Source organism: Zingiber officinale, chromosome 2B (assembly GCF_018446385.1).
Source record: "Zingiber officinale cultivar Zhangliang chromosome 2B, Zo_v1.1, whole genome shotgun sequence".
Classification (NCBI taxonomy): domain Eukaryota; kingdom Viridiplantae; phylum Streptophyta; class Magnoliopsida; order Zingiberales; family Zingiberaceae; genus Zingiber; species Zingiber officinale.
The window spans coordinates 131,872,214-131,934,678 of NC_055989.1; the positions used below are offsets into that span (position 1 = coordinate 131,872,214).

Genomic DNA, 62,465 nt, shown 5'->3' on the forward strand with positions numbered 1-62,465 from the left:
CCGGAGAATAGTGACTTAGCTTGTGAGTGTGTCGCTGCCCAACCACCATGGATGAGTTAATGAGCTCTGCTCTCTAGATTGATTTTGTGGCTTTTAGGGTTTTTAAGGCTTTGAAATTTTATATTGTGTGAAAAAAAGTAGTTGATATAAACTAATCTTAATCGATTGGTTGTGGTGGAGGCTAATGACGGCCCCACTAGCTTAGTTGTTTTAGTTGTGTAAGGGGTCCATGGAGGAAATGAAAAATATATGTTTGTGTTTGTATCCAACATCCAACTGTTTTTTCATATATAATTTATGTTCCATTTTTAGCGAGAGTGTGATGGTGTAATGATAAAGCACTTAAAAGAATAAATAAAGAAATTAAAATTCTAATCATAATAGGTCTATTTTAAAAATTAATATTTTGAATTTATTCGGTAGACAAATCAAAAGAAGATCATTTAAAGATCAAATTTTGAATGTCATTTAAAGATCAAGATGAAGAAGATCATTTAAAGATCAAATTTTGAATGTGTATGAATTGTTCTCTAGATTTACTTGTTAGGTGTTAGCCGGGCAAGAAAAATTACTAGTCACTTATTATCATGTCTTCGTTAACACCTTTGTTTTAAAAATATATATTAAAAGCATCATTTGTATTTTTTTTTAATTTCAATAATACTCTTATTCTAACATTATTATGATAGCTTTGGCAAAAATTGCTATATTATGTAGCAATTTTATTTGAAATTGTTACAAGTATAGCAGCTTTGTTTAAAATCACTATAACATATAGCAACTTTGAAATTCTATTTCAATTGCTACAACATAGAGCATTTTGGGCTAAAGTTGCTACATAGCGGTTTTGAACAAAGATCTTAATAATTTTGAAGTGAATTTAGTTAAATTGGAATGATTTAATTAAGTTAATTTAATTTGATCAAATTAGAAAAATTATGTTTTGATATAGTAATATTTCATATGTAGTATTTTTTTTAATAAATAAAAGCATGAATTTTAATCAAAATTATTATAAATAATATTTAAAAAGTTATTTTTAGAATAAAAGCATTATTATTTATATTTTAAAAAATTATTCACAATAATAGAAATAAGGGTTTTTTATCATTATATATATTTTTTATAAATTTGTTTGTAAAAAAAAAACTCATCGTCATTACAACAATAACAACAACTAAGTCGAGATGAGGTCGACTAACTCATCGCTATCATTAATAACTTAAAAAAACTATTCAAGAAAGAATAATGTTATAGTCTCGTTTGTAAATCATTTGTTTGCTCATATTGGCATAGTTGGGAAAATAACTTTTAAATTAGGACCTTATAAATGACAAGTACTTGAATTTATTATCATCATTATCATTATCATTTTTTTATTTGTACTTAAAAAAAAAACACTATAAAATTGTAGAATTTTGGTTATTCATCCCTCTCTTTACTTCTTTCTCCCTTTAATTTGCTCCTCATTTCTTGCATCGATAGTCATCGTCTATCTGCTCTATCGTCTCCCTCTCATTCATTACTATTGCAGCTGTCACATGTAAATCATTGTAATTATCATGACAAATGCTTTCGATGTTGTTCAACTATCCTCTTCGTTCTCCTCCTTTTCACTACTCAAAGTCCTTCCTTGCCTATATCCTCACTTTGAAGATTTAAACCTAAATGCACTCAATTTGTGGGCACTCCCTTTTTTTCAGATAATGTCTTTATTTTTCTTAATGAATTTATTTATGCATAAATATCTAGTGACAATTTAATTTTAAATATAAATGTTATTGGGCAAAATTTAAAAAAAAAACCCCAAATTATACTTATCAAAAGACTGCTCCTTTTTCTTTTAAAATAAATGAAAATGATTCCCCGTGGAATATTTTATCTTCAAAATATCATTATCCAATATTATTTTAATAACTATCGGTAGCTAACTACTAAGTATAATGACTACTCAGATAATTACTATAATGTATAATAGCAACTGAATAGTTGCTACATTATTATTTTTTTACTTCCAACTCTATTGTAGCATTTTATCATTAGCTCGTACAAACATGTAGAAGTTGATGTTGGACGTTGCATCAGTTGCAATGTTAGGAAAATAAGGGGTGTTTTTTCACCTTCATCTTCTCCTATTGAGTGCCATCAAAGCATCGATTTATAACCGATCGATGCTTACTTCCTATATAACTTGGCATCCAAGAACAATCAAAGAAGGGGAAGAGGGTGATCAATGTGTGCACAATGGAGACAATGGTGGGCAAAGGAGAACAGATGTTGAGAGAGGATTGGTTTGTGACATTGCGAAGAGTTTTCCGAATCGTGATCGCTCTTCCGACAATAAGTAAGAAAAACTTGTCGAGATTTGACTCATCATCTTCAAGATCATCTTGAGAAATCACTATAAGTGTTTACTGTTGTTTACAAATTTGTTCTGTATTTCATGCTCTTAGAACTAATATTGGTATAGAGTGATTAGTTCTAAGTACATGAAAAATCTCTGAAATTCACTATGTTTTTTTTTCTTTTGCCCGTGATTTTATTGAAGAAATCGTAATCTGCCGCCGTTGAACGCAATCATGATCTACGATTGATGTTGGCAGGCGACCGGCTTTCGTGGTCGGCAAATGCATATGACACTGTTGAAAGGTCGACGATCGACCGATCACCGTATTTGTTATAGAAAAAGGAGCACGAACGAAAAAAATAAAAAGAAAAAAAAATGAGGAAGATAAATAATATTTTTTGATGACATAATATTTTTTCTCATATTTTAATCAATTACTCAATCGATTCATTCATTTGAATCGATTGAAAAGAAAATTTGAATCGATTAATTTGACGGTATAGTGAGTATGTATGTCATCAAATAAAAAACAGAAAAATGAAACCTTCTCAAGTTATTTTTAGAATAAAAGCATTATTATTTATATTTTAAAAAATTAGGATGTTCTTTTCACAATAATAGAAATAAGGGTTTTTTATCATTATATATATTTTTTATAAATTTATTTCTAAAAAAAACTCATCGTTGTCATTACAACAATAACAACAACTAAGTCGAGTTGAGGTCGACTAATTCATCGCTATAATAACTTTAAAAACTATTAAAGGAAGAATAATGTTATAATCTCGTTTGTAAATCATTTGTTTGCTCATGTTGGCATAGTTGGGAAAATAACTTTTAAATTAGGACCATATAAATGACAAGTACTTGAATTTACTATCATCATTATCATTTTTTTATTTGTACTTAAAAAAAACACTATAAAATTGTAGAATTTTGGTTATTCATCTCTCTCTTTACTTCTTTTTCCCTTTAATTTGCTCCTCATTCCTTGCATCGATAGTCATTGTCTATCTGCTCTATCGTCTCCCTCTCATTCATTACTATTGACAACTTATCGCATGTAAATCATTGTAATTGTCATGACAAATGCTTTAGATATTGTTCAACTATCTCCTCCTTTTCACTACTCAAAGTCCTTCCTTGCCCATATCCTCACTTCGAAGATTTAAACCTAAATGCACTCAATTGGTGGGCACTCCCTTTTTTTCAGATAATGTCTTTATTTTTCTTAATGAATTTATTTATGAATAAATATCTAGTGAGAATTAATTTTAAATATCAAAGTTATTGGGCAAAATTTTTTTAAAAAAAGACCCAAATTATACTTATCAAAAGAATGCTCCTTTTTCTTTTAAAATAAAATAAAATGGTTCCCCGTGGAATATTTTATCTTCAAAATATCATTATCCAACATTATTTTAACAACTATCGGTAGCTAACTACGAAGTATAGTGGCTACTCAGATAATTACTATAATGTATAATAGCAACTGAAGAGAAATGATATTCATCTAGAAAATTCTTAAGGATAGACACATAGATGATGGGACCCACAAAAGTGAAATGGTGGGTCCCATCATTTATGTGTCTATCCTTAAGAATTTTCTAAATGAATTTTCTAGATGAATATCATAGCTCGCAACTGAATGGTTGCTACATTGTTGTTTTTTTACTTCCAACTCTATTGTAGCATTTTATCATTAGCTCGTACAAACGTGTAGAAGTTGATGTTGGACGTTGCAATGTTAGGAAGATAAAGGAGTGTCTTTTCACTTTCATCTTCTCCTATTGAGTGCCATCAAAGCATCGATTTATAACCGATGCTTACTTCCTATATAATTTGGCATCCAAGAACAATCAAAGAAGGGGAAGAGGGTGATCAGTGTGTGCACAGTGGAGACAATGGTGGGCAACGGAGAACATATGGTGAGAGAGGATTGGTTTGTGATCTTGCGAAAAGTTTTCCGATTCGTGATCGCTCTTCCGACAATAAGCAAGAAAAACTTATGACTCATCATCTTCAAGATCATCTCGGGAAATCACTTTAAGTGTTTACCGTTGTTTATAGATTTGTTCTGTATTTCATGCTCTTAGAACTAATATTGGTATAGAGTGATTAGTTCTAAGTACATGAAAAATCTCTTAAATTTCCTCTATTTTTTTCTTTTGCCCGCAATTTTATTGAAGAAATCGTAATCTGCCGCCGCTGAACGCAATCATGATCTACGATTGATGTTGGCAGGTGACCGGCTTTCGTGGTCGGCAAATGCATATGACACTGTTGAAAGGTCGACGATCGACCGATCACCGTATTTGTTATAGAAAAAGGAGCACGGACGAAAAAAATAACAAGAAAACAAATGAGGAAGATAAATAGTATTTTTTGATGACATAATATTTTTTCTCATATTTTAATTAATTATTCAATCGATTCATTCATTTGAATCGATTGAAAAGAAAATTTGAATCGATTAATTTGACGGTACAGTGAGTATGTATGTTGATCCTGTCCGAATCAGAAGTCAAAGGACGCTGGGGACGTGGCGCTCCCTGCTGGATCCTCGAGTGCTCCGGCGAACCTGCAACAAAACCGAGCCGGGAGGGGTGTCCCGGCGACGGCCCTCCGACGCTCAAGTCAGGCGAGGAATAACAAAGAGGTGGCTTCCGAGATGCAAAAACCCAGCGTACCTCCGGTGAAGAAATGGAGGCCTTATATAGACCTCTCGAAGGAGCCTGGGCGCGCCAATCAAAGCAATCACCTGTTTTCGACCATGCCCAGGTATGGGTTTGTTAGAAGGACATCCATAAGGCCATACCGCTACTGTATCAACCTCTCCATGATGTGACGGCGAGATCTTCCATCGTGCAATCTTGTGTACGGCCTAATCATCAGACATGTCTTTGCTGACATCCCCTATCCCGAGCCGAACGAATAGGCCGCTCGGCTAATCTTTGTATCCTCGCCCTTATCCTGGCCGAACGGACCACCCGCTCGGCCCTTCGGTCTCAGCCGGGCAGACACCCGCTCGGCCATTCAGTCTTCCCGCCTTAGCGTCGGAAACCCAAGCTCATGGCTGGGTTATCTCTGGCTCCGCTCGGACCTGCTCAACTGCTCGGCGCGGCCATTACCCACTTAGTCAGCCCTCCATCTGTCCTCAAGCTGGGACCCTTCAGGAAGTGGGTCCCCCATTCTTACCGCCGGATCACTTGCCTTCCCTTCAAGTCTAGTCGAAGGAGGCAGTGAGTCCGACTGACTGGACTATGTGTCCGAGCGGGCGATCGTCGCCTTACCGTCGCTTATAATATCCCTCGTGCCGTTCGGCCCGTATGCCAAATTCAGCCGTTCGGCTCTTCGTTTTGGATGTCTTGTCGCTCAACGTGGATGTTTGCTTGTTAAATCTTCTCGAAAATCACGCAAATTCTTTTCATTAAGTCGAAGCATGCGCGGTATGGGCGCATTAATTGCGCCTGGTGACAGAGCGCCACGTGGCTCTTTTCAGGCGGCGGTGATGATCCGTACGATGGGACGCCGGTAATTTTGAAATGGACGATTAGATGATGACCTCGTCTCTCGTGACCTGCATCCGACGGACGAGGCCAACCAGCCTCGTTCGTATAAAGCCTTCGTCTTCGCCTTTACGCCGCATTCTCTGTTTCATTGTGCGTCCTCCATCGAAGGTGCCCGCGGCTGCATCATTCCGGCTGTCCTAGTTCTTGCCTCTTGGTGGTTTTCGGCTTTCTGGTGCTCTTCTCCGTTCATCTTCCCTCAGTAAGCTTCTCCCTTCCTTTCGTTCGGCCTTTCCCTTTCCCGTGGGACTTCTTTCGTTCCCTTGCTTGCGAACTTTTATCTGTCCTCCGTTTCCGAGTGTGTTTCGGCTTCCTTCCTTCTTTTTCTTGGTACTTTAGTCATGGCAAGCACTTCCGTACCCACTGTTGATGTTCATGGCCCTTGGTATCTGACCATGGAGAGTCGGTTTGATGAAGAGGGCGCTCGGCGTCTTGTTCGGACGTATGGGATTCCTGATGACCATGAAATAGTTATAGCCGACCGACCGGCCCCATGACCCTCCGATCGGTACAGTTTGTTTTTTTCTAGACCAATTCCAGGGCGGCCTTAGATTTCCTACCCATCCCTTTATTTTGGAGGTTTGTAATTATTTTCGCGTCCCGCTCGGCCAACTTGTGCCGAATTCCTTTAGGCTGCTGAGCGGGGTGGTCGTCCTCTTTAGGCTGCACAGTATCCCACTCGACCCCAAGATATTCCACTATTTCTTCTACCCCAAACAATCCGAGTTGGGCACCTTTATTTTCCAAAGTAGAATAGGCTTCAAATTTTTTGATAATATGCCGACCTCCAACAAGCACTGGAAGGAGTTCTTCTTCTATGTACGACTCCCCGAGCGGCCAGCATTCCGAACCAAATGGCAGACCGCTGTGCCGACCCAGCCGGAGCTCGGCAAATTCAGAAGCAATCCGGCCTACCTTCATGCGGCGAACTGGTTGTCCGGTCAGCGGTACAAAATCGACCAGTTGCTTCTCAAGGGGGTGTTGTATATTTTTGGATTATCTCCCGTTCGGGCCAATCTCCCCTACCGCATGGGTAAGGACTCTTTACTCCCTTAGCCTTTTTTGTCTAACTGATTTTAATTTCTTCCACTGCAGCTGAAGTCATGTGGCGCTCCAAGGCTACCGCTCATCTGAAATTGAAGGCCGTGGAAATTGAGGCGGCTACCAAAAAAGAGCTCGCCGAGCGGGGTCTCATCCCCAGCCGCCCGGCAGATGCAGGAGAGGGGGGGGGGCACAGTCCGCCCCTGAAACAGAAGTTGCCCCATCCGCTTCGACGGAGGTTGAGGCGGATCCTGTTTCCTCTGCCCCCGCCGAGCTAGGAGTCCCCCAGGTCGGGGATCCACCACTGGAAGTTCGGCGAAAACGTCGAAGAGACTCCAGCCTTCCGCCGACCCAAGAGGGCGAGCCACAGGCGCCGACCGGGGTCGCTTCGCCAGATCGCACGCCGTCACGGATCGGGACCCTAGTGGCCTCGCCCACCGCACAGCCCTCTGGCTCTCCTCCACGGACTCGTCGTCGCTTACGACGGTTGGGCGAAACTTCAACCATAGAGGAGTCCTCGGGCCAGGCGACTGCGGCTGAGGAAGTGCCGGCCGGCCACCCGACCATCAAGACTACCCTTCGATTCCCCTCGGAGGAATATTTATTGTCCGTCGATCGGCCCTCAAGCCTCGTTCATGAAGTAACCCTGACGGGTCCGCTCGCCAAGCTTTTCGAGGACGCGCAGATTCAGGTGGCCCTCATGACGCCTAAGCAGCTTGGCGATAACAACATGCAGCAGGCCACTCAGGTAAATTCATTTTTTTTTTTTCTGTGCCATGCTACTGTTTGGTTCCTGATTTTATTATTTCCCATACAGCGTTGGGCTGAGCAAATCGCCACTAGCCATCGGCTAGCCGAGCTGGAGGATCTCCTGGAAAAACTCCAAGTGTCGGGGGGTCCGTCGGCCGAGCGGGAGAAACAAGTCCTCGAGGCCGAACAGAAGAAGTCCGTCGACCTGGCTACAGAGGTGGCTCGGCTAGAGGGCCAAGTCAAGAAGCGCGAAGCGGAGGCCAAACGCGCTACTGCCCGGAAGAAGCGAGCGGTAGCTGATCTGGATAAAATGAAAGTAGATGTCCGTGCGCTAGATCAGCGATCCAAGGATCTGGAGGCCCAGCTGAACGCCGAGCGGGAGGTCCGTTCGGCAGAACGCACTAAGGCTGAGGTGGACTTGAAGGCAGTCCAAGATTCCTTAACCGCCTCCCGGGCGGTGCTCAAAAAATATAAGGAGGGAGAGCCGAATCGCTTAGCAGCAGCGCGCCAAGCATACCTCCGCTCGGAACGGTTCGGCGCAAAATTCGGCGGCAACGTCTCCTCAACTTTCGCCGAGACGGTCAAGGTCACCATGGCGTACTTGAAAAAGGGTGGCCACCTTCCTGCGGGAATGCACATTCCCGCCTCCGACCTGGCGACCATGATAGATGATATCCCGGACGCCTTTTTTAATTTTGAGGACCCGGAGTGAGGCGAGTTCTTCCAAGTACTTCTTGTACTTCATCCGCTCGGCGGATGTAAAAATTTTGTACGTGCTGTTCGGCATAATTGCGTTCCTCTGCTATTTTTGTTTGTCCTTCATTGCCCTCTTCTGTCTGTTTGGTGCTCATTCGTAGAGTCAGTTAAGCTATACGTGTTTCCCACTAGACAACCGATCAGGTTAATCAATTGACTCGTTTTCCTCGACATCGTTTAGCGCTTGGCTATGCTGTTTGCATTCAGTGAATGCGAAGTATTGGCAAACCGACGGCCGATCGGACTTAAACAATTTAGTACTTGCGAACGCTCGTTATTTGGCGTCCTTAGTTCCGTCTTGTAAGTTCACAGTCGGGGCCTTCGCTCTCGAGCTCCCAGATCGGATATTTATAGCCGATCGGCGCGGCTCTCGATCTTTAACGACGGAGCTCGTCGGCGCGGATGTTTATAGCCGATCGGCGCGGCTCTCGATCTTTAACGATGGAGCTCGTCGGCGCGGATATTTATAGCCGATCGGCGCGGCTCTCGATCTTTAACGACGGAGCTCGTCGGCGCGGATGTTTATAGCCGATCGGCACGGCTCTCGATCTTTAACGACGGAGCTCGTCGGCGCGGATGTTTATAACCGATCAGCGCGGCTCTCGATTTTTAACGACGGAGCTCGTCGGCCTTCCGCTCGGACGTTTATAGACGCCGACTCGTCTCTCGATCTTTAACGTCGGAGCTCGACGGCACGGATATTTATAGCCGGTCGGCGCGGCTCTCGATTTTTAACGACGGAGCTCGTCGGCCTTCCGCTCGGACGTTTATAGACGCCGGCTCGTCTCTCGATCTTTAACGTCGGAGCTCGACAGCGCGGATATTTATAGCCGGTCGGCGCGGCTCTCGATTTTTAACGACGGAGCTCGTCGGCCTTCCGCTCAGACATTTATAGACGCCGGCTCGTCTCTACGGTTTAACGTCTGGGCTAGACGGCGCGGATATTTATAGCCGGTCAGCGCGGCTCTCGATTTTTAACGACGGAGCTCGTCGGCCTTCCGCTCGGACATTTATAAATGTCGGCTCGTCTCTCGATCTTTAACGTCGGAGCTCGACGGCGCGGATATTTATAGCCGGTCGGCGCGGCTCTCGATTTTTAACGACGGAGCTCGTCGGCCTTCCGCTCGGACATTTATAGACGTCGGCTCGTCTCTACGGTTTAACGTCTGGGCTAGACGGCGCGAATATTTATAGTCGGTCGGCGCGGCTCTCGATTTTTAACGACGGAGCTCGTCGGCCTTCCGCTCGGACGTTTATAGACGCCGGCTTGTCTCTCGATCTTTAACGTCGGAGCTCGACGGCGCGGATATTTATAGCCGGTCGGCGCGGCTCTCGATTTTTAACGACGGAGCTCGTCGGCGCGGATGTTTATAGCCGATCGGCGCGGCTCTCGATCTTTAACGACGGAGCTCGTCGGCGCGGATGTTTATAGCCGGTCGGCGCGGCTCTCGATTTTTAACGACGGAGCTCGTCGGCGCGGATGTTTATAGCCGGTCGGCGCGGCTCTCGATTTTTAACGACGGAGCTCGTCGGCGCGGATGTTTATAGCCGGTCGGCGCGGCTCTCGATTTTTAACGACGGAGCTCGTCGGCCTTCCGCTCGGACGTTTATAGACGCCGGCTCGTCTCTCGATCTTTAACGTCGGAGCTCGACGGCGCGGATATTTATAGCCGGTCGGCGCGGCTCTCGATTTTTAACGACGGAGCTCGTCGGCCTTCCGCTCGGACGTTTATAGACGCCGGCTCGTCTCTCGATCTTTAACGTCGGAGCTCGACGGCGCGGATATTTATAGCCGGTCGGCGCGGCTCTCGATTTTTAACGACGGAGCTCGTCGGCCTTCCGCTCGGACATTTATAGACGCCGGCTCGTCTCTACGGTTTAACGTCTGGGCTAGACGGCGCGGATATTTATAGCCGGTCAGCGCGGATCTCGATTTTTAACGACGGAGCTCGTCGGCCTTCCGCTCAGACGTTTATAAATGTCGGCTCGTCGCTCGATCTTTAACGTCGGAGCTCGACGGCGCGGATATTTATAGCCGGTCGGCGCGGCTCTCGATTTTTAACGACGGAGCTCGTTGGCCTTCCGCTCGGACATTTATAGACGCCGGCTCGTCTCTACGGTTTAACGTCTGGGCTAGACGGCGCGGATATTTATAGTCGGTCGGCGCGGCTCTCGATTTTTAACGACGGAGCTCGTCGGCCTTCCGCTCGGACGTTTATAGACGCCGGCTTGTCTCTCGATCTTTAACGTCGGAGCTCGACGGCGCGGATATTTATAGCCGGTCGGCGCGGCTCTCGATTTTTAACGACGGAGCTCGTCGGCGCGGATGTTTATAGCCGATCGGTGCGGCTCTCGATCTTTAACGACGGAGCTCGTCGGCGCGGATGTTTATAGCCGGTCGGCGGGGCTCTCGATTTTTAACGACGGAGCTCGTCGGCGCGGATGTTTATAGCCGGTCGGCGCGGCTCTCGATTTTTAACGACGGAGCTCGTCGGCGCGGATGTTTATAGCCGATCGGCGCGGCTCTCGATTTTTAACGACGGAGCTCGTCGGCCTTCCGCTCGGACGTTTATAGACGCCGGCTCGTCTCGATCTTTAACGTCGGGGCTCGGCGCGGATATTTATAGCCGGTCGACGCGGCTCGTTTTTAACGACGAGCTCGTCGGCGCGGACGTTTATAGACGCCGGCTCGTCTCTTGATCTTTAACGTCGGAGCTCGACGGCGCGGATATTTATAGCCGGTCGGCGCGGCTCTCGATTTTTAACAACGGAGCTCGTCGACGCAGATGTTTATAGCCGGTCGGCGCGGCTCTCGATTTTTAACGACGGAGCTCGCCGGCCTTTCAAGGCTAACTCCTTACCAGGCCGAGCGGCCTTGGCCTTCGTTTCTTTGTTGGCGATGCCTTGTTTGTTCTCTTGATTTTTCATTTCTGCATTTCAAGTATTCAGTCGAAAAAAGTACACAGGATGATTTACATAGGCACACCTTTCACCCTGCCCGGTAAGGCTGGAGGTGGTTCGCGCTCCACGTCCTATCTAGCTGCCGACCTTCCTCATCCTCCAAATAATACGTGCCCGAGCGGATCTTCTCGATGATTTTGAAGGGACCTGCTCGGGTGGTACGTCCGCTCGGGGAGCTTCTGGGGGAGTACGGAAGAGAGCCCGAGGGAACCCTCCTGTTGAAACATACTCCGGGCGGTCTGCCTGCGCCGCCCGGCCTGCTGAAGCCGAGGTTGTTTGCTGTTGCGCTCGCTCAGCTTGTGCTTTCTCCTTTTGCTGCGCCACTATCTTGGCTGCCCTTGCCTCGACCACTACAAAAAAAAACTGCCTTTTGCAACAAATTTGGCGACGAATTTAAAAAAATATTCGTCGCAAATTTTGTTTGCGACGAAATCAGCGACGAATATATTTCGTCGCAAAGATCTCGTCGTAAAATATTTTGCGACAAAAAGAAAAATTTTGTTGCAAAATCTGCAATGAAAATAAAATTCGTCACACTATTCGTCGCAAATAATTTGCGACGAAAATATATTTTGTCGCCGATTTTGCAACGAATTATTATTTTCGTTGCTGATAATTGCAACAAAACTAAAATTCGTCGCAAATTTTGTAACGAATTATATTTTCGTCGCAAGTTAGTTGGAAGATCATAAACCTTAGACCAATTAAATTTGCAACGAATTTTGAATTTTGCAATGATTTCACGTTCGTCACAGAAATCGTCGCAGAATTTGCGACAAATTATCAGATTTGTCGCAGATATTTGCGACGAATATAGGAATTTATCGCAGATTCTGCGACGAATCTGAAAATTCGTCGCGGAATCTAAGTCATGTTGTGAAGTTTTTTTGTCGCAGAATTCGTCGCAAATTCTGCAACGAATTCTGTGACAATTCGCAACATCTACCTATCTTGAATTCTGCGACGAATTTTCAGATTCGTCGCAGAATCTGCGACGAATCTGATAATTCGTCGCAGATTCTGCGACGAATATAATAATTTGTCGCAGATTCTGCAACAAATCAGAAAATTTGTTGCAGAATCTAGTACTGTTTTTTTTTTCGATATATTACGATAGGCTTGCAACAAAAATATTTTCGTCGCAAAGGTTGTCGCAAAACTAAACAACCGCCATCCTAAATTTTATTATTTCTATATTTAACCTGATTAATACACAAATATCCATCTAATAAATAGACATTATATCTAACAATAAAATTATACATTAACCAAATCACATCAAATCCAAATATCACAAAAAATCCAAGCATTCCATAAATTAAAATGCAAACATCATCTAATATACTTACAATCCAAACATATGATACATCAAAATACAAACATGATCTAATATCCTTGCAAGCCAAACATATAATACATCAAAATATAAACATCACAAAAGATCTAATATCCATACAATCCAAACATCATAAGTTCTAAACCATCCATATTTCAACAAAATCTGAAATATGACTAAATCTTCTCTATCTTCTTCATCTTCTTCCTGCATAATATAAACAATATCAATAATTACAATAAAGAAATTACTATATATGAACAAAAAAATAATTTTTTAGTTACTCCAACATTGATTTTCATTGTGTCTGACCAATCCTGTTTCAAAAAAATTAGTATTATTAACAAAAAAATAATTTTTTAGTTACTCCAACATTGATTTTCATTGTGTCTGACCAATCCTATTTCAAAAAAATTAGTATTATTAACAAAAAAATAAACATCTACAATAGAATAACTAACATTCCAAAATGCTAATTATGAGATAAATAAAATTCATACAAGAAGATCCATCGCCACCATCGTCGCCATCGCCACCATCGTCGCCATCGTCACCAAAATCGGAAGGAGCGGAACTTAACTGAAGATGTTTCATAATTAAATTTTGTTGTTGACGGAGAGCTCTCATTTCTGCATCTCTAACTCTTCTTTCTTCATCTCTTTCTAATATTATGCCCTTTAAATGTGAAACCTCTTCAGTCAAGGAATTGATCTGAGTCGTGACTGCTGTTGGGGTGGAAAAGGATTTACGGGAAACTCTATGATTTTTGCTTAAAGAACTCATTCCCAATATCCTTCCTCCTTTTTGTCCTCCACTAGCCTCCAACCACAAATCCAAATTATTACCAACAGATGACTCAGTTTCCTCACTAGCACATGAACTTCTATGTGCTATCTCGAGCTCATCGTATTTGTCCTGTATAATTATAAAATTAAAATAAATTTATTGTAACAATAATTTAGAAACACATATTTTTAATTAATCCAAACCTTTATTGCTTTTGCTCTAGCCCCACTCCAAGACTTATCCTTTTTTGTAAAAGTTTTGGTGAAAGTTTCAATGAATGAAGGTTCTTTCCCCATATCTTTGGTCTAAAAAAAAGGATTAGAAATAAAAAAATAATGACAGATTAAAAAACAATTGAGAGAGTTAAAAATTAGTAGAAGAGTTAAATATTTACCATTCTGCGTCGATGCTCATCGATATTAATTGAACCTCCCGCATATGTAGCAGAGAAGTCTCCAGAATTATAAGATTGATTTAATTTATTCTGTTGACTTCGTTGTTTGCTTTCGTTGGTTGACCAAAAATTGTTGATCTTAGTCCAATTATCCTCTCTGATACAAAGTGGCTTTTTACCCCTTTGTTTAGCATGACTAAGAGTATGACGAATGTGATCGCCACATTTTTTCTTGAAGTTCTTCTTAATTTCGAATTCATATGCAAGGTCCCAATTATATATCCGCTGAATAGGAAATAAAATAATTGAGTATATAGATTTAATTTTTAGATATAAAATGAATCATTTATACCTTAAACTCGCTCCACCATAACTCTTTCATTGATGATGGAGTGCTTGAATAAGACATAGAATCCCCCATCCAATGATTATTCACGATTTGATTAATTTCGTGAACAACACGTACCGAATTTTCGAACCTATAGTTAATGAAGAATATTAAATATAATAGTAATAAGAAAAGTCTAAAAATATAAGATAGGAGTAATCATATTTTTAAGATCCCTAAACTAGTAATGTTAATTGACTGTCTTGTAACTACCATAATCCATTCTAGTCCAACGGTTAAATAGTCTAATTATTTAATATATTAAATATATGAAGAGTATCATTGCTAATTAAACATTGTTCAGAGTTGTTCAAAAAAGCAAGAATGACCAATGATCATACACTATTCTAATGGTCTAATTGATTAAAAAAAAGGTTGCACATCAAACCACTATTAGAACTTTTCATTATTGAGAATAAGGATGTGTAATTGAAAATAAAATAGCACATCAAAAAATTTTTAGAGTTTATCAAATAATGAGAGGATGATTAAAGATAGAATTTAAGTAATCTCATTATATGATTGAAAATAAAGTAAATCAATTATACTATTAGAGCAAGGAATAGAATGAAGTAATGCATATCAGAGCTTAAATATTACATTTAAATAAACTTGCTAAAGAAAAGATAATTGAAGTGATGAAACTAAGTTTTAATCCTACTTTATAATCATACTTAAAAAATATAGAATAAAAAATTAAGATATTAATTTTATACTTACGAATCTCCGGAGGGGACAATAAATATTCGAACATCTTGGGTCTCAGAAAATGAGTATCTGGTAGGAACCGGATCTGCCAAATTTTGCGGTGAAGGTACTGGCGAAGGAGAATGTGATGGTCCTGCATGTATTGGCGACGGCGAATGTGAAGGTCCTACATGTACTCGCGAAGGGGAATGTGATGGTCCTGCTTGAACTGGCGTAGAGAGATGTGATGGTCCTGGCTGTACTGGCGAAGGTGAATTTAATAGTCGTACAGGCTGATCAGGGATAGGCGTAGGTGCACTGCTAGGTGCTGCATGGCCATGTGAACTTCGTTTACGTCCCCCCCCCCCGTCTAAAGATGTTCTAAAATTCAAAAATAGGATAAAGTTAAAAAAATAATGATGCATAATAAATAACATAAAAAAAACTTACCATATTTATTAAAAGAGATTGTGTGAGATTCCTTTGACGATAGATATCACCTCTACTCACCTATAACATATAGCAAGAAATACAGAGCATTAACAAATAACATATATAAGTTTAAGAATGAGATATTAGATATATATCAAGAAATACACTAATCACTAATATGTTTCAAGCGCACATACAAATGAAAATAAATAACATAAAATTGTATACTAATGCTATCATTATTAATTAAAGTCAAGGGTGTAGGTATACCAAACAGAGGTCAACAAAGACGTTGAGTGCCTCTCAAACACATCTACTATACACCTGCATAAACAATGTACACAGTCAATTATATAGGTCAAATAACACAAATAAGGTCGCTATAAACAAGACTATATGGTTGGTTTAGCCAATAAGTCTTGGCCGTCTTGGCCATGGCAAGGGCAGCAAGTGCCGGGTAAGGGCTGGCCAACGACATCAAGGGCCACCTGCGGTCGGGCCAGCCGCTGCCGGACAGTGGTAGCCACTGTCGGACAGGCCAGGGCCAGCTGTTGTCGACCAGGCCAAGGCCAGCCAAGCTCTGTAGCAGCCAGGCATGGCCAACTGCGGCCTCCCGTGGCCGGCAAGGACCAGCCACTGACTCGCGCGACCGACAAGGGCCAACCTCGGCCTCTTCCGCCATACCATGGCCATGATCTAGCTCGAGTGTCCGGCCAGGGCAAGGAGCTGCCCCACGCGTCCGGCCAGGGCCAGCAACTCACTCCTGAGGCCGGCCAGCGCCAGGCGCGGCCTCCCAGCAGCGGGACAGCACCCGCGGCCAGCCAGCGGCAGCCGCGACCACCCGCGGCCAGCCAGCGACAGCCGCGACCACCCGCGGCCAACCAGAGGCAGACGCGAGCACTTGCGACCGCCCAGCGTGAACTGCCACCGGAGTTGGAAGAGAGGGAGACAAGTTTACCTGGACTGAAATCGCCCTAACCGACGTCCTCCGTCCTCGGATCGCAGCTTCTGCGTCGCCACCAAAGCTAGGGCAAAAGGAGGGATCGAACCGCCACCAAAGTTAGGGCAAACGGGCTGTCAAGGAGTGGTTAAAGTTAGGTCTTTTGCGACAAAAGGATAACTCGTTGCAAATTTCGTTGCTGATTCGGCGACGAATTTTGAAATTCGTTGCGGATTCTGCGACGAATTTTAATATTCGTTGCAGATCCTGCAACGAAATTTGAAATTCGTCGCAAAATTTCATTTTTTTATATATAAAATAAATTTTCCGGGGCCGATTGAGATATTTAGAGAGCTCGGAATGAGATGAAATCTGATCCTATGGATTACTAAAAATCCCTTGATCATGGAAATGCCATCAAAAAATTTTTTTGACATAATAAATTGATATTTTTGGTCTTATGAAGGTGAATACCATTTTTCGAACATCTTCGACTTAAAAAAATCATCGGTAGCATAAAATTAGAGGTTGTGGACAATTATAAAATTATGGAATTTATATAAACCCATAGGAACTGGTTTCATCTCATTCTGGCATGTCTATGTACATCAATCGTCTTCGGAGATTTCAAAATACGTGTGACTTGTAAATGTACACATTCGTATAAAAAATTTAACTAAGTTCAAAAATGCTCATAATTGATTAAGCAAATTAGGAATAAGTATAATGGGTAAATTTATTTTTTGATGATACTCCCATGATCAAGGGATTTTAAGGAACCCATAGGATCCGATTTCATCTCATTCCGAGCTTTCTAGGTACCTCAATCGGCCCCGAAAAATTTATTATTACATATAAAAAAAAAAGTACAATTCTGCGACGAATTGTGAAATTCGTCGCTGTTTCAGCGACGAATTTTGGAATTCGTTGCTAAATCTGCGACGAATTTTGGAATTCGTTGCAGCTTCTGCGACGAATTTTTAAATTCGTCGCAAGTTTGCATTTTTTTTTTTATGTAAAATAAATTTTCCATGGCCAATTGAGATACCTAGAGAGCTCGGAATAAGATGAAATCAGATCCTATGGGTTCCTAAAAATCACTTGATCATGGAAATGTCATCAAAAAATAAATTTGATATATTAAATTGATATTTTCGATCTTATGAAGGTGAATACCGTTTTCCGGACCTCTTTGATGTAAAAAAATTCACCGGTAGTATAAAATTAGAGGTTGTGGACAATTATAAAATCAGGGAATTTATAGAAACCCATAGGAACCGGTTTCATCTCATTCTGACATCTCTATATACTTCAACCGTCTTCGGATATTTCAAAATACATGTGACTTGTAAATCTACAAATTCGTATAAAAAATTTAACTAAAGTATAATGGGTAAATTTATTTTTTGATGATACTCCCATGATCAGGGGATTTTTAGGAACCCATAGGATCTGATTTCATCTCATTCCAAGCTCTCTAGGTATCTCAATCGGCCCTGGAAAATTTAATATTGCATATAAAAAAAAATGCAATTCTGCGACAAATTTTGAAATTTGTTGCGAATTCTGCGACGAATATTGGAATTCATTGCAGATTCTGCGACGAATTTAAAAATTCGTTGCAAAATTTAATTTTTTTTATATGTAAAATAATCTTTCCGGGGCCGATTGAGGTACCTAGAGAACTTGGAATGTGATGAAATCAGATCCTATGGGTTCCTAAAAATCCCTTGATCATGGAAATGTCATCAAAAAATAAATTTGATATATTAAATTGATATTTTTGGTCTTATGAAGGTGAATACCGTTTTCCGGACCTCTTTGATGTAAAAAAATTCACCGGTAGCATCAAATTAGAGGTTGTGGACAATTATAAAATCAGGGAATTTATAGAAACCCATAGGAACCGGTTTCATCTCATTCTGAAAACTCTATATACCTCAAAGTTTAATTTTACCTATAAAAATAAAAATACAATTCTGCGACGAATTTTAAAATTCGTCGCAGATTCAGCAACAAATTTTGTAATTCGTCGCAGATGCAGCAACGAATTTCAAATTCGTTGCGGATTCTGCGACGAATATTTAAATTCGTCGCAGATTTCAGTTTTTTTAAATATATAAATTTTGAATTTTTGATGCTGCTTGGGAATTAAATGATTTTTTGCATCGAATCCTGAGTTCGTCGCAAATATTGCGACGAAACCTAAGTTCGTTGCAAAAATTGCAACGATTCACTAATTTTGTCGCAATTTCTGCAACAAATTATTTTGTTCGTCGCTAATTTTCAATAAACTTGGCGACAAATATTATTTTGTTGCTAATTGGCAATAAAATATTTTTTGTCGCAAACTTTGTTGCTAATATGCGACAAGTGTTTTTTTGTCGCAAAAGTTGTCGCAAATCTGCGACGAATATATTTTGTCGCAAATATTTGTCGCTAAATTGCAATTTTTTTGTAGTGGACTATAACGTCCAACTCTTCTTGTGAGAGTGCCACGGTATGTAGTCTTCCAGCCTCGTCCATTGCTTCTGCTCGGATGCAGGTGCGTTCCCACAGACGGCGCCAAATTGATCTTGTTCGAATCAGAAGTCAAAGGACGCTGGGGACGTGTCGCTCCCTGCTGGATCCTCGAGTGCTCCGGCGAACCTGCAACAAAACCGAGCCAGGAGGGGTGTCCCGGCGACGGCCCTCCGACGCTCAAGTCAGGCGAGGAATAACAAAGAGGTGGCTTCCGAGATGCAAAAACCCAGCGTACCTCCGGTGAAGAAATGGAGGCCTTATATAGACCTCTCGAAGGACCCTGGGCGCGCCAATCAAAGCAATCATCTGCTTTCGACCATGCCCAGGTATGGGTTTGTCAGAAGGACATCCATAAGGCCATACCGCTACTGTATCAACCTCTCCATGATGTGACGGCGAGATCTTCCATCGTGCAATCTTGTGTACGGCCTAATCATCAGACATGCCTTTGCTGACAACCCCTATCCCGAGCCGAACGAATAGGCCGCTCGGCTAATCTTTGTATCCTCGCCCTTATCCTGGCCGAACGGACCACCCGCTCGGCCCTTCGATCTCAGCCGGGCAGACACCCGCTCGGCCATTCAGTCTTCCCGCCTTGGCGTCGGAAACCCAAGCTCATGGCTGGGTTATCTCTGGCTCCGCTCGGACCTGCTCAACTGCTCGGCGCGGCCATTACCCACTTAGTCAGCCCTCCATCTGTCCTCAGGCTGGGACCCTTCAGGAAGTGAGTCCCCCATTCTTACCGCCGGATCATATGTCATCAAATAAAAAACAGAAAATCGAAACCTTTTCAAGTTATTTTTTTAAAAAAAAATTCAAACTGTGTTTCGATGAAAACGTTTGATGAAATTTAAGTAAATGTATTTATTAATTAATTCTAGAAATAATTTATCCATTAATAAATATATGCTTAATTAATTTATGATTCGAATTGAAAATTAAATTGTACCAACTTGGTTCAATCAAAATCAAGTTTGGTTCAAACTATTAGTTAATTTAATCAGTTTGATTTAATAATATCTAGATCTAGTTAAAATATTTGTTAGTTTAATTAGATCAGTTTATTATTGAATTAATTTGGATGAGTTTGATTACATAAATTGGGCTGATCAAATATAACAAGATTAGTTCAATTGTGTTAGATTTGATCAAAAAGATTAGATTTGTTCTAATAGATCAATCTAATGGGTATTGGATTGATTAAACGGACCTAAGTTTGATCAATAAATTTGAGATGGACTTAGATGAGTTTAAACAATAACAGAACATAGGTTAGAAAATCCCTGACCAAATTAGATTAGTTCTAATAAGGACAATGAACTAATCTTAATTAAGATCTAGATTCCTGATCGACTGATCTAATGGGTCAGTTGACTTAAACTCCTAAAAATTGAAAAGATTTATTTTTCTTTATTTATAATTATGGTTCTATGTCTATATAAATTGAATTAAACTATTTTTGTACTGACTTATTTAATTTCAATTTTTCAGATGACACGAGCGATTATCACATTGACTTGTTGCGAAGTACGGCGAAACCAACTTCGGGAGGAGATTCAAGAGATAGAATATAACTCTACTCATGGAGTCGACGAACATGTTAGACGACTTGATAGACTATTTTGGAAACTTGAGCAAAAAAAGTTTCCAGTCCTGGACAGATATGACCTTTGATGCATTCATTGCTAGAGTATCCTAGGGTGATACCAGACTCTGTATGGAGGCGTCATAAAGAACATGTCACATATTTAGAATCGTGTAAGAAACTACTTCACCATATGGGTGAAGAAGATCCTGAAGAGTTTGAAGAGGATCAGGAAATGTTTGAGGAAAATCTAGAAATGGATCCGGTGAAGAATCCTGAAGCTGTCCCATCTAAGATTATCCCAAATGAGTCCAGGTTGATAGGGATAATGTTGATCGCTACACTAGTATTTATCCTAGTGAGAGTGATATTAGCTTATTTAATTTATTAGTGTGATGTTTACTACTATAATAGTGGTGATGAATATGAAAATATTCTAGGGATAAAAATTTTGAGGGGTACCCTTTTGATTTTTTTTTTTTCAAAGGGGCACCTTTTTTTTATCATTTGTATAATACGGTCGCCCTTATGATTTTGCCCAATGTTATTATTGTTGAGTTTAACTTAAGATTCCATATCATTGATCGCTATTCTTTGCAATTGGCACGAATTAGACACGCATAAATTGACACGCATCGATTAGACAAAATGAGAAGTACAAGCATTATAATATAGTCTTGACATTCTAACTAATTATCATAATTAACTGATGGATCTATTGTTAGTGAAATAAAATGACAATTATGCATGAAAATGAAATAAGAGAATGTTTGGACGATAAAATTATGGCTACACAACTAAATTAAATTCAAATTTTATCAAATGAGATAGAATCTCCCATTTAGTCATTGTCATATATTGAGTTTATTTGAATTATGCATAAATGAATATTTTGCCTTTTAATATTTTTTTCTTAAAATTGAGTGTGTTTCCTAGATATTTCTACTCATCAATACATATACTTAGTGATGCTAAGATAAATTTTCACTTTTCACAACTTCGCTTACTCGGCCACATTTACAACCTATTTACTCTAAAAGAGGGAATGGGAAAGGAAAAGAATTTAAAGTTTTAAAAAAATCCATAAAGAAAAGACAAAACAACAAAAATAAATAAAGAAAAAAAAATAAATACAATTGTGATCGCGCAAGGGCACCACACTGTGCCACTTCCGAAGGTGACCTTGTGCGAGGCCACCACACCTAATGACCCCGGGCAGGCCGATTTTAGGTATAAATCATTAACGTTTATGCCCAGACTCTCAATTTTTAATGGGTCATATTATTTTTAATATATTAAATATATTTTTATGTATATTTTTATAAGTGAATGGAAAATAATAGACATATGTAATAAAAGATTTACATGATCTGGTCAAAATTCCATTTTTCTTAAAGATCTTGTTATAGAGCCCTAAGGAGCTCATTTTTTAGCATTTTAAATTTATTTTTAATTATATATATTAATTTATAAATATAATATATTACTCTTCAATATCTCTCAACTTTAATCTAGCCTTTTCTCATTATATTTCTTCTTTGTTGGTGATAGATAAGAACATGAATTAAGAATTTTCTATTCTTACAATGCAAAGTAAAAATATCATTTTTTTTCGAGTTCCCCTTCTTTTCATTTTCCAACTCCTCTTTTCTGTATTTCTCTTACTCATTGAGATTGGGAAAGAGAAATTGTACCTAATGATGTCATATTGATCCGGTTACTACTATTACTATACTCCTTTTTGATTAATTAAAATGTTGAGATATTCGTTCGTATTGTGTCCGATAAAAATCAAAGATTTTATTAGTTTTGAATAATAGCGAGTTAGATATCTCTATTTTTTCGCTTTCTTGATAAATATTATGTTTATCTTTTATTTAGATGTATTTAAGTAAGTTGAGGACGTGAGCATGATTTATTCGATTATTGTCCCATTTTGTTTTTTTTATTCTTTATTTATAAGGATTGTTCTATAAGTCTTTCATTTGAGTAATTAAATATATTTATATCTTCCTGTATTCTTAAATAATTTTAAATACATTTATTTATGTTCAACTACGTCTAACAAAGACTAAATAATTTGAACAATTTTATAAATTAAAATATATTTATTATCAAAACTGGAATGTAAAAAAAATAATTAATATTTTTACATAAAAAGTTTAAAAAAATTAAATTTTATATAATTTTTTAAATTAATATTTGAATTTATTTAAAAAAATATAAACCATTGTCATTCCAAATTTGAATGAAAAAAAAACAAAGATTTTTTTAAAAACAATTGTAAGACTTATTTTTTTTCTACCTAAGATTTCAAATAAATTTGAGCCGGTCATGCACGCAAGTACTATACAAGGTGACTCTGCGTAAGGCCATGTGAGGGTCGTCTCACATGAGGCTACTACTCATGGTGCCGCGTGAGGTCGCCACACGTGGGCCCACCACTTCAGGACACACGAGGTCGATTGACATGGGTCCTCTTCCAAAGGTCGTCATCTGAGGCCGCGTGAGGTCACCTTACACAGGACCATGGTTGGTGGCCCTTACGTGAGCCCGTTGTTAGGTCACCGTCTGGGGCTACATGAGATTGCCTTGTACAAGGTTGCAGTCTAGCCCTCGCGTGGCTGCTACCATAAGCCATGCCAAGTCGTCTCACATTGGGTCGTAGTCAGCGGCCCTCACATAGAGCCGCCACTCAAGATTACCGCTCAACATTGCCGTAGTGATCACGAGCTCCCACAAGAATAATTGAGGTGGTAAGTGGATGGAGGTTTGTCACTTGAAGTAGAGGGGTCGAATCTTGAAGCTGATGAGAAGTAAATCCTTACTACCAATGTAACTCACCCCATATCCACTTACCTCTTTAATTACCATAATTTATCTCCTCCGTATTATTTCTAGGACAAATTGACAGGAATACTAGAATGAACATTTCATATTTTACCACTCTATTAGGCAGGTTACGAGTACTTTGAAATAATTATTGGGAAGAAATTACTGTCCGCCTGATTTGTGCCGATGGAAAAAATAATCGAATAAATTCACTCTCCTTCGACCATTACGGTGTACCATTGCAAATGCTAGCCTTCTGTGATCGATTTGCGCCGATTACCACTGCTTTGATCTTCAATAACAATAACTCCATCAAAATTTAGCATTTGGTGTGTTAAATAATATAGATGGAAACATTTGCGACGATTACCAAAGCTTTGCGATTTTGTATTTCTTATAATAAGGAAATATAATATATTTTTCTTCTTCCATTTTATTTGTTTTTGTGTTATTTCATTTATAAAAAATTAATACAATATAAAAACATGTGAAAAATTATAGATTGTAATTACGCTATGAAGGTTGGCATAGAGACATCTTCCTACTATAGACAAATAAAACTCTCTAAAAAATCGATAATATATTTTTTATAAACAAGTGCTAGAGAGATTAAGAGCATCTAGATGTTCACTTATTATCACGGATTTATGAAGAAGGATAACATATTGATTATATATGAAAAAATTAATAATCTCAGTTGACCTCATTGACTATCTCTAGGGATGATCAGTCCGATCCTCCAAAAAAATTTCACCGATCATTAAAATAAATCAGAAAGTATATATGATGATCCACTTAGAAACTCAGTATTCTTTGATTACATCCACTATTTGAGACGAGAGAGAGAGGTTCATGGATATTTTAGCATATAGACGCTACTGCATCAGAGATTGACGGTACTATAATTATTCGAGCCTCTAGACCATCGCCAAAGCCCAAACTAGAGCCGCCCAACGGGCCTGGGTTTCGATGAAGGGTGTTACGGTAATTTTGGCAACCCACTACCCACTGAAACCCTAGTTTCCCTCTGTAAATACGCGATCCTACTCTGTTCACCGAACTTCCCAGCCGTCACAGATTCATGGCACTGACAACGCTTATGGTGGGTAAGTTGGACGCTTTCTCGGCAAAGTTTGCGGTATGCTCTTGTTTGTATATGTTATCATCGTTTGAGTTATCTTTGCGAGTTTTGAGTCTTCATCGATTTACTTACTTGAAGATCCGTGTTCGATGTCTCTGAGGGTTCGGGATCCCTGATTATGTTTGTCCACTGGTTGTCCTGCTGACAGAAAATTTTAAGTTTTTCGTTTGATATCTGACGTAGGCTCTCGTGCCGTGGTGTATGCTTGGTTGGTACGCCCTTTTAAAGTTTTCACTTTTACTGTAACTTCGGTTTTTGTTTTCCATTTTTGTTCGAAAAGATGAATCTTATGTAAAAAATGGTATCATGGTTAGTGACGAAGTTACGGCTGCAAATAAAAGAGAAGTCTTTGCTTGATTGATACGTTAGGGTTGTTTTGCATCTTCTACTTGGATGTATATGAAGTAGAGGAACAGCTGGCAACAAGTTTCACATGACACTGGATCTTCCAGTGATCTCTACAGTCAAAAGTGTTTTGGACAATGCTGGCACATAATTCATTTCTTCTGGGTTAGGGACACTGTAGTGGTCACAGTCAAGACGGGTAAAGAAGATTATACCAGCTTTTTTCCATTGGTAATTTATTCCTAATGTAAATTAAAAATTATCTAATATTTCCTTTCTTCAATGCCTTAAATTCGGCAGTTACCATAATGATAGCTTTTACATGTGAAGGTAAATAACATGTTGAACAATTTAACTTTGTTTTTAAATTTCATTTTTCAAGCAAATGCCCTAAACTGGCATTTTTTAATACCTTATCTCTAGGGAAATATCATTATTGATAAATAGGTTATAGGTAGAATCTGATCAGTGTTACCTTTTAGTGTGTTTATTTCCATATTTCTGATCATTTCACTATATGGATCTATTCATCAAACATTTGCCCTAGTTTAATGCTATCTTGCAACCTAACTCAATCCTCCTTTTATCCAGGCTGGGGACCGGCCTTGACAAGGTAATTCGTCATGGGCAGAGTTAAAACTGTAAAGTTTTTTTATTTGTGGAACATTGTTTGTTTTTTAATAGTCTTCTCGACTTAAGTAAGCTTCATAGAAAACTTTGGGTGTTTGTGGCTTGTCCTTGAAAAATTTAACATCCTCTTTCAGAATGTCATATTCCAGTTACAGAATTATGAATCAATACATCTGCTTACAAACTGTTGATCAACAAATGTTTTTTTTTATTTGTTCGTTTGTGTAGGCTTTGAATATTAAAATTGGATTTTTATTTTTTATTTTGGTTTGGACTCGATTCTTCATGGCTGCTTATATTCCAAGAAGTGTAGCCTGGTATTTTTATGCGCCATTCTGTTCAGAGAAGCATAGATTTGCCAGTGCTAAACAGCTTGATGCTTCATAAAGACATTGTTTTACCAATTCCTGATAAATTTTGATGTGGAGTTAGTACTTGATGAGAAAACTAAACCAGCGCCCTACTTTCAGGCGGGATCCTTTGGTCCGCACTTTGCGGACCAGAGGATGGACCATAAAGAGTGATTGGTTGATTTGGATGGACTCTACCTGATAAATAAGTAGGGTCCACTCAAATCAACCAATCAATATAGTGGTCCATCCTCTAGACTGCACTTTGTGGAACAGAGGATCTGCTCTCACTTTATAATGGCATGAATTTGTTTGGCAGTGTTAAGCCTCATCATAATTTATAATCTCATCGTGTTTCTGTTAATTGGTTCCAAATTTTCCTGTGAAGTTTTCTTTGAAGTCTAATCTTTTGTTCTTTTCAGTTGCTTCTATTCCGGAAGAGTGGCCTGGTATTTCTACTGGGATATTCTGTAGAGAGGGGCATAAATTTATTACTCAGTTTTAAACAGCATGTTTCTTATAATGGCAACGTGTTACCTGTCTACTGATAAATTTCATCAAAAATTTAATTCATGTTAAGATAACCTAGCAGATACTACTGTTTCTCTGTTCCCAGGAGATTGTTGTTGTATGTGCTACTTGGAAATCTAATTTTTTGTTCTTTTCAGTTGCTTCTATTCCGGAAGAGTGGCCTGGTATTTCTACTGGGACATTCTGTAGAGAGGAGCATAAATTTATTACTCAGTTTTAAACAGCATGTTGTCTTATAATGGCAACGTGTTACCTGTCTACTGATAAATTTTTATCAAAAATTTAATTACATGTTAATATAACCTAGCAGATGCTGCTGTTTCTCTGTTCCCAGGAGATTGTTGTTGTACGTGCTACTTAGAAATCTAATTTTTTGTTCTTTTCAGTTGCTTCTATTCCGGAAGAGTGGCCTGGTATTTCTACTGGGACATTCTGTAGAGAGGAGCATAAATTTATTACTCAGTTTTAAACAGCATGTTGTCTTATAATGACAACGTGTTACCTGTCTACTGATAAATTTTCATCAAAAATTTAATTACATGTTAAGATAACCTAGCAGATACTGTCTCTGTTCCCAGGAGATTGTTGTTGTATGTGCTACTTGGAAATCTAATTTTTTGTTCTTTTCAGTTGCTTCTATTCCGGAAGAGTGGCCTGGTATTTCTGCTGGGACATTCTGTAGAGAGGAGCATAAATTTATTACTCAGTTTTAAACAGCATGTTGTCTTGTAATGGCAACGTGTTACCTTTCTACTGATAAATTTTCATCAAAAATTAAATTACATGTTAAGATAACCTAGCAGATACTATTGTTTCTCTGTTCCCAACTTTATCCTGATTCACTTGTGGATTTCTGTTGGAATATGTTGTCGAGGAAAGCATAAATCTGTTTGTATCATATTTTCTCCTTACTATCATTTCTTTCACTAATTTATTCTGATTCTCTTTTTAGTTGCTTCTATCCGGAAGAGTGGCCTTCTCTGTCATGTGGTCATTCTGTAGATGGAAGCATGGATTTATCTGTCAGTATTAAACAGCATTGTGCTCCACAATGGCATTGTGTTACCTGTCTCCTGATAAATTTTCATCTGAACTGTGTTCCATAAGCAAATTTTTATCGTCAAATCACAACAGATAGCTGGGTTTTTGAATTTGCAGTCAGGTTGAAGATGAACTTAGATTGTGGTTGCTTTCACAGACTTGATATCAGCCAAGGTCAAAGTTCTAAACCGTTCTTATTTCTTCAATGTGATCTTTTCTTGTCTTTCCTCTAGGTGGATCATACTCTGCGATTCGCATCGTTCGTCCCGGAATATATATTGGATCATCTTCGATCGGCTTTAGTCCAAAGGATACGTGATTATATGTTTATTGTTACCCTTACAAAAACTACGTAAATGATGTATGTCTGTTGATAGTTGTACTGTATCAGACAAAATTTAATGTTTCTTGTGAATCAATGACTGACTTAATTCTTAATTCTTAATTCAGCGATAAAAATGATAATAATAATCGCTGGGGCTCATGCTATTAAAAGCCTGTCTGCTGTGCCGTACACGACAGCAGCCCCCGCCGTAATTATTCAAATAATGACGCGGTAACTGAATGCGGGCAGGGAACAACTTGGCGCCATATATTTTTCTTTCTAATTTTTTTCTTCACATATACAAATTACAAAAACTATAAAATTATACTCCCGTTGACTTTTAGTAGATGTTCGTCTTCGAGTAGATTGTTGACTTTTTTTGAAATTAAACACTACTAAATTTATGTTGATTAGTGAGGTGGCAGTTAGCCCATTGAAGTTGTCATTAAGTCGGTAGGTCAAGCCTTTACAAAGAGTCTTCAATCCCACCATTTCCTCTTCTCCAGTCCTCCCTCCTCCATGGACGCCCTGGAGCTCGCCGTGGCGCCCACCTTTCGCATTCATCTATAAACCGTCGTCACCCGTCGCACGACAACGAGGACCATGAAGACGATGACGACCGTGAAGGACGCTCACCTCATTCTTCTTCTTCTTCGTCTTCTTCTTCTTGTCGTTATCTTTTTCAGCAGGGATGTCTTAGCTCTCGCGACGCCGTCCAACCAGACCAGGCCAGCTGTGACTTCGCTCAAGCTCGCTAGGATTCAACGTCACTTGGAGAAGATCAACAAAGCCGGAGTTAGAAGCATCGAGGTATGCATATATATAACGAGTAGCTGCGTTCTTGGCGTCGGAGTTTTTGATGAGCTAGCGCGATGAGCAGAGTCCTGATGGAGATACCATCGACTGCGTTCCTCGGCACCGGCAGCCGGCGCTGGATCACCCGCTGCTGAAGGATCACAAGATCCAGGTACGTGCCGCTTCCGATCGCGATGTCATCATATCTATCCTCTGTTTTTTTTTTCATTCTTTCTTTTGTTTCAGAGAGCGGCGGAGAGGCCGAAGGCAGCGAGCTCCGGCGGGAGCGCCGCGTCGCGGAGGGCGTGGCAGGCGTGGCACCACGCCGGGCACTGCCCGCGCGGGACCGTCCCGATACGCCGGAGCCGCGTCGACGATGCTCTGAGAGCCAAATCGCTGTTTCACTTCGGGAAGAAGCCGGCGGCGCCGCCTCTCGCGCGGAGGGCCGATGCGCCTGATGTGGTCAGCGGCAACGGCCACGAGGTGAGCCTTCTGCTGCCTGATTCCTTCAATCAATCTCGTTTCTTTTGAGAAGATGAAGAAGAAGTAACAACTCAATGATTTCTTTATATATTTATTTATTTATTTGGTTAATTTTCCAACGAATGAAGAGAACTCAAAGCAATACTTCAAAAGCACGCATGCACTGAATGAACGATAGAACACATTCATTAGGGTTAGTGAAGCAAGGGAGGAAGAAGCTATCATGACTCACATGCATTTATTCACCCTTTTTCACATATATTCATCCATCCATCCGTCCAAATAAACAAGCAGGAAAGCTTCTTTTTTGTAGCACGCAATAGCTTACACGGACACAGTGGACGGAAATGGAGAGTTCTACGGGGCCAAGGCGACCATCAACGTTTGGGATCCGTCCGTCCAAGGAAACAACGAGTTCAGCCTCTCCCAGATCTGGATTCTCTCGGGGTCATTCGACGGCTCAGATCTCAACAGCATTGAAGCCGGTTGGCAGGTAATTAATTTGATTTAGCTATTTATTTATTCATTTGTTTTATCAAAATTGGACGAGCATTAATGGAGACCTTCACTAATTTCCACGACACATATTTCCATGCCCAGATAATAAATGCCAGAAAAATAAAATGTTTAATAATTAAATAATTAATTTCCTAGAAATTCGAAAATTGTGGTTTTTCTGAACCTTTATGTTTGGTTTAGTCAGGTCAGCCCCGAGCTCTATGGAGACAGCCGGCCGAGGCTCTTCACCTACTGGACAGTGAGACCTAAAAATATATATATATATATATATATATATATATATATATATTATTATTATTATTATTATTATTATATTTTAAAATAATAATAATTATTATTTTTAATTTATTGTGTAAACAGAATGATGCTTATCAAGCCACTGGGTGCTACAATCTCCTCTGTTCAGGGTTTGTGCAGACTAATAATAAGATTGCTATTGGAGCTTCGATTTCCCCTGTTTCTTCCTTCAATGGCAGTCAATACGATATCACAATCCTCATTTGGAAGGTAAATCCTAAAGAATAATATGTTTGATCGCCATCAAATCATGTTTGCAGTCGATTATATCATGAACGGAGTCAGAAATTTCATATTCAAGACGGAAGACGGGTCGTGTCTAATCGATAAATGTTAGGGGTGTTTTGATAAAATAGTTTGTTTGATTTTGTCATTTTAACCCAATAGTTTGTATGTATTTGGATTAGGACCCGAAGTTGGGGAACTGGTGGATGGGGTTGGGTGACGGGGCGCTGGTGGGGTACTGGCCGGCGGAGCTGTTCAGCCACCTGTCGGAGCACGCGACGATGGTGGAGTGGGGCGGCGAGGTGGTGAACTTGAGGCCGGACGGTGCGCACACCGCCACCCAGATGGGCTCCGGCGGCTTCGCTGCCGCGGGGTTCGCCCGGGCCAGCTACTTCCGAAACCTCGAGGTGGTCGACGCCGACAACACCCTTGCCTCCGCCGGCGCCGTCGCCACGCTCGCCGAGAACTCCAACTGCTACGACATCAGGAGTTTCGCGGGAGCCGGAGACGACGACGACGACGCGCACGATGGATGGGGGACCCACTTCTACTTCGGTGGTCCCGGTAACGGGCCCCGCTGCCCGTGATTGGTTAACCATCATTTTAGTGTTTTTAATTTTGGATATATGTATAAAAAAAATTATCTCTCTAGATATTTCGTGCATGTTTTGTGAGTTCTAAATTGAAATAATATATAACTTAATATTTTTAATTGCTTTTCAACTTATTGTTAGATAAGAGAGCTTTCATTTATTTATTCTTGAATGATCATAAATAATGTCGTTCTAGGAAAAGGGAGGAACAAAAAAATGGAAAAGATGAGGAACTCATGGCAATTTAGCCATGATAGTGAGCTCGGGCCTGATTACGACTGATTGTGACCGTAATCTCATGGCTCGTTGCCGACTCACGGTGGGCTTGGTCCATACCACAAGCTTGTGGCTAGACCTCAATCGCAATGTGCAATCCATCTGAGGTTGTCTCCCACTTTTGACTCGCAACTAGTTCACAGCCATGAGCTAAACTAGTTTTAGTTGTTGCACGCTTGCAAGCTCATTGTTGGCTCGTGATATAAAAAAAATCATCAAAATTGATTTATGGATAATGATCATGTCCGAGAGTGAGTCGACGAATGTTGGGAGGGTGGCGTTCACACTAATTGGATGTCGAATGAAGACGTGGACCTCTAACAAGCTGAGTCTGCAACCACAAGTCGTTAGTGCCGAGCCAAGGAGGGGTTCCCCGGCAATGACCCTCTGACGTTCAAGTCAATCGCCGACAAACGAATGAAGAATGAAATAGAGAAGGAGCAGCGTACTGTAGCTACAGTAGTGAACATACCTCCGTCGAAGCCTAGGATTCCTTATATAGGGCTTTCGGGAGGCGCGTGCATGCTTCTTGAAACATACCTGGAAAGGACGTATCAGAAAAGCATGTCTGATGTCATACCTTAACAACCTGAAGCATATCCCCGACGTGACAGTGGAAGCTTCTACCGTACGATTCTCTATCTGACCATGCCGCCGACCGTGTCGTCTGTCGATAACACTGGTCCCCAGGAAGATATCGTCAACTACTCTTTTTGTCTGTTACTAGGCCGAGCGGGAGAGCCGCTCGACTAGTTTAAGGTTTGGGTGATATAATAGTTGGGTCGAGCGTCCGCTCGGCCGATGACTTGCTACTTTGCTCCGCTCTACCGAGCGGGGGAGCCCTGTCTGTCGGGTCAAGGCGGCGTCCACTGCTTAGCCGAGCGAGGAGACCGCTTGACCTTCGTCCCTCCCTGCTTTGAGCTTTGTGAGCGTCGGAAGCTTGATGTCTGATCGAGCTGTCGAAGTATCGGATCGGCTACTCTTCCTGCTGATTGGGATGGTAGTTCGCCCGCTCAAACGTCTGTCTAGGACGTTGACCACTTTGACCTTCTACCGGGAGAATCTCACCTTACCACCGGATCAGATAAATTTCAAATTGATTCTATATTAAATAAATAGAAAAAACTTTGATCCATCTTTAGGATAAATAAACCATTAATGACATCCATATTCCTCATTGAAACCAACACACCACAATAACCAAGTTGCCACAAGCACATCCAAATTGACCTAATTCCATTAAGGTCCATCACTCACAACTAATCCTCTCTTGTAATCTCCAAAACTATACTCATAAACAAGTAGCTAATTATTCAACCTTATTACTAATTACTCGAGCTAACCAAATCGAAACTCATGATCATGACCTATCGATCGAGATGATCAAATCAAGTGCGAGCGTCCATAGCAAGGATGGAACTCAAGTTCATAGGGCTCATGTACTCCTCACTTCCGGTCATGAATTGGCTCACAATGATGCGATTTGCTCGTTCGCTCGGGTGGAATGCATCCCAAAAGGCATAGATGTCTCGGTTCGGACATAGGTTTGACAAGAGAGTGCAAAGTCCGATTCCATTGTAGGGTCCTTGGCCGCAACAAGCTATCTTCGATGTGACGAAACCTAAAAGAAAAAAACAAATATATTAGAGCCCTTTGAGTTATTTTTTAACAAAACATATTTGATATTTTTATAAAATTAAGAAACAAAATTGCCATAGAAGGTTGAAAACGGTAAAAAAATATGCTTCTTCATATATCATATTAAGAGGACCTACACACGCATATATGTACATAGAAAATTCATTTTACGCCGCTCAGATTTTACTAAAACTCTCTCTTATCATCAGTATTATCATCATATATATACTAAAGACCTTAAGTAAGGAGAATATTTCAATATTAATAAAGTCTTGAAGTATTTTGAAAAAATCTGCTAAATTTTAGGGGCCAGTTTAAAAATTGTCCGGGTGAATTAGGGTAGGGTTGTAAATACCAAAAGCCTGAGGGTTGGTTATGAAGTCCATGTTCATCTTGTAGGCGTTGACGGCGACGAAGACGTCGGCGCCGACCTGCGCGTTGAGGTCCCCCAACATTGCGATCAACTGCGGGTTGTACATGTCCGCAACTCGATCCAGCTCCGGGTCGCACTGGCCATTCCTGCTCCTCAGCGCCAGCTCCGCCGGCACGCACCCCAGCGGCCCCACCCCCGTCACCATCACCCGCCTCGACCCCAGCTCATACAGCCTCTGCTCGATCACAAGCATTAATCAGCGACGGAGAATCTCCGATCATCGTCCAATGGAACGAGGAGCCTACCATGAGGACCTTCTTGTACTCGGAGATGAGGTAGCGGACGTAGTCGGGGAGGGAGAACTGGCGGGAGCGGAGGGAGAAGGGCACGAGGTAGTAGTTGTTGACGAAGTCGTTGCCGCCGAGGGTGATCAGCACCAGCGCCTCGTTCACCAGCTGCCCCGCCGCATCCGGCCCCACCACCGAGCTCAGCCGCTGCTGGTACTGCTCGAAGTAATGCAGCTGCTTCGTGATCCTGATGATGTTCGCCTGCGCGCACGCAAACGAAAAAACAGAGGACGACGACGACTCTGTCGGTTAATTCGATTTTCCATGTAGAAGAAGAAGACGAAGAAGAAGTTGAGACGGAGGCTGACAAATTGGATTCCGGTGTCGTTGAGGATCCCAACGCCGGCAGACGCAAAGTTTGCACCGATCAAGAGCCGCTCACCTTGGAGCTCAGGGCTCAAGTACGGCAGCGTGGACTCTGATCCAATGTACTCGCCTGAGGAATTGACCGATACAAACATTAATTTGCAACGACAATTTCAGAAGAAAGCGGGTAGCGGTCGGCAATCTACACGTAACTGACTATGTCAGGGACGTTCTTGCCGTTGGAGAAGCGGCCAGTGGCGCGGTGGCTCGGCGTGTCGATGCCGTATGGGGGCTGGTCGGCGCGCGCGGTGGTGGCGAGGTAGTTGTTGTTGCCGTTGTCGACTAGGGAGTCGCCGAAGACGAAGAAGGCGCGGGCAGCCACCGAAGGAGTCGGAAGCGAGGTCAGGGTGAGGAGGAGGAGGAATACGCCGGCGATCGCCGGAGCCAGGAAGGAGGTGGTCAAACCGGCGGCTGCCATGGCGTGTGGGGAGATGATGATGATGGATGAGAAGGGAATGTGATGAAAGGTCTGTATATATAATTCGGAGACCATCAGATTTTGAACACTGCATTTTAAATATTCCTCCACCAAATTTGATGGTGGAGAAATTAATACACTGATGGAATACATTTTCATCAATTTTTTTTAACAAAATATATATGGTAAAATGTTTTTTTTTAAATTGATATCATATATTTAACTTATGTCATTTTATCAATTTTATAAAAGAATTTTTATAAGGATAACTTAAAAAAATACTCCTAACAAGATTTTTAAAATTTATTTTTTAATTATAATTTTAAAAAAAATTTTGATTTGATTTAGGACAATTAATTTGAAGGTGATTCTATAATAATTTTCATTAACTATTATGATAAATTAAAAAACACTCGTAACATATAAATCTAACATTCTTAAGTTGATTATCCATTAAAAAATTCATATGACAATTTATCAAAATTAAGACTCAATAAAAAAAATAAAAAATTATATTAATCGAAATATTTTGATTTATATGAATCGAAATATTTATATTTTTTAATTGTATTATTAAATAAGTACAATTGAGTATCTGAGCTATATGTCAGCCGTCAATCATGAATTTGATTTACAATGATTTTAGATTCGATCATAAATTTTTCATATATTATACAACCATAAAGTGGAGATAAGGAGGTTAAGAATTAATTGGGAGAAGTGTAGATACCTGTATTATTAAATAAAATAAAAAAATTAATTATTAGAAAACTCGTATACTGAAATAATTGACTAGTGAAAAAACACTAGAAATCCTCTGATCCATAAATTACGGATCAAAAGATGATCCATTGTATGAGGACCTTTGATATAGATGAACCTCACTTTTAAATAGATAGGGTTCATCCAAATCAATGATCTAAAAAGATAGACCATCCTCTGATCCACAATTTGCGGATCAAAGGATTCGTGATCGTGAAAAAGACTCTTCAAGGATGATTACATTTTTGCAATTTTGCACTTGTGTTTCTAGTAATTAGACCTTGCTAGTTCGACTTGTTAGCTGGGGTGGCCTTATTAGCCGTAAGGTAACAACGACTTGGTCGACCTAACCTAACCCTACTCACACAGAAACTATTTACTGAAGTTCACCTACAAATTCAAACCACATTTAATGATCAACATCAAATCTACTGATCCACAACTCATTTTTGCAGCTATTTATTTCCATTGTCCCTTATTTTTTTTTTCTGAACACTGACATTGTCCTTCCATGAGAAACTTGTCTCTGTATGATTTCTGCTTCAGTTTCCTCGGTACTTCTTTTAGATCATAAGTGGTGAAAGATAAGTGATATCGAGTGAATCACAAAGTCTAAGAACAATGCTATTTGATATCGAGTCTTGCAGTTAACTGCCGTGAGGTGGATGGGCATGAATTGAATGTGTTGAGCCATAAGTTGATCAGATGAACTCACCGACAGGAGTAACTTAATTGCCTATTTGGAGTGGCAATCAGGCGTGTCTGGGACCGGCCGGACCGAGAAGCATAAATTGACAGTGTGACGCGGGAGCCTATCGAACCGAGAGTTGTCGATCGGATCCTCGAAAACACAGACAGTAAGTAGTAACTGATAAACAGCCTGTTCGGTGCTAGTGACCACCATGCATGCGCTGTGCCCAGTAATGCCACCGACCAGCCCAACTGCAACTTCATGCTTTAAAAGCTTTGCTGCAGGACACAGAAACACAGAAACAAAACACAGAAGACAGAAAACAGAAACACAAAGAACCGAAAACAAAAACAGGTCTGAATTTCATATGAGATTTTAGATTTCTACTTGTGATCAGGGACAGCATTTAATGCCACACCCCGAGAGATTTAGGTGCTATATATGTGTGTAAATCTAGGTATCAAACAGTAGATTCTCTTATTAAATTTGAAATATTATGAAAAAATTTAAAAGGGGGTGTGAAAGTCCAAATTTTGGAATTGCAGGGGTATTTTTATATGCATATTGTCGGGCTCGATAACCTTTGTTAGTTCCATAGACGCGAGTATGGCAAACAAATTAAACCTCAATTTATAGAGAAAATATTAGTTGAGCTCAATCAATTGACTCACACGGCGGCTCAATCAAATGTTTCAACTCACTCAACCGGCTGGTCAATTCACTCGCTTTGATTGGTTCGACTGTCTTTAATGTTGAACCCATTTAGCTCGCTTAGATATGTAGCTCACTCGGTCTGCCCGAATCACTTAGCCCGCTTGGTCCACCCAATAGTGTGCTTTGTGGTTCGAATCCCTATTACGTCTTAATTGTTGCACCATGCCGTGAGAGCAGATCTAAATTCACTTTTAATTGCCATGATTGTACAACCATAATGGAAATAAAAATCATTATAACCCCCATTAATAATAATACTTATCCAGTTACCCTAGATAAATTTTAAGATTCAATATTATTAAAATATTGTAATTATAACATATATATATATAGAAGTAATAATATTATTTGACTTAAATTCTTTTTGTGCCATATGTTATTTATATATTGGTATTTGACTTTGACCTTTAAGATGTGCTCATGCTCCACTATTTTTTCTAGATTTTTTTGTTTTGATTAGCTTCTGCTTTTAAATTTTATTTATTTATTTTTAAATTAAGGGAGTGTTTAGTTTATTTGTATTTTCATTCTCATTTTCTAAAAAATTACATTTTCCAAATTTTTAGAAAATGACTTTTTCATATTGTTCATTATCTTAAAAAATACTTACTCTTTTTCTAAAAATGAAAATGTTTTTTTTATTTTCTCAAAAAATAAAAATAGAAAACAAAAAGTAAAAACTAAAGGCTCTCTAAATCTTAAAAAAACTTTTCCAACTAAATAAAGACTTAATATTAAATGAAAAATTGATTTAAATCCCAAAGTATCCTTATAAATTTTAAATCATTAACATATTTTTAAAATGTTTAAACTCTTAACCATGTTATCCTTCCAATCAACTTTTTTTAATTGACACCGAATATTATGTTTAAACCGATTAATTTTGATATTGGGAATGATAGATGCGACTGAAAAATTGATCCTAATCCCAAAGTATCCTTACAAGTTTTAAATAATTAAAATATTCTTTAAAATGTTTAAACTCTTACCATGTTATCCTTCTAATCATTTTTTTTAATTAGCACTAAATATTCAATTTATACCGACTAATTCTGAGGATTGCTCTATCAATTAGAAAGCGCTAGTATTTTCCTTGAGAAACTGCCCTGCCCTGCCCTGCCACTAAACCCTACCAATCCTTCCAATCATTAATTCTTAGTCCATGACAATCCAGGAAATCTTAGAGCAACAATTTTCTCAAATGTAGAAAGTAATACAAGAAAAATCATATAATAATTTAAATAATTAAAAATATAAAAATTGAATGAGAAAAAATTAATAACTAAATAATATCTCTACTAAAGATAAAATTTTGCTTTTCAATTATTTTTTGAATATAGTTAAAAATTTTATCTCATTCTTCAAATACCACGAGCGACATGGATGCGATGTAAAATACTTAAGAGAGGATTTCAAATAGAACAAAAATCCTAAAAATCAACTTCTGAATATGCATAAATTGAACTTAGAATTTACTTGGTAGGCGAACAAAAATCTTTTATCTGCATGATTAAATCGGGTGAAGTTTGAATACCTGAATTATAAAAAAAAACAATATAGAAATTTGTCATCTCACACAAGCTGAGTTGATCAACTCGGAAAAGGATCTCACGTGTCATAAAATTAAGATACGCAAAGATAATCATTTTGGATAGATTAGTATTAAATATCACTTATCCATTAAAATTAATTCAAATATATTTCTAAAATAAGTGTCAGTTTGAATGGAAGAAAATGCAGTTATAAAACTCCAACTTTCTATTGCAAAATTAAAGAATATAAGACGAAGCAACATAAATGCAAATAATGTCACATATAAATCAAGTCAAGAAATAATAACACCAGCAATGTTTGGATCAATTTCATTATTTTTTGTTATGTTGCTTGAGGACATGCATTTTAAGGCTTCAAAACTAAACATATCCAATCCAACAACCATATGATTATCGACAGTGAAAACATGCATTGACTATTGTTCATAAAAGCAAACATTTGAACTTCAAATTTACAAACTGATGTTTTCTGTAATATAAAAATGGAACAAAATGATATAAAATGCGTCCGACTGAAAAAGGATAGGGTGCTTGTACCTGCATAAAAGAATTGGTGTGGCACAGAAGAATAGTTTAGTTTTTTTTATGCTTCTCTGGGATTGAAAGCTCATCTGCAAGCATGAACGAAAGATCATGCATCTGTGACACCAACTTCTCCGCATTGGATTTAGCATGCTCTGAATTTGAATTAGCATCTAAACTTCCAATGTTTTCATTTCCATTCCATAAAATAGAATGAGGATCCAAGGCAGTCTTCTTGTCCACTTCATTGGTTCTAGAAATAAAGTAGATAAATTGAAAAAAATGCGGCAGGCTTCAAGTATGACTTACAGGCAATGTACACATGCATTGAAGACTCAGCAATATGTTGTCCAATCTCAGCAAAGACAAGTATACAAACTAACTTTGAATTATGTTTAGCAAATAAATCTGGAAAGATAAAGAGGAAAAATCAAATGCAAAGGGTAGAGGATCGACGGTACAAACTGGGGACCAGCAATATCTACTAATTAATCACCACAATGCTCAGTTGCCAGACTGCTGATAGCATGAGAAAGGAAAGTGAAATTTAGAGAGTGGAATAGGAAATGTATGAAGACTCAAGAAAGGTGGAAAAGGTATGAGTTAGAAAAATCAAACAGGTAACCATGCAAAAGAGCAAGTGCACAATTATTTTTTACCATTTTCCCCACAAGTGTAACTCTTTTTTCCTAAACTAAAAAACTTGTAATTAATAATAGACTAGAAGAGTTATGAGATCTAACGTTTTTTTTTCTCTTTCACTTGTACTCCCTTTTAACTTCCAATTTGTTTTGCAAGCATACCCTCCATCTCACTGTTTTCAGGTTAATTGTACTGATCCTGATCTCATAACCTTAGTAAATACAGTAACAATTCTGATCCTCCAATCTTCATCTTGAACTAAAAAAAAATAAATCCGCTATCTTAGCGGTCCTCCTACTGCCGGCCCCACGGATATGAAGGGAGTTCATCTTGAACTAAAGCTACTATTAATGCTGGCTACTGGTATATAAGGATAGAAATCATGTGAAAATCTTCAAGCCAGTTAATAAATTATTATTATCTGTCAAACTCATATACTACTTGTGGATTACCATCATTTCTCTTTCTTCATCCCACCATCATTAGCTGTCAAAGACCACATCTAGAATGTCAAAAGCTAAATGATTGCCCGACACTTTTGTTGGCAGATTCAGCATTTATCATTATGCTGATTCTTTACTCGAATTTTGTTTCGTTAAGATTCTGCAAAAATCTTTCTTAACAAAAATTTTCAGCTGCAAAGATATAGTGTACAACTGAAAACTCTGAAAAAGAAGAAGTGAAAAGTCGAGATAAATGATTAAATATATCAAAGTGCTGACTACAAACCATTCTACCCTCCTCTTTCCTTAGGCGCAACATTTACTGCACTTTTCTTCTGTTTTCACTTTTTCCTTTCTGCATATTCATTTTAATCCGGTTCTGATACTCCAGGTAACCATCAAAGTTTACACAGTAACTTAACAGGTAAAATCAAACACTGTATAGCTTGTGTGGAAAAGGATGGAACAGAAACAAGGACAGGAGTCTGGAAGCAATAATAAGATGATAATCTGAAAGATGTTTGAACTTGATATGACTACTGCAGTTTATATTGTCAGCATGAAAGTCTTCTTAATATGAATAAAATCATAAGACTGCATTTTCCAAACCAATAATGAATCATTTGCTATTTTCAATTATCCTCATTGTGATTTTTTTATAATTTAGTTTTTTCCTTTAAAATAAACTACTAGCAGGTAAAGGTATACCTATCAAATGTCAAAACATCCAGTTGCCTGTTACTCGCATCAGAGTGGTGCTTTTGTATTTCCACCGCATCATCTGTCTTCATACCTTGATGGTGAATTGAATTTGTTTCTGAGGGATGCACAAATACAGGAACAATAGATTGTTCTCCATGATCAGATGAACTTTCTCGTACCTCCACAGAGCTGGTAAAATCTTGCCAATCATCAAACTCATCATCATGCCCATTTGTGGATTCTTTTTCTTGCAAAGGCCAAGTATCTATTGACTTTGTTTCTGAAGTTAGATCAAGAAATGTAGAATTAGACTGAGATTCCACAATCAATGATTTAGCTGGGACTTCAGCAAAGCTAGCAAAATCTTGCCAATCAATGGAATCATCATCTCCATGAAAGGGCTTACTCTTGTCCAAATCCTTTGTGCTGCTGGTAGGCCAGGAACTAACTGCATCTGTTTTTAAAGGATCCTTAAATTGGAGGATTCTATTTTGTGCTTCTTGATAGATTGCATCTTCAACTGCAGCACCAGAACTGCTAAAATCTTGCCAAACATCAGAAGAATCATCATGACCAACATCCATGTTTATCAAACTATCAGATCTTGTATTGGAGCTCATATGCATTGGAGTGACAGACTTATTTAATGCAATGTCTGATTGTGTCCTATGAGCTATAGAACTTTCCTGCTGTCCTAAGCTAGCAAAATCTTGCCAATCATCAACAGAATCACTTTTACCAACTACTGTTTTATTACTTTGCAATGCATTTTCACTGCTTTCAGGGAAGAGGTAATCTGACTTTGTTGTAGGAGAATCTCCAAACAGGTTCATTACAGTTCTATTTTGCATACTTGATGAAGTTCTCCTTGCTGAGCCGGTAAAATCTTGCCAATCCTCAATGGAATCATCCGTCAGATTATTTTGAGTAGATGTGTCAGATTTTGTGATGCTGCTTGGAGGCCATAGATCATCTTGAACAGAAAATCCAGAGATACTCTTTATGGCACTATTCCCTTTATCAATGTGAGTTTCATCTTTGAGTGAATTTGAAGGCTCTATTTTTGCACTCACGATGGGCCAAAAATCATTTTGAAGTTCTTTGTTGACTGATGTCGGTGGACCTGACTGACTTTGAATTCCTCCAAGTGCTTCTATTTTCTCATGTTGGTCTTTAGTAGCTTCAGTTATTGCAGCATTAGGAAGACTGCTAACTGAAGAATCCTGAAAAAGTTCAAGTGATTTGGGACTAACAGCAGAAGTGCCACTAGCAGGATGAAACTCAGCATTCCAGGCACCGAATGAACCATCAACATTACTGCTATAAGTGCTTGTTTTCATCTCTGAAGTTTGAAGTTTCCCAAACACATTAAAGGCTTCAAAAGCAGAAGACACATGAGTTTTTGCCTCTCTATTCTGCCTTGGAATAAACTCATCATTGAGATCCGGAGCAATAGAAGATGCCTCTCCCTTTCTTTCAGGAAAAAGATTATCAAGATCAACTCCAGTCAAGGTTAAAGCAATTGTATTGGGGGCAGGTGATCCGCTCGTGTCATCAATATCCTCCTTATCTGAAGGCCATTTTAATACAAGGTCCAAGAGATCAGACAAAACTAACTCACTCTTGGGTGTGTCCTGACCCTTTTTTGAACCACTTGTCTCCATGTCCGGTAAAACAGCTTCCTGCAGAATGGCTCAAGTAAATATGCTTAGGTGTTACCTGGAAAGTTCAAAGCTAGCAGTATAGATATCACTGTCATTAGTTGATCAGTTATCAACAATGTTCAATCCCTGTTCCTTCACTATTGTTGCCAATTACCAATTCAATAATGAATGAGCCAGAGGTCCATTCATCCAGAAGTATATCTGAATATAGTAAAGAGTAACTTTTGATCTACCATAATATTAGATAAAATAATTATTGATATTAGTACAATTTCGAGTTTGGAATATGATATATGAGCTAATGAGTCCTTAACAAGGAGCATAGTTTTGTTACACTATCATAAGGCCAAAAAATACTAAGGTAACATAGAGCATCAAAAGAGACTACTAGATACACTTAATTCATTGTCAAAAATCATCATGTTAATCAATGCTTCTCACCACAAAAGGACAGATATCCGAGAACTTGGATCACACAGTTCAACCCTACATCATTTCAACGTGAAAGTTAACCATTTGAATAATATTCATCTAGGATGCCAAACAAAAGTAAGTACGAACCCAATGACTTAATGCATACGCAAACTTTGAGATATTCAATTTGTCGTCTCTTCCATTATGCATGGTTAGAGTAAGCGTGAAACACATGATAAAGATCACAAATTTACAGAAGATATGAGAGCTACAATGCAGGTCAGAAAATTTTTAATTAAGAAAGATATTTCTGTGTTAACACTGTATTTTTCTACTTGTTGCAAATATGAAAGAAAATACATCTATTTTCTTAATTGACCAATCAATAAGAAACAAAGTCATTTATTAAAAAAATAAATAAAAACAATTGTTGATGCTCTCAATCTTAAATAAGAATTGGGTGTAGAACTTTTCCTTTCTTTTCATGATTTTTTTCTCTTTCCTGCGAGTCTATAGCTCATCCTTTCGAGTTGAACGAGTAAGCAGAACAAGAATTTCTTCAGAAAAAGCAAATTTCATCAAATATTCATCGATAGGCTCGCAGAAAGTAGCTCATTAGTAAAACAAGAAAGGATTGAGCCCAAAGAAGAGAAATTTACTCACAGATCCATCCAGCCCGAGGAAGTCGAGAAGCTTTCGGCACCCAACGGTGGAATTGAAGGAGATCGAATGAGATGAGCCTTCCTTCCCCCGATCGTGGCCGCAATAGATACAGATCGTGGACTGCAGGCCACGGAGGAGGCCGCCGCGGCACCGTTCGCAACGGAGGGAGGGAGAGAGTTCCGGATCGAGTGCAGCAACCGCGTCGCGTATGGAAGGAAGTTGCGGCGATGAGTCGGCCGGTTCATTGAACGACAAGCCGGCCTCCCGCCGGAGACCCTCTTGGAGTTGCTGGATGCGAGCCGACGGGATCTCGAACACCATGAATTGGAAGTTGGTGAGAAAAGGGGTCGAATTCGGATTCGGTGCCGATATATGTTTTATTTATTTATTAATATTCATGAACAAAAATATGTATATATTCATCAATAAACTATTTTATCAAATTTATAAATAAATAAATAAAATTTTAAAATAAATAAATTTATAATATCAAACCCATTAACCAATCAAATAAATTAAAAATATAAAAAATTTAAATAATAAAATAAATTTAAATTAGAGTTAATCATTTTAATTGTTTAATTCATTTTTGCTCGTAAAATTTGATGCTTTCCTCATTTAATATAGATTTTCAAAAATACCCTTAGAAGTATGAGAAATTGAGCAAGCGTCCTTCTTACTTCTTCACTCTATAAATAGCCTCCCATATGCCCAAATAAATTTAGGGTTTACAGTTCGTTGTCTTCCCCAGCCGCGACGCTTCTCCTCACGTCCTCTCTATGTTTCCAAGTGCTCCTGGTGATGCTTGGATCAGAGAATGCGACGGAGGAGGATGAAGAAAATGGTTCGCTCGTCGTAAAGGCGTCTACGCCTTTCCGACACACCTATACATCATGGCGAGCCCTTCTATTCTTCCTCTCCCTTTTTTAATTGCTCAATTTTTTTTATAGTGTTTTTCGATTTCGGGATGATTAAGTTGCGGTGATGAATCTAATTTTTCTATCGACGGCATTTTCGGAATGCTTAATGGGATGGGAAATTAGTTCCTGTGCGGTTAGCTGAGCAACGAGCACAATCAGTCAATTTTATGGTGTACTTTGTTGATTTCTTTTCGTCGAGATTTTACCTAACCGTTTGAGATCCAGTTCTTTTGAGCGCAGTTTTCAGTTTAAAAATTCTTCATTTCCCACAAAATTGGTCGATAGTGCAGATTTGTATGTATAAAAATTGTCGCCTTTTTCAAATATGACCGGATTTTTGTGGAGGAGTTTTGCACCGCTAGATACCTTTAGTTAATTCTACCACTTAAATTTGAAACTTTTAAAAGAAGCTTTACACTAATTTTGCTTCCAATATCGTTAATTTTCGTTGCAGATTATCTGATCTGAAAGTTATCTAAGCGATATGTTAAAAGAAGGATTGTTTAAACCAAGGGAGCACTTTCATGAGAAAAAATTTAGAGTAGAAGAAGAGTTATGATTCTGTGGCTTATCGATTGAAACAGTGGATAGTTTCAATCGATTGGAACCTCCGCGGATCATCATGGATTCAATTCTTCCATGTCTGTTCTTAATCCTGAAAGTTTCCTAAAAAGAGGCGACCTTGCATTGTAATAGATCTTAAGAGTTTAATTTGATAAAACAAATGTCGATGGCATTTGGGAATTTAAATTATTTATAAAATATAAAATTAACGATTTTCCATATGTTATTTACAAGATTAATAGAACAGATAAGTGAAAAATAAGCAGTGTCCATAATATTTCTTCCAGCTAAATTCTATTTTATTTCGTTTGATAAAAAGAGGTAAAAATATAAATTTATTATGGTTTGATTTTGTTCCAGCCCAGATTATATTTTGAATTTGAGTTATCTAGATTAAATCGGGTGGGTAATTCTTATTGAAATTTATTTTTAATCCTCGTTAAACTCTAAATTGGTTTATACTAATTAAATTATTAAATTTGTTAACTTAATGGTCCCTAGTGTGATCACATGGATATATTAACCATAGGAATTCTTTGCGGGGAGCATTATGGGCTAATGTAGTATGGGGATCGTATTGGAGCCTCAAGTAAACTATATTTATTATTTCGATTATATTTGCAAGTATTTTTAGGGTACAAATTATTTTTATGGGATTCCTTATAATTTGGATATGTTATTTTGGAATCGATCTATTAGGGATACGACGGTAAATATAGATACTCAGGCGTTAAGTTCAGGTCGTCAGTCAAATTTAAGGTCAAGTAAAATACGTTTTTATTTCCTATTAACAACTTTTGTTTGTTTTAACTTTTTAATGAATAAGAATTTACTTCATCGCTCTCCGTTTTAATTAAACTCCTAATATCTTTGTCCTTTTGATTTTTAAAATTGGTTTCTATCCTAAATTATCTATAACCATGCTCATCAAATGGAGTTTAATATAGTAATCAATTATGACAAATAATCTCTTAGCAGCATCATATTTAAATGAAATCTTATTCTGTTTCTACATAAACAATTGGGAGAAACAACATAAAGAACATGTATATCCAAATGAATGAATTCTTTCATATGTCTGAATACATAAAGAGATTAATATAATAATATGAAACATATCAAAAATGTATTTTAAAAATTTAAAATTCACCATTAAGCCAATAATACAACTATTTATATACATTTTACTGCCAACTTTTTTTTTTTTTTTTTGCCATTACTGCTATGTAAAAAAATATAATTTGGTGGCATAAAAATCTATATGCTGCATCTTCCCACTAGTAATCAAAGAACTTTGTTAGGTTACAATATAGGAATAATAAATCGATGAGTGGAATAATTACTAATAGAAAAAATAATACAGTTAAATAGAAGACAAATAAATAACCTAAAAAATCATTTACTTCAAAATCCTTCTTTGATCTAGCTAATAAACACTTATTATCATGAATTATGGTCCTATTTAGGTTGCCAACTTTTCCTCCAAATAGTTGAGTAATAAATTTGGACTCTATGCTCGTATCCAGATCAACTGATTGTCTTACATGGGTCAGTCGTTGTGAACGGAATTATAATATTGTCACCAAATAAGAAAAAATGAAGGCAATTGTTAGAATCTCTTTAAAACTAAATCTATTCTGGTACTACTAATAGGTATTTTAGGCATCTCAAGTTATGGAGCAAGTGAAGTATTTTTAATCTTCTCTTTTTATCTAATAGCCAAGTTTTGTAACACTTCATCCAATATTGCTCTTAAATATGTCGGCAAACAACGAGAATCAGATTACTTGCTTCTCTTGCTCTTGCTCCCTATAACCTTCTTTATTTTAGAGGTTTTTTTTCATTTCTGGAAAAAAAAAAAAATTAACAATATAGTAAAAATAAATTAATTTATAAGTCATACCATCAAATTTAAAATATACAAAATTTGGTATCAGATTACTTAAATTGAATATATTATTCAATTTATTGATAATCACTATCTTTCAATCATTCAATTAAAAAAGATAAAATACAAACACATTTATAAAATTGTAAATAGAAATCCAGAACTCAATTTTATTCCAATTAACAATATTAACAATACTAAAAAATAGGATCAATTTAGCCAAAATTATTTTATTTGTAATTCATACAATATAAGTACAACCCATGGAAAATTGGGCATCAAAACACTTAAATTGAATTTGTTATTAAAATATTCTTAATGTTTCAATTATGTCTCAATTATATCCCTAAACAAACAATGAAGATCCAGAGAATGCTTGAAGATTATTCATAACATAAGTAGCATAAGCTTAGAATACATAACATAAGCATATATGTTTATCTCGATACATCCATCAACTTTCATTACAAAAGAAAAAAAAACTACTTAGTATCATTTCTAACATCAAGAACTTTCAATTATTGTTGTATCTTATCTAACATCCTTGCAACCTTTAAACAATGGGTACTGATGAGGTGATAAGGAGGGGCTCACCCCCACGGAGGAGAGCTGTCACGGTGGAGGTCAAAGTCAAGGCGGTCAACGCTCAGATATGATCGACCGGTCGAACGATCAAGTCAACACTCAGATATCATCAGTCGGTCGGGGCTACTACGCTCCAACCGGGGGGAGAGTGTTCTGATTTGACCTCACCTTTGATATAGGGAGGTGTCAAAGGACCGATGCTTAATGGAGTATTGAACGCTGGACGGAGGAAGAAACGATGTGCAGAAGTCGGGCCGAGCAGCTACCCCGCTCAGCCAAACAACAAGACTCGACAGGCAGAGTGGAACGTCGGCCGAGCAGACGTGACACAGGCACAGTGGAATTCCAACCGAGCGGACGTGACACAAGCACAGTGGAGTTCCGGCCGAGCGGACGGGACACAGGAACAACGAAGTTCTGGCCAAGCGGCCAACCCCGCTCAGCCTAGCAGCATACTCTCTCTCTCTAGTATCCATCGACATCCTTTTGGGAATTAGTGCCGCCGACACTGGGCATGGACAACTAGAAGATCGTACGGCGGACGTTTCCACTATCACTTCAGATATATGTTCGACCCGTTGAGGTTCTATGTCAGAGACACTTTATTAACAAATCTTTTTAGGGGAAACTTTGGGAAGCGTGATTACCTCGGGGAGCGTGCATGCACACTACAGGAGTTCTATATAAAGGGGGGTCCAAGCATCGACAGAGGTATGCAATACACGATAGACACTGTTCTCGCTACTGTTCATTTTGCTCCGCTTTCTACTTCATCGTTGGTGATTGACTTGAGTGTCGGAGGGGCAACGCCGAGGCCCACTTCCCTGGCTCAGCACTGATGTAATCTGTGTTGCAGATCCAAGCGGAGTCCACAGGAGGTCAGCGGGAGCGCCACATCCCTGGCTTTCCATCTCATCGACTTTCAGACAGGATCATATTTGGCGCTGTCTGTGGGAACTTAACCTGCATCCGAGTTGAGAAGATGGAGGACGTTGGACGACTCACCATCGTGACGCTCACCAAAGAGGAACTCGACATGCTCGTGCAAGACTGAGTAACAGCAACAACATGCACTACCCAATCGGCTAGTGCAACAGCCGGTGACATTGGCAGCAAGAGGGTCAGCGGGACTGGAAGACCGATTGTAACCCATTTCCATATGCAAAATAGAGGTCCGACCGGCATGCAATGGGAAGCGCCGCCCGCGGCCATTCCGTTTCATCGCGCCTTGCTCTAAACCCCCTCAGAAATAGCTCAAGCGAACCAGGAGAGGGGTCATCTTTGGACGGCGCTCCCGTTCGGGATGCGCGAAAAAGAAAGGCGCATAGAAATCACGCATCGCCCAAGCGGATCAATATGCAGTTCTCTCAAACGATCTTGAGTGACCCTCTACCCCTACACTATACCCCACTGGCGATCAGGGAATACAACAGAATGATCAATCCATATGATCATCTGGATAAGTTTGATAATGCAGTCATGCTGCAACAGTACACGAATGGGGTGAAGTGCCGAGTATTTCTCACTATGCTCTCCGATTCGGCACAGAGTTGGTTCCGAAGACTATCAGACGGCTCAATACGAAGCTTCAAAAACTTCCGAGCTGTATTCCAACACCATTTTACCAGCAGTCGACGATATCAGAAGACGAGCGTCAGCCTACTTGCCATAAAGCAGGGGCCCAAGGAAGCATTCCGAGTGTACATTAGACGCATTAACCAAGTAACCATGGATATTCTCTCAGTCGCATCCGAGACAATGATGAACGCCTTCACTCAAGGGCTCGTCAAAGGAGAATTCTTCCGATCATTCATCAGAAAGCCGCCCAGGGACTTCGACCACCCGCTCAGGAAAGCCAATGAATATACATAAATGTGGAAGAAGACCAAGCGGCAAGGAAGAAGGAAACGCCGGCCGAGCCCACGTCGACTCCCGAACGATGATTGTCGAGCAGCCATCAGCCGCCAAAAGGGCCAAGGGAGGAGGGAGCACGACCACACTAGGAGGTTAGGACACATGTCGTGCAACATGTGGCCTCTAGTCGGCAGAAGGCAACAAGTGGCAAGGTATGGACGCCAATGTTCTAATCCTTCCACCAGTCGGCAACGCACAATACGTGCGACTGTTATGATTTGACACCGATTGATAGCCGACTGGCGCCGAGAGGATACCGTCGCCGATCTCCAACTCCCAATCGGCGACTTAGACAACGATCGACCGAGTGACGAGAGGACGAAAGAAGAGCACCTGAATGACCCAATCGGCACCAGGGGAGGGATAACGCTAAGCCCGCCCGAGTCCCGGCCGAGCGAAATAGACTCTCCGCTCGAGAGGAAGAAAATAGAAGCAACGCCGCCCGAGGAGAAATAGACATGACCGCCGGTGGGCCGACCGATGACGACTCCAACAGAGCCAGGAAGTCGTACGCTCGGCGACTGGAGATCCATGCCGTGACATACAGCAAGGAGAAAGCCGAAGGGCCCGAGATCAGCTTTGACCCCAACGATCTAGAGGGAGTGGAGATCTCTCACGACGACGCGTTGATTATTCGAGCAGTAATTGCTAATTACACTATTCATCAAACTTTCGTTTATACAGGGAGTTCAGTGAACATTATTTTCAAAAAGACATTCGATTAATTACAAATCGAGCGAAATGAGTTGTTGCCCATGACGACCCTACTCTATGGCTTTATGGGCAACGAGGTACTGCCGCTCAAACAAGCCTGATTGGTCATCTTGCTCGGGGAATAACCACTGAGGAGAACCAGGACTATGAACTTCATCATAGTGGGCGCACAATCGGCCTACAATGTTATCTTGGGTCGACCAGCCCTCAACGAATTCTGAGTGGTAGTGTCTACCTATTGCCAAAAGATCAAGTTCCTGGTGGATGACCGGGTGGGCGAAATCAAAGGCGATCAGCTGGCCGCTTGATGATACTACGTCGAGATGGTCAAGTCCGAAGTGAGAAGCGCTTAGAAGAATCCGCACTTAGAGGTGAATGCAATCACTGAAAAGTCTCCCACATTAGTGTACGAAGAAAAGGAAGAGGTTTAGATCCACTCTAGCCGACCGGAAGCAACCACTTTTATCGTCATTGACCTGGAGGTGGAGGAGGCAGAGTTGATCGTCTGCCTTAGACAACATCATGATGTATTCGCCTTGTCGACACACGAGCTTCCCGGTATCTCCCTGAGTGTGGCTCAGCATGAACTTCATGTTCGACCGGGCGCCGACCGATGAAGCAAAGAAAGAGGGACTTCAGCGCGGAGCAAAATTTGATCATCCGGGCGGAGATAGAGAAGTTGCTGGAGCCCTACCATATTAGGGAAGTGCAGTTCCCGAGTTGTCTAGCTAATGTCGTGTTGGTCTCCAAGCCAAGCAATAAATGACGGGTCTGCATCGACTTCCACGATTTGAACAAGGCGTACCCAAAAGACTTCTATCCGTTACCCAGGATAGACTAGATGGTGGACGCAACGGCGGGCTACGAGCTGATCTGCATGCTCGACGCATACCAAGGGTAGTATCACCAAGTGTCGATGGGCCACAAAGACCAGAAGAAGGTCAGCTTCATTACAGCCGACGAAACGTACTGCTACAACGTCATGTCGTTCGGACTCAAGAATGTCGGAGCCACTTACTAAAGACTGATGAACAAGGTGTTCCAACGGCAGATCGGTTGTAATATGGAGGTATATGTCGACGACATATTAATAAAATCCCTTTGAGCTACTGACATGTACGCAGATATCAAGAAAACCTGCCAAACACTGAGGGCTTATAGAATAAAGCTAAACCCGAGCAAGTGTTTGTTCGACATGAAGAGTGGCCGCTTCCTGAAATACATCTTCACCGAACAGAGCATAGAAGCAAATCCAAGCAAAGTCAGAGTGTTGCAAGACATGTCGCCACCTCGGAACTTAAAGGAAGCTCAACAGTTGACCGATTGGATCATGCGCGTTGTCCAGATTCATATCCCAGTCGTCCGATCGGAGCTTGCCATTCTTCAAAGTGCTTCGTCGAGATACAAAATTCTAGGGGGGCGCCGAGTGCGATCGGACATTGGAAGAGCTTAAGGAATATCTTAACTCCTTGCCTGTATTAGCTAAGCTAATTATTGGTGAGCCGCTCTAGATCTACTTATCATCCAACGAGTATGCGGTTGGGTCGACTCTAGTTAGGCAGAACTGCCAAGAGTAATAGCCTATATACTTTTTAAGCCATATATTGAAGGATGCAGAGTCTCGCTACATCCGTCTGGAAAAATTAGCTCATGCCTTGATTCTCACTGTTCGGAGGCTTCGCCCATATTTCCTCACACACTCAATCATTGATCAAATGGACAACCGAGCTGAGCGAATTCAACATACAATATCAAACTCGAGCGGTAATCAAGACTTAGGTGTTGGCATATTTCGCCATAGAAGTCCAGAATGACTAACCAAAGGCAACATTGAAGATATATGTTGATGGCTCGTCCACTCAGCAAGGTAGTGGAATTGACATATTGCTCATCTCACCACGGGAAGACCGGATGCAGCTTTTCATTTGGTTGGACTACAGAACCACCGATAATGAAGCTGAATATGAAGCATTGATAGCCGACCTACAAGCATCTCGGCATGTGGGAGCCGCTAAAGTCCTCATCCACTCGGGCTCTTAGTTGGTCGCTCAGTAGCTATCCGGGATGTTCGAGATAAGCAATGCCCGACTCAAGCTCTATGTGAAGGCCTTCGAGAAGCTGAAGACCAACTTTCAAGAGGTTGTTATACAAAAAATCCCCCGATCGGAGAATCAGGCGGTAGATGAGTTGGCAAAATTAGTCAGTTCATTATCACCAATTGTTATAGGGTAGTTGATCGAACAGGTCTCGCTAGTGACACATATTGACTGAATGGAAGGAATGACCTCCCCAAACGACTGGATGATAGCTCTGACAGAGTTTCTGTGATTGAGAGTAATACCTGCCGATCAAGAAGAAGCTCGCTTGCTGAAGAAGAGGGTTGAATGGTTCATTTTGGTCGGGGACATACTTTATAAGAGGGCTTTCTCCAGACCCCGATTCAAATGCGTTGGATTAGAAGATGTTGAATACATTCTGCGGGAGGTGCACCAAGGTTCCTGTGGAGGTCATTCGAGCGGCCGTACGTTAGCCCGTAAGATACTACTCGTCGGGTATTTTTGGCCGACCCTCCAAGAAGATGTCGTTCGGATGGTGACCACCTATTTGTCCTGCCAAAAGTATCACAACCTTTCGCACCGACTGACCGAGGAAATAAAGGCGTCCACGGTATCTTGCCCTTTCGACCAATGTGGCATGAATATCATTGGGTCATTCCCTATGGCGACTGGTCAATGGAAATTTTTGCTTGTCACGATCGATTACTTTTCGAAGTGGGTGGAAGTCGAGCCGCTGGCAAGAATAACCAAACATATGGTCATTAAGTTTGTTTGTCAGAACATCATATGCCAGTTTGGCATCCCACGTCGGCTTGTGTCAAACAATGGAAGATAGTTCGCCAGTCAAGGGCTTAGAGAGTTGTGCGAGGGTTATGACATCTAACAGGTTTTCACCTCTGCGACCTACCCTCAGGGCAATGAACAAGCTGAAGTCGCCAATCGGGAGATCCTCAGGGTTCTACGCGCGCGACTCGACTACGTCAGAGGTAGCTGGGTCAACGAGCTCCCTAGTGTGTTGTTGGCCCTTCGTACACCCCAAAGGAGGCGACCGGCGTAACCCCCTTCCACTTGGTGTACGGCGGCGAAGCAGTCTTCCCTGTGGAGGTCGGAGTAGAAGTCGATCGGGTGCAGTACTATGATAAAGGAAACGCCGAACGGAGGCTCATGGAGCTCAACTTGGTGGACAAAACACGGACGAAAGCAACTATTCGGCTAACGATGTACCGATAATCGATGAAGCAGAACTACAATCGGAGGGTAATCTCGAGGTCCTTCCAAGTCGGTGACCTCGTATAGAAGAAAGTGAAGTCGGTTGGCGACGTCACCAAGCTCGAAGCTCTATGGGTGGGCCCTTTCAAGATCGTGCAAAAGCTCTGTTCGGGCGCCTACTACTTGGAGGATGAGGGGGGAAGGCAACTCGAGAGGTCGTGGAGCGCGAATCATCTCTAACCCTACAAGGTCGGATGAGAGGTGCGTGTGTGAATACATGTATCTTTGTATGTTATCTGAATGCAGGGCAAAATAAGAATAAAAGTGAAGAATGCCACTCTTGAGATGTGCCGACATCAACGGTCAAGCGATGACCTTAAACCCTAGTCTACATTAACGGTCGAGTGGCGACCTTAAACCCTCGTCTTCCCCAAAGGTTGAGCAACGACCTTAAACCCTTGACCCGATGAGCGAGCAGGTGACGATCTTATAACTCATTTCCATCACACTTCTTGTATACACAAAACTCATTCGGTTATAAAATAAATCCATAGGTCTGGATTACTTTATTAAACTGGATGTACCAAGACCTTGAAGCTTTACTTCAGTCCATAGACTGATTGAGCTTACACACAAGATGCTCTTTGCTCTTTGCAATGAACCCTTCTGGTTGCTATATATGGATGTTTTCTTCAAGACTTCCATTAAGAAAAGCTGTCTTGACATCCACTTGCTAAATCTCATAGCTAAAAGAATCCGAATAGACTTAAGCATGACTACCGGTGAAAAGTTTCCTTTTTCAACAAGTCTTGCTTTGAAAGCTTCTACCTTGCTGTCTATCCCTCTTTTCCTATTGTAGACTTATTTTCACCCAATGACTTTTACACCATTTGGTGATTTTATAAGCTCCCAGACTCGATTAGAATACATATATTCTAATTCTTTATACTTTGCAAAGATGTTGCATCTTTATCTTGGAGTGCTTCATCATATGTCCAGGGATCGGGTTCATGTCTACCAAGGATCAAGTCTAAAGATTCTTCCAAAACATGAATCTTTTAGGTTGTCTAACAACCCTCCCACTACGACGAGGCACTGTTTGTGTATCAATTGTGATACATGTTGCAGTTTATTGTGATATTTCATCTTGTACAGTTGGTACTAGATTAGACGTGTCATTTCTTTAAGAACAATTTTACTTATGGGCTTGTGGTTCATTGTATAGTCCTTTTCTAAAATCGGGCATTGGTGCTAACAATGACCTTCCGATTTTGAGGACTATAAATCTCCTTTCGTTTCTCTAGGATAACTCACAAACAAGTGAACTCCTGCCCAACTTATCAGTATCTCTCATGTGCTAGACCACCCAAATCCGAATATGCTTTAGTTTAGGCTTACGCCTATTCTGTAATTCTATAGGAATAGAGAATTCTGACTTAGAAGGTACTATGTTCACTTCCGTTTCCAGTGTATATCCTTAAAATGAATTTGGTAATTTTCTGAATAACTCATCATCGATCTAATTATTCCATAAGAGCCTTATACCTTCTTTCTACTGCACCATTTGGGGTGTACCAGGTGCAGTTAGTTTAGATTGAATCCCTATTTCTGATAAGTGACTCCTAAATTCTCCCAAGAGGTATTTGCTACTACGATCTCACCGTAGTGTCTCGATATTTTTACTTTGACATTTCTCCGCATCAGCCTCGTATTCTTTGAACTAATCAAAGCACTTAGACTTGCGGTGTATCAAGTAAATTTATCTGTGTCTCGAATATTCGAAACTACCTCTTGTCTGGATAGTCATAGGACCACACAAATCAGAATGAACCAATTCCATTATATCTTTGGCTCCATATCCCTTAGACTTAAAAGCTTTTCGGTTATTTTTCTTTCCAAGTAAGACTCTTAGGTTGGAAAGATTTCCACTACCAATGAACCCAAAAGTTCATCAGCTACCAATGAATCCTATTTAAGTTAAAATAACCTAGCCTTTGATGCCAAAGATATAATTGGTTTATTTCTGAAGGTTGCTTTTTCTTAATAGTTAGAAGATGTGTTATTAATTTCCATTTATTGAACGTACCAGAACAGATATCTTTCCTATTTTCTTGATAACAAGCTTGTTATCAAAATAGATAGAATATCTATTCTTTGATTAGTTTAGAAACCGAAATCAAATTCTTTCTAAACTTGGTACGTAAAGATAATTTCTTAAAATTCATATTTTATTCCTATCAGAGGATAAACATCTCCCACTGCAACAGCTACCACTTTTGCAGAGTGCCCATGTAGACGGTGACTTCCCCTTCATATAGTTATCGGGTTTCCTGGAACCTCTGCAATGAATTGCAGACATGATCAGTGGCTCCCGTATCTACACATCAGGTACCGGTAGATAACACCACTAATCATGTATTAACTAATGAATGAAATACGCCTATTTTGTTCTTAGTTCTAAGAGGACAGTCTACCTAAATGTCCAAGTCCTATTTTCAATCATTACAATTAGGACTACTAAGTCTATTCTATAGTATAACAACTAGGGGATTAACAAACATTTTAAAACCTAAGAATCACAAAAATATTTGGTCAAGACCAACACCTTAAAATCCCCATGAATTTTGTATGCCACGATAGTGTGGACGTATACAAAAACAAAGAGGAGATTTTATTCATTAATTTTATTATCTCGTCATCCTAACTTTATGACCAATAAAATTAATAGTTGGTCTATCAAATATTTTGGTCACTAACTTTGAATTTAAAATAATATTGATTCCTTAAAACAATATCATTTAAATTCACCAACACCTCAAACACCGTGAATTTTGTATGCCACGATAGTGTGGACGTATACAAATTCAAACATTTGTAAGAGGAGGGTTTTACCCATTAATTATCTTGTCAATAAGTCTTTATGACAAATAAAATTACCTCAAACACCGTGAATTTTGTATGCCACGATAGTGTGGACGTTTACAAAACCAAACATTTGTAAGAGGAGTTTTCCCATTAATTTTATTTCCTTGTCAAATTGACAAATAAAATTACCTCATACATCATGAATTTTTGTATGCCACGATAGTGTGGGCGTATACAAAATCTCAACATTTGTAAGAGGGGGTTTTAATTTTATTATCTTGTCAGCCTATCTTTATGACAAATTAATAGTTGGTTTTCTTCGGTCACACAAATAATAGCAGTGACTCCGATGGAGAGGATACTATTAGACGTGCCTAAGTGTATACCATTACTTGACACTAAGTCCATTAATAAGATTATGCCCCTTCCGATGGGGAAGATCATACGCTCTTAATTAATTTCCTATAGTCATCCTAAATGGAAGTTTGATCTAGTGATCCGCAAACAAACTCATCCGATATGGAGGAAGGCACTCAGAGCCAACGCGCAAGTTTGTTTGCATCACTTACAAACCAGTAATGAAGACCGTGAAATTTATTAAAATAAATCCCTCTCCCACTTAGTTATTTAAAGTGAGGAATTTTAAGTAATCGTAGCATACATCACATGCATACACACATATCACAGTAAATAAAGCAATAAATATGGAAATTATTTTCCAACTATTATGCCCTTTTCCTGTTACTGTTCTCCATGTGCTCCAACCCTAGCTGCTGTCATCTTTAGCCACCGCCATTGGGTCGAGTTGTCGCATCCATCTTGCTTCTTATTCCGCTGCGCCTCTGGTGCTCCAAAAGTACCACTCCTCAAGAATCCGATCCGCAACAAAATTAGAATTTTACATATATCGATCCTATATTCCACGAGAGAATGTACATGTAATCTAGATCGAAAATAAAATTCTAAAATCCTAGGGCTAATACAGCTCCTGCTGTATTAGTTACATACAATCATGCACACACAAAATAATGCCCTTGACATGTCCAAGGGTCCAATCACACACAACATCTATAAGCCATAATAGTTGGATCCTGCAACCACAAAGTTGGCACATCCTACTATTATCCTGCCTAAATTATGTATGACATGTGCATAACCTAATTTGAAAACCAAACACACAGAGGCAAACCCTAGCTCTGATACCAATTGTTGGTTAGTCCTAAGAAAATCGTACCGGTTCCACTGTACAAAATTTTTTTTGTACAAGTGTCGAACCTTTCCTTAAATAACCTATTGTGTTCTTTAGAAGTTAAATTAGGAATCACAGACGAAACTTAACATCATTGATTCCAAATTTAACTTATCTGTTCTTAATGGTTTAGATTTGAATCGCAAGCGGAACTTAACACTATTGATTCAAATCTACCTAAGTTATTAATTTCATATATATTAATTTCCAAAATCGGCTTCCAAGATTGCATGGCGAGGCACATGACCTTCTTGGATATGGGAGCAACCACCACCGCCTAGGCAAAGCCTTTTAAGGAAAGATAATATTTATTTCCTTAAATAACTCTAGGTTAACCAAAAAGAATAATCGAATCACAAATTCGAAAAAAATAAAAGAAAAGAAACACAACTTCAAAACAAATCCGAAAACTCTAGAATCATATGCCTCTTGTGTTTGGTATTTCCAAAAATAACTTATACAAAGAAAACTAGTATGATGCGGAAAATAATTACTAGTTATACCTTTCTTTGTAAGCAAAAATAACCTCTTGATCTTCTACCGTATTCCTCTTCTAACCTCGGACGTTGTGTGGGCAACGATCCTTCGAGACGAGAACCACCAAGCACCTTCTTCTTCCTTCTAGGTTTCGGCCACCACAATTCTCCAAGAGAAGTAGAGGTCCGGCCACCACCATCAAACTCCAAGGGATGCAAGAAACAAAACCTCCTTTCTCTCCTTCTTCTCCTAGCTAGAACCGGCCACCATCAAGAACTCCAAGAGGGGTTGTCGCTGGCCACAAGAAGAAGAGAAGAGGGAGAAGCTAAGGCCGGCCACCAAGGAGGAAAAGGGAGGAGAAGAATAATAGAGTTGTCCTTCATGAAGGCACCTCTACCCCTTCTTTTATAATTCTTGGTCTTGGCAAATAAGAAAATTTAAATAAAAAACTTCCTTAATTCTTTTGCCATGAAAAGGAAAATTTATTTAATTAAAAATAATTTTCTCTTCTCAATATACATGGCCGACCACTTATTTCCTCAAAATAAGGAGAGTTTTAACTAATTAAAACTTCCTAATTTGTCTCCAGAAATTTATAAAAATTTCTCCAATAATTTTAATCCCTTCATGATTGGTTAGTAAAAAGGGAATTTTATAAATTAAAATCTTTCTTTTAAACATGTGGATAAAAAAAAAGTTATCTCTAAAAATTAAAATATCTTTTAATCTTCAAATAAGGAAAGATATCAAATCTTTTCTTAATCTTTTGTAGAAACTTATAAAAGAGAATATTTAATTTTTAAACTCTCTTTTAAATCATGAACATGGTTTAAAAAAGAAAGTTTTCTCAAAATTAAAATTTCCTTTCAATCTACAAATAAGGAAAGATTTTAAATCTTTTCTTAATCTTTTGTAGAAAGCTATAAAAGGAAAGATTTAAATTTTAAACTCTCTTTTAAAACTATGATATCCACATAAGAAATAATTTTAATTAAAAATAAATTTCCTTTTAATATGGTCGTCCAATCAAGCTTGGGCTCCAAGCTATGGCCGACCAATTAACTTGGCTCAACCTTTGGGTCTTGGCCGGCCCTAGCTTGGGTTCCAAGCTAGCTTGGCCGGCCACCAAAGAGTGGGTAAGAAGGTGGGTATGTGGTGGGTATAAATCTCTATATACAAGAGGCTACGATAGGGACCGAGAGGAGGAATTGGTTTTGGTCTCCCGATGAAATTAAGCTTCCCGTGTTCGCCCCGAACACACAACTTAATTCCATCAATAATAATTCATTCCACTAAAGAACTATTATTGAACTACCGCACCAATCCCAAATTACATTTTGGGCTCCTTCTTATTATGAGTGTGTTAGTCTCCCTGTGTTTAAGATGTCAAATGTCCACTAATTAAATGAGTTACTGATAACTCACTTAATTAATATCTTAGTCCAAGAGTAGTACCACTCAACCTTATCGTCATGTCGGACTAAGTCCACCTGCAGGGTTTAACATGACAATCCTTATGAGCTCCTCTTGGGGACATTATCAACCTAGATCACTAGGACACAATTTCCTTCTATAATCAACAACGCATATTATAAGTGATATCATTTCCCAACTTATCAGGCTTATTGATTTATCGAACTAAATCTCACCCATTGATAAATTAAATAAATAAATATCAAATATATGTGCTTGTTATTATATTAAGATTAAAAGCACATACTTCCATAATAACTGAGGTCTTTGTTCTTTTATAAAGTCAGTATAAAAAGAAACGACCTCTAATGGTCCTACTCAATACACTCTAAGTGTACTAGTGTAATTATATAGTTAAGATAAACTAATACCTAATTACACTATAAAACCTTCCAATGGTTTGTTCCTTTCTATTTTTGGTCGTGAGCTACTGTTTATAATTTATAAGGTGCTGATAACATGATCCTCTGTGTGTGACACCACACACCATGTTATCTACAATATAAATTAATTGAACAATCTACATTTATCATAAATGTAGACATTTGACCAATGTGATTCTTATTTCTAGATAAATGTTTATTCCAAGAGCTAGGCTTTTAGTATACATCCTAACACGAAGGTGGTGACCTGCTTATTGAGTCAAGCCAGTAGAGTGACCTGCTCTGCACTCTTTCCCCGTTCGGTCTCGAGCAGCTTGGTGCTCTTCTCCAGATTGGCCCACAGTTTAGCCACCTCAGCGTTCGTCTGCTCCTGAGAGATGGAGGATTGGCCGATCGACGCCTTTATTTTCTTAACTTCCTCCTCCAAAAAGGCGAGTCTTTGGTACATGGCCAGACTCTCTATCCAATACTACGAATAATCAAGAAGTCGACTGGGGAATAGATTGAGAAAATACAAGAAAATACAACACTTATCCCAGTAGATCGGGTGTGGTTGTTTGCAAGCGCCTCAGGAGGCATCACCACCACACGGGCTCGGGCGTCTGCCCATATCTGTGCGAGCGGCCCCTAGATAATTATTTGGTGCTCGAGGTTTCGGGATGCTGTGCTCGCTGACTCACGCCATTCTTCAATCGACAGGTGAAGAACTGCCGTTATACGACGCTGGTCGCTTGGGGCTGACTGGGCAGAGGTAGCTCGTCCGGACGGGCGGGACGAGGATGCCAGACATATATTGGACTTTTTGACTTTGGAAGGTGATGGCATGAAGGTCACCGGTGGCACGCAGATGGTACCTTGCGGCAGGCCGGACAGTGATGGTGTCCGATCCGACGATGTGGAGCAGTGATCTCTTGAGCAGGAGTGGGGGTTGAAGTTTCAACCCGCTTAGCAGACCGCACCACCGAAGATGCGGAGCATGATGAAGGCTTCGCCCAATGCCTCTTATGCCTGATAAGTGGCTCTCCTGAGGAGGTCGAGCCTGACACCCCCTCGATCTGGACGACCGGTTGCCGTTCGGAGGGAGGATGGGATCCACTAGTCTCTCCACCACTCGCCAAGACTGGAGTCACCTCGCTCTCATCTTGGGGGTCTTCTTGGGAGACGACCGGCTGCAGGCTACGACTCTCCAACTCCTCCGCAGCTGGCGCATTGATCGCGACATCAGCAAGCTTAACCTTGTCGGCTAGACACGCACGTAGCATGACTTCGGCTAGAAAAGAGGAAGAAAAATCAGTTAGAATCAAAAGAAAGAGTGAAGAAGTTGCATACCTAGGATGGGCGGAATCCGGGTATGGATCGGACTCAAGCCGAAGATATAGAGGGCACCCTCTAGCAGCACCTTATGGATGTCGTATTTCTGACCGACCAACATTGAGGTTGCGTCGAGGTAGTCCGATCGGCTCTTGTACTATTTTAGGGGAGGCTGATTTTCCACTTCGAGCTGCCAGTGGGTCGAGAAGTAAGGCTGCTCGGGAAAGCATACAAAAAAGAAGTATTCCCTCCAGTGTTTGTTGGAGGTCGACATCTTGTCAAAGAAAACCAAGCTCACTCGGACATAGAAAAGGAAAGCCCCCAGCTCAGACAATTTTGGATAATAAAAATATTGGAAGATTCGGAAAGTGAGAGAAATGTCGTACAGGTGGAAAAGAATAACTACTTCGCACAGCAGCCGAAAGGAGTTCGACACTAGTTGATGAAGGGAGATGCGAAAATATTTACAAACAGTGGGGAAAAAGGGATGAATGGGAAACCGCAGACTGGTGGTAAACTGATCTCTAAAGAAGGTAAGACAGTGGGGCGGTGGAGAATTTGGTCGATCAGAGGGAGAAGGAAGAACAACTTTGTAGCCGCGAGAAAACTCAAAGGTGACCGTCAATCTCTCAGCATCGCCGGCGTCAAACCTGGACTCAGTAGATGTGTACCAAAGCCCAGGGTCACCGACAGGCGGCTGTGAGGAACTCACCATCGTAAAAAACACAAAGGATGTGTGAGAGGAAGGAAGGTCACCGGAATATCGCCGAAACACAAAGAAACGACGAAAAACCAGAAGGAAGATGACGATGGAAGGAAGCTTACAGAGAAAGGTCACCGGAGAAACTGGAAGGGAGAAGTGTCATCGGAGCACAAAGTAGTTGGCACCGAAGAGCTCGAAGATGAAGATGCGAAGGAGGTAGCGATGACGCGCACGGGATTATAAGCCCCAGGGTTAGTCGACCGGAGCCGACCGATCTAGGTCAGGCAGAGATCGGGTCGTTGAATTTGAAGGGTCAAACGTCACATTACCAGCGGATATCTGCCTGTCACGTCAAGCATGCAGCGGTAGCAAGCGAGACACTTGGCGCCTCACCACAGGCTGACATTTAAGGAGGGCAATTAAGAGGCATGGGAGAGTGCTCAGCCATCATGAGTCGGAAGTTGCACGGTCTCCCAGAAATATGACTGACGTAAGCCTGGATTACGCTCGTCCAAGACAACCCAAGAAAAGATTTCATAAGTACAGATGTTCGTTGTGTCGCGGCTTAAGGGAGCAGACCTACGACAGAACGACAAGTTTCAACAGGTCGATCGGCAGAGAGCGGTCACATAGCCAACTGTTATGCTACGTTATCCCGATCAAAAACCAAGGAGTGTCGAAGTCGATCGGGTGGCATACTTCATAGACAATTTTGTTTAGTCAGTCGGACTTGCAGCCTCCTTTGACTAGATTTGAGGGGGAGGCATGTGATGCGATGATAAGGGGGGCCCACCCCATGGAGGATAGCTACCACGGTGGAGGTCAAGTCATGGTGGTCAACGCTCAGATATCATCGGGCGGTCGAACGATCAGGTCAACGCTCAGATATCATCGATCAGTAGGGGCTACCATGCTCCGATTAGGGGAGAGTGTTCCGGTTCGACCTCACCTTTGACACGGGGAGGTGTCAAAGGACCGACACTTAATGGAGTATTAAACGCCGGACGGAAGAAGAAACGATGTGTAGAAGCCGGGCTGAGCGGCTACCCCTCTTAGCCAGATAGTAGGACTCGACTGCAGAGTGGAACGTCTGCCGAGCGGATGTGACACAGGCATAGTGGAATTCCGGCCGAGCAGACATGACACAAGCACAGTGGAGTTCCGGCCGAGTGGACAGGACACTGGAACAACGAAGTTATGATCGAGCGGCCAACCCGCTCGGCCTACCAGCATACTCTCTCTCTAGTATCCATCGACATCCTTTTGGGAATTAGTGCTGCCGACACTGAGCATGGACAACCAGAAGATCGTACGGTGGAAACTTCCACTATCACTTCAGAGATATGCTCGGCCTGTTGAGGTA

At 40.0% G+C, this 62,465-nt stretch overlaps 4 protein-coding genes, 1 long non-coding RNA gene and 5 other non-coding genes across 13 annotated transcripts; 7 read left to right on the forward strand and 3 right to left on the reverse strand.

Moving 5' to 3' along the window:
• Positions 1–12,715: 12,715 nt before the first annotated feature.
• LOC122047268 lies at positions 12,716–16,509 on the reverse strand. 3 transcript variants are annotated; one of them, XM_042608432.1, is made up of 10 exons: positions 16,406–16,509; positions 15,718–15,771; positions 15,466–15,525; positions 15,049–15,396; positions 14,293–14,419; positions 13,941–14,225; positions 13,750–13,851; positions 13,261–13,675; positions 13,134–13,160; positions 12,716–12,967 (listed from the first exon to the last, which is right to left on the reverse strand). In XM_042608432.1, coding segments are annotated over exons 5-9 (873 nt in total). In that variant the 5' UTR covers positions 14,362–14,419; positions 15,049–15,396; positions 15,466–15,525; positions 15,718–15,771; positions 16,406–16,509; the 3' UTR covers positions 12,716–12,967; positions 13,134–13,158. The 3 variants fall into 3 exon arrangements, with proteins under 3 accessions (XP_042464366.1, XP_042464367.1, XP_042464365.1); XM_042608433.1 differs by having other exon boundaries at positions 13,128–13,160; XM_042608431.1 differs by lacking the exon at positions 13,134–13,160 and having other exon boundaries at positions 12,716–13,077.
• Positions 16,510–24,352: 7,843 nt separating this feature from the next.
• LOC122047270 lies at positions 24,353–27,803 on the forward strand. Its single transcript, XR_006130512.1, has 2 exons — positions 24,353–24,465; positions 24,547–27,803. It is a non-coding gene; the product is annotated as an uncharacterized LOC122047270 (long non-coding RNA).
• LOC122050028 lies at positions 26,461–26,595 on the forward strand. Its single transcript, XR_006131248.1, has one exon. It is a non-coding gene; the product is annotated as a small nucleolar RNA snoR137 (small nucleolar RNA).
• On the forward strand, positions 26,710–26,844 carry LOC122050027. The gene has a single exon (XR_006131247.1). It is a non-coding gene; the product is annotated as a small nucleolar RNA snoR137 (small nucleolar RNA).
• LOC122050030 lies at positions 26,954–27,088 on the forward strand. The gene has a single exon (XR_006131250.1). It is a non-coding gene; the product is annotated as a small nucleolar RNA snoR137 (small nucleolar RNA).
• Positions 27,276–27,408, forward strand: LOC122050026. The gene has a single exon (XR_006131246.1). It is a non-coding gene; the product is annotated as a small nucleolar RNA snoR137 (small nucleolar RNA).
• Positions 27,804–28,193: 390 nt separating the features above from the next.
• LOC122047271 lies at positions 28,194–30,681 on the forward strand. The gene is made up of 7 exons (XM_042608434.1): positions 28,194–28,500; positions 28,571–28,657; positions 28,732–28,968; positions 29,282–29,461; positions 29,672–29,725; positions 29,848–29,994; positions 30,192–30,681. The coding sequence occupies exons 1-7, from the start codon at positions 28,294–28,296 to the stop codon at positions 30,594–30,596; spliced, it is 1,317 nt and encodes a 438-aa protein (XP_042464368.1). The 5' UTR covers positions 28,194–28,293; the 3' UTR covers positions 30,597–30,681.
• Positions 30,682–32,015: 1,334 nt separating this feature from the next.
• On the reverse strand, positions 32,016–34,056 carry LOC122047272 (GDSL esterase/lipase LTL1-like). Of its 2 annotated transcripts, none has more exons than XM_042608436.1 (5): positions 33,756–34,056; positions 33,545–33,672; positions 33,195–33,437; positions 32,872–33,124; positions 32,016–32,482 (listed from the first exon to the last, which is right to left on the reverse strand). In XM_042608436.1, exons 1-5 carry the CDS (start codon positions 34,018–34,020, stop codon positions 32,325–32,327), a joined length of 1,047 nt encoding a protein of 348 aa, XP_042464370.1. In that variant the 5' UTR covers positions 34,021–34,056; the 3' UTR covers positions 32,016–32,324. The 2 variants fall into 2 exon arrangements, with proteins under 2 accessions (XP_042464370.1, XP_042464369.1); XM_042608435.1 differs by having other exon boundaries at positions 32,016–32,499; positions 33,756–34,055.
• A 4,051-nt stretch (positions 34,057–38,107) lies between these two features.
• LOC122047273 lies at positions 38,108–43,151 on the reverse strand. Its single transcript, XM_042608438.1, has 3 exons — positions 42,791–43,151; positions 40,056–41,731; positions 38,108–38,515 (listed from the first exon to the last, which is right to left on the reverse strand). The coding sequence occupies exons 1-3, from the start codon at positions 43,109–43,111 to the stop codon at positions 38,314–38,316; spliced, it is 2,199 nt and encodes a 732-aa protein (XP_042464372.1). The 5' UTR covers positions 43,112–43,151; the 3' UTR covers positions 38,108–38,313.
• Positions 43,152–43,766: 615 nt separating this feature from the next.
• Positions 43,767–43,856, forward strand: LOC122050022. Its single transcript, XR_006131242.1, has one exon. It is a non-coding gene; the product is annotated as a small nucleolar RNA snoR128 (small nucleolar RNA).
• Positions 43,857–62,465: the final 18,609 nt, after the last annotated feature.

Coding starts and splice junctions, on each gene's coding strand:
- LOC122047268 (XM_042608431.1), bottom strand. CDS start 14,361: ATGGGGGATTCTATGTCTTATTCAAGCACTCCATCATCAATGAAAGAG. Junction 14,226..14,292: donor TATGGTGGAGCGAGTTTAAG/GTATAAATGATT, acceptor TTTCCTATTCAG/CGGATATATAATTGGGACCT. Junction 13,852..13,940: donor ATGAGCATCGACGCAGAATG/GTAAATATTTAA, acceptor CCTTTTTTTTAG/ACCAAAGATATGGGGAAAGA.
- LOC122047271 (XM_042608434.1), top strand. CDS start 28,294: ATGAAGACGATGACGACCGTGAAGGACGCTCACCTCATTCTTCTTCTT. Junction 28,501..28,570: donor CCGGAGTTAGAAGCATCGAG/GTATGCATATAT, acceptor CGCGATGAGCAG/AGTCCTGATGGAGATACCAT. Junction 29,726..29,847: donor GGCTCTTCACCTACTGGACA/GTGAGACCTAAA, acceptor TTGTGTAAACAG/AATGATGCTTATCAAGCCAC.
- LOC122047272 (XM_042608435.1), bottom strand. CDS start 34,020: ATGGCAGCCGCCGGTTTGACCACCTCCTTCCTGGCTCCGGCGATCGCC. Junction 33,673..33,755: donor GAACGTCCCTGACATAGTCA/GTTACGTGTAGA, acceptor TCAATTCCTCAG/GCGAGTACATTGGATCAGAG. Junction 32,500..32,871: donor AACCAACCCTCAGGCTTTTG/GTATTTACAACC, acceptor TTTTTCTTTTAG/GTTTCGTCACATCGAAGATA.
- LOC122047273 (XM_042608438.1), bottom strand. CDS start 43,111: ATGGTGTTCGAGATCCCGTCGGCTCGCATCCAGCAACTCCAAGAGGGT. Junction 41,732..42,790: donor TCCTCGGGCTGGATGGATCT/GTGAGTAAATTT, acceptor GCCATTCTGCAG/GAAGCTGTTTTACCGGACAT. Junction 38,516..40,055: donor GATGTTTTGACATTTGATAG/GTATACCTTTAC, acceptor CTTTATTTCTAG/AACCAATGAAGTGGACAAGA.